This window comes from Orussus abietinus, unplaced genomic scaffold, assembly GCF_000612105.2.
Source record: "Orussus abietinus isolate OABI.00-Male unplaced genomic scaffold, Oabi_2.0 scaffold34, whole genome shotgun sequence".
NCBI lineage: Eukaryota > Metazoa > Arthropoda > Insecta > Hymenoptera > Orussidae > Orussus > Orussus abietinus.
This window is the reverse complement of record NW_019394290.1, coordinates 822,673-893,031: the sequence shown is the minus strand read 5'-3', so window position 1 is coordinate 893,031 and position 70,359 is coordinate 822,673. Positions and strand designations below refer to the sequence as shown.

At 52.5% G+C, this 70,359-nt stretch overlaps 2 protein-coding genes across 4 annotated transcripts; both read right to left on the bottom strand.

The window, feature by feature from the left end:
* Window positions 1-25,874: 25,874 nt before the first annotated feature.
* Window positions 25,875-60,848, bottom strand: LOC105696330 (diacylglycerol kinase 1). 2 transcript variants are annotated; one of them, XM_012418730.1, is made up of 18 exons: window positions 60,538-60,848; window positions 46,231-46,362; window positions 45,815-45,900; window positions 35,850-35,984; window positions 35,488-35,704; window positions 35,128-35,289; window positions 31,510-31,632; window positions 31,371-31,420; window positions 30,411-30,485; window positions 30,087-30,324; window positions 29,814-30,019; window positions 29,559-29,732; window positions 29,088-29,439; window positions 28,892-29,016; window positions 28,492-28,779; window positions 28,182-28,383; window positions 27,883-28,064; window positions 25,875-27,814 (listed from the first exon to the last, which is right to left on the bottom strand). In XM_012418730.1, exons 2-18 carry the CDS (start codon window positions 46,292-46,294, stop codon window positions 27,725-27,727), a joined length of 2,769 nt encoding a protein of 922 aa, XP_012274153.1. In that variant the 5' UTR covers window positions 46,295-46,362; window positions 60,538-60,848; the 3' UTR covers window positions 25,875-27,724. The 2 variants fall into 2 exon arrangements, with proteins under 2 accessions (XP_012274153.1, XP_012274154.1); XM_012418731.1 differs by lacking the exons at window positions 35,488-35,704; window positions 35,850-35,984; window positions 45,815-45,900; window positions 46,231-46,362; window positions 60,538-60,848 and adding an exon at window positions 35,376-35,451.
* A 953-nt stretch (window positions 60,849-61,801) lies between these two features.
* On the bottom strand, window positions 61,802-66,795 carry LOC105696347 (steroidogenic acute regulatory protein-like). Of its 2 annotated transcripts, none has more exons than XM_012418760.1 (11): window positions 66,672-66,795; window positions 65,732-66,096; window positions 65,550-65,630; window positions 65,367-65,444; window positions 65,220-65,273; window positions 65,011-65,137; window positions 64,679-64,893; window positions 63,933-64,094; window positions 63,693-63,797; window positions 63,376-63,551; window positions 61,802-63,204 (listed from the first exon to the last, which is right to left on the bottom strand). In XM_012418760.1, the coding sequence occupies exons 2-11, from the start codon at window positions 65,966-65,968 to the stop codon at window positions 63,000-63,002; spliced, it is 1,440 nt and encodes a 479-aa protein (XP_012274183.1). In that variant the 5' UTR covers window positions 65,969-66,096; window positions 66,672-66,795; the 3' UTR covers window positions 61,802-62,999. The 2 variants fall into 2 exon arrangements, with proteins under 2 accessions (XP_012274183.1, XP_012274184.1); XM_012418761.1 differs by having other exon boundaries at window positions 65,732-66,092.
* Between the last annotated feature and the right edge of the window lie 3,564 nt (window positions 66,796-70,359).

The window sequence follows — 70,359 nt, the reverse complement described above, 5'->3', positions numbered from 1 at the left end:
CAAATCCTCCTCGCGAGAGACACCGAAGTGGAAAGACTCACCTGAAAGCGTCGACAGGGTTGCTCCTCGCCCCCAGGCGACGTGCGGAGGCGTACAAGGAAACCGTCCGAAAGTGCGTCACAACCGAACGAGGCGCGAGTCCCTCTTCCCCGTCGCCGGGACGATGGAGCTCGGAGGGACCGGAACTCGTCGGAAACGCGGACACCCAGGAGAGTCCGGAACGGGCGCGCGTTGCCAGCCGAGAGCGTTCGTCGCGGCTGCGTGAACCGGTGTGTCCGTCCGGTGGATGGAAGTCGAAGGTTGCTTCCCCCACCTGGCGGCGACGCCGGGCAAAAGGAAGCCCCTCCTATCGGAGCCGACGACCTGGTTCCCCGCCAATCGCTGGAAACGCGAACGGCCTACCTCCTCCACCCCGCGTTCTCGGCTCCCCTCCTGCTTTCGACCGGAACGCGGAGAGGGGCTCTCAGGAGCGGATGCTGAGAAAGCCTCGGCGCATCGCAAAATGGCAACCGGCTGGTCGGATCTCGACGCGCGAGCGGTGCTTTTTGCTCGATTTCTTCTCGCCAAGTTCCAGAATTGGGGGGCACGGAGTCGGGAACGGACGACGTCGGTTTCGGCGGGGCAGACGTTGGGTTGACCCCCCTTATCGCGGGGGACCGAAGCAACGCTACTCCAGAAAGTATAGGCTTCCCGCGGTACCGGGGCGATCGTCGTTTATCTCGACTCGTTTGACTTATCGCCCCATCGTATTCCGCCCATTCCGAGGGTCTTGAAATTCCGGTCGTCCTCTGAATTATGCATCACACCTCGGAGAGGATGTTCCGTTTGATGCGCGGGTGCAAACGATTAGGCAAAGTGCGTGACCAATGGGTCGTTATCGAGCCGTTTTCCGCGGGTCTTGTAACGAGCCCATTGTTGGAACCGCATCCGACAGGGAAGTCGCCGCGGACGGATGCTCTCTGGCTCGTTTGCTGGCCTCCTGTCGAGCGGACTCGTCCCGGGAAATTTATTTCAAGGAAATTACGGCCCGGTCCGGTGCCCCGGGGACGGTCCGTCACGAAGGATTCGCAAAAATTCTCGTTCCGCCTTGCACCCCCACGAGGAAGAGGAAGCGACTCGCCGGGGAAGACGGTTTTACCGTAGAACTTTTGCGACCTCCGGAAAGAAGGAAAAATGCAACAAAGAGGCAAAGACAAACGCCTATTCTCCGTTCAAAGATGCGTTCCTCCTTTTGCGGGGCGAAGAGCCCATTTAATTCGACCCCAATACGGCTTCGGGCTCGAATAAAGAGCACCGGCGTTCTCCGGGAGCCCGCTCTCCCGAAGGACGATCCTTTCGGCGGAGAGGCTGAAAGGAAAGGATTGCGTCACGATGATGTCATTAGCGAGGACCACGCCTCCTGCGGAGCTACTCCATTACGCCGGATCGCTCTCCGATGACTCTTCAAGATCGAGTCGTCATCGGGCCCGATGCCCATCCCGGGACCCCCGATTCGCGTGACGCCGGTAGCAGGTGCAGGTGCAGGGTGCACCCCGCGCCGAGTCGACGAAACTCGTAACTCATATTTCGGGGAAACCTGCGAAATCGCCTCGCAACCGTCCCCGCCCTTCCCGGGACCCATAAACCGAAGAAGCACCTTCGTTAAGGGGAGATTACTGGTAAAAGGGCCGGAATTAAGCGAAAACGTTGCTCGTACTCTTTGCACCTATTTCTCGCATCGATTCCTCCAATTTGGAAAGCGACTCGAGCGAGGCCGTCCTTAGGAAGGGGCCTTCCGTAAATTTTAATAACGTTTGGAAACGCGGACTCGGAACCGACCATGAGGGTTTCACCGGATTGGCGCCGGGCACGATGTCGAACTCTTTATCGGGAGTCCTACGACGTGCCCGGCAAATCGTCGCGGCGATACGATCCGAGTGCCGACCGGTGCCGATTGACGAGCCCAGTGGTCGTTTGATGGGTCGATCCGCGAGAAGAGGAGCCGCTCCCCGACTCCATCGTCGGAGAAACGAGTTAACCGAACGCGTTCCTTTTATTCGAACAAGGCGCACTTCCGCCGACCTAAGTGCACATCCCGAGTTCCTCGAGAGGGCCGCGGGTCGAATTTACGAGAAGTACCGAGAACGGGTCGCTTTCGGGGTCCCTCTTCCGGTACGACTTAAAAAGGGTATAGATCGCTCGGAAACTCGACGACACCTGGGTCCGAGTCGAAAAGTCGATCCGCAGCTGCGGGAGAAGCTCTTCCTCCGAGGGTTCGACCCTCGCCGCGTTTCCGCTTCCGCGGCTCGCTTCCCGGTCGCTCGGGTTTCGCGGAAAGCTCGAAGCTTTCCTAGGAGCGACGGTCGCCTCGCGGGCCTCGGAAGCGGCCGTTAACGAGCGGTCCGCGAAATCGTCCCGCGGATCTGCAGGCGTGGGGGCCCACGGAAAGGCGGAACTATTCCTCGCGGAGGCTCCCCACGGCGCTTTGTTCCTTCGCCGGTGTTTAACGAGGGTGTAATTACCCCGGGAGTGGTGACGGCGACAACGACGGTTCGCGGTACCTACGGGCCGAAAGTCGCCGCCAGGAGGGGCGCTTTACGACGAGGAACGAGTCACCGTGGCGACCAATGGCGACTAATGGCGACCGACGGCGACCGGTGGCCATCCGCGGCACGCTCCAGCGGCTCGCCTAGGTGGGAACCCGGCTCGACCCCGACAACCTGGACGACCCGGGCAGGTGTCGGACCCCGATACCATCTCCCGCTCCTGCTCCATAAACCATTTCCAAATGGCCTTTGGATGAGGACGTTTTACGCGCCGACTCGAGCGAGCAATCGCTGCCAAAACTCGGAACGATCGTCGGAGTCGACTCCGAGTCCGGGAAGCGTATTCGCCGCGACCGGATCCGAGGAACGATTTCCGACCATTTTCGAAAGAGGGGACAAGGGGAATCACTCCCGCGTGCTGTCCCGAACGTTTTCTCCCTCTTTGGATTTTCAGCGGCGTCGCGAGATTTACGAGAGCCTTTTTCTTCGATTTGCGTACACGCCAAGATGGCGGCACACCCGGTCGAGGCCTCGAGGAAGAAACGGCGCTCGCGAGCAATCTTCTCACTTGCGGTTTCATGCCGGACCGGCCGTTCTTGTTGGTTTAGCGAGATTATCGATAATTTGACAATCGACCGCGGACCCGGCGCCATTACCGCCATTAACCGCGCGTTCGCCTTGGCTTTTCGCTCGCGAACGAGGTTCCTCGGCTTTTTGCCGCTGCCCTCTTTATGCGCCCGCCGTTTGCAACGAGGCGTCCTCGTTTGATGAATTTGATAAAATTGGATTCCGTCTACCGGCAACGAACAACGAATTAATTCTTCGACGAGCACCCTTCGAGTTTTCCTCAAAATTATTTAATTGACTCTACCGCTTTAACGACTACGTAATTATATTTTGACTTCGAAATTAAAAGTAGACGAGGTGAAGATTAAACGAAATTGTTGAATTTATGGCGAATCGGCGGATCCGAAGCAAGTCCCCGTTACCGCGAAGAGAGATCTCCCGGGGTGGTTTTTTCCGGAAAGCCGCAGGACAAACGGGGCGAGTCGATCGATCCGTCATCGATTTCTTTGGGAAAACCGCAAGACACTTCCTCCGAGGTGCCTAATGAGATCTCGGCGCTCGTTTGGCCGCGTTTCGTCGATTTGCGGGAGGAGAGAGGGAACAAAAAAAAATCAAGAATCGAGCAAAATGCGGCGCTCTTTGTCGATCCCCGACCGCGAATCGGGACTCCGAGCGATATTTTTCATTTTTTTTTTGACAAATATATTTTTACCGCAAAAAGGTACGCCCCGGTGTTTGCGACGTATCTCGCTTGGCGATCCGTTTCTTCGATTCGTTTCGCGTTTCCCTAGCTCTTCTTTCCCGCGGAGAAAGCCTCCGTTTTTCCGTCCCGGTGGCGTTAACGCGTTTGACTTTCTTGCGCAAAAAAGGGCCACTCACGCGCCTCGATTACCCTCGTAAACGACTCTCGTCGCAAACAGTGTCCGACTTTCGGCTCGCGACGACCCCGATCGTCCGAGAACAAATACGATCGCAATTTCCATGGTCCAGGGAACGGCTCGGACGTTCGAGGCACTTGGCAGCCGAAAGACCCCCTCGAAATCTGTCCAAGTCCCGCGACTCCGGAGTCGATGAGTCACTCGGCCTCGGGGCGATCGGAGACGTCCGGAAGCCAAAATGAAATTTAGCGTAAGACGCGCGCAGAGATACGGGGGGACTCCGAAGTAGTTGCTTTAACGGGTGTAGTTAGCCAGAAGTTGGCGAGGTACGGGGGGAAGTTCGAGGGGCTCTGATGATTCTCGTTAGGCCCGTGGATCGATCCGACGCTTTCTAATTACCGGCCGTAACCGTTCCGATGTGTACGCAACGTACGCGCAATGTATGCCATGTGTACGCGGTACGTGCTCGTTGCGCGGCCGCGACGGCCGCGACGGCCGCAATATGGCGGCCCTCTAACCCTCCGCCACATGCGCGCCCGACTACCACACGGATGTCCGGCTAACGAGCTAATGGACGCCCGGTAAATCGGGATGCCTTTTAGTGCCAGTTAACGCAACAATGGCTGCGGTTAGGCGACCGCCTTACGTATTTTTTTACGCCGAAGGTGAATTTCTCCACGGTTGCCCGGAATAATTTCAAAAGCGTGTTTCTTTATCGTTCGAGTTGGTGGTGCGGCGTAACAGGGAAGGAGGGTTTCTTTTTTAGTACAATTTTCCTTCCACCGGAGACTTAACTACGATACGAGAACGCGATACGTCCGGCTAACGAGCTAATGGACGGCCCGTAAACCCCGATGCCCTTTAGTGGCAGTTTGTTCCTTGTTAGCGCAACAATGGCCCCGGCCACCTGACCGCTACTTTTCGACGTTCCCGCGGGAACTCGCTCCTGTTTTTTATTTCGACTTATAAATCGAAAGGCGTCCGAGATGGAAGGTGGCCGCAAAGGGATGCCCGGGGGATCCGGAGAAGGATATTCCGCCGACGACGCCTCTCTCAAAGGCGGTTCTCCGGCCTAAGGAGAGGAGTGGCCGGCGTTACTCGTGCGACGACCCCGCGGCTCTCCTAATTTCATTGTAAATTCGTTCCCCTTTTAGCGTAAGGTCCCGCGACCGATCCGGGAGGAGCGTCTATTAGTTTATCCCGTGTCCGGAACGACGGGAAGGAGAGGATCGGTCTAACGTGGTTGATTAGAATTTTTTCCCGGCGGTAAGCGACCGCGCGCGATCGGGCGGAATGCGTGACAGCGCGCGCTGCTTTTTCGGAGCTCCTGCCGCGGAGGGCTCCTCTCGCGCCTGAAATGAACTTATTAAAAGACGGATAGGCGTGAATGCCGGCTCGCAATGAGGCACGGTGTGTAATGTGTATTATACAGGGTGGGTCCACATTGTTTCACCGTGGTGGCGGGTAACTCGCCGTGAAATTGGTAGGAGTTCGACTGACGCCATCGAAAGCCGCCGTCTCATCGTCGGGTTGCCTTACGAAACTTGGTCTCGACTAACCCAACCGATACCTATCCTACTTGTTTGTTTTACCGGGATATCCACGACGACTCCCCGAGAGGCCGAGGTCTTTCACGGATCCCTCGCCCTTCTTCCCCCTCGAGAATTCGATCGATCTCCGACTTTCGCCTCCGCAACGCGCCGGCCGAGCCGAGAGAATCGGCGCGTCGGTCCGATGATTCGGTGGAAGATTCAAAGATATCGTTTATTATTACCGATGCGCGTCGAAGGATCGATTTCCCCCGGAGCGACCGGAACGCTGCGTTGCGCGAACGAAAAGTCGGAATGGTCGATCGTTACCTTGAAGCGAGACCAGCGATTTGTCAAAGAAAAAGCGCGAGTCGTGGAATTCGAGGAACCTTTTCGAAATCGGTCTCGACGTTTTCAGCTGACCCGACTTTCCGCAACCGCGGTCATTTCGCTTAATCGAAATTCTCCTCGGAATTCCGGGTTGCGGTAATAAAATTAACGATACGAAAGCAAGTAGGCCAATAAAATTCGCTGAGAACTTTCCGTTGCCGCGGAACGAAACGGTTAATTTATCGGGTTACGTTTTACTTAAGTAAAAAGTGTCGAGCGTAAAATTCGGTGCCTCGGTTATGTAAACGGCAATCAAAAGCGTGTCGTCTATCCGTACGGTTCGCTCGAAATTACAGGCTCAACTTTTTTACTCCGACTCGAAGAAAAAACCCCGAGGATTTGTACGCAATCATCGCCGCGATGGACGTACGCGGCTAATTCGTCATTTTAATAGCAAATTAGAAAAGCAAGCGGATATAAGCCGAGTTTTTCTCCCGTCGATCAATTTTCTGGATTGCATTTCACTCGGGGGGAAAATGCGCGGAGCGTATAATTCGAGCGCAGAATTCGTTAAGTATTGCTAAAGGCACGTCTCGTCCTCGAACAGCTTCTTCTAGATTCCAGCTGAAATTTTGGCCCTCGTCAGGATTTTCCACCTGCCACTTAATTATCCTTTGCGGTCAAAATTTCGAGTTTCCCTTCGAGCGCCTGCCCCGATTCTTCATCACCGACAGATGCGTCCGTTAATGATTATTTCCAAGTTCCATCATCGGCCTCGTTAGAACTTCGTAATTAGAACGCACCTACACTTTCCCGAACCCGACACGCCTCTCTCAATTAATTCGGGTATACGACACCCGGATGACTTTCGGTTCCCTCGAAAGAATTCGAAAAGATCGTTAAGACGTTTTCCCAGAGAATTCAATGAACTCGCTTCACTCGGTCGCGGGAAAATAAACCCGACGAACTCGCAAATCCCGAGGAACTCATGGGGGAATTACGGGAGGTCGGTATTTGCTTTGTAGTTATCCTTAATAACGCCTCGGTGGTTACCTCGCGCCACCTGCGTAGAGTGGAAAGGAGACCGTACCTGCCGCCAATTACGGATCGGCTTCCCTTGGTCCAGGAGACTCGACCGAGTCTGGCCGGAAATTGAGGGGGGTAATTTGCGAAGAATGAAGTGTCCTCTCGAGGACAAATCGCAGGAAGCGCGCGAGGCACCGAATCTTAGGAGTCCTTCGGAAGAAAAAAAAGAATCCTGCTATTCAAAAAGCAGCAAAAATTTCTCTCGGTTCTATTCTTCGTACGGTTCTCAAATCGCGGCCGAAAAAGTCGCCAAAGATCAATCGCGGCCGGAAATTGAGGGGTACGATTCCGAAGAAATGAAATGTCTCCTGAGGAATAAATTGCAGGAGTCCTAGGGAACACCGAAAACCGCAAGGTAAACGAAGGTCCTGCGATCGACCGCAGCTGCAGCTTCTCAGCCGATTAAGGAGCCGATTTTCGAGTTTCGTAGGAACCGGAGGGATCGGTCTCCTTCGAGCTGCGGTCGTTAAAGGACGTTATCCTCTCTAGACCTCTTCCGGTGGGTGGTCGTCCCGGGACGCGAAAGATCATCGGGCGCAATAACGTCGACACTCGTTTCTTCATCCTTAAGTTGCAACATTTTACCCAACCTTTTCCTACCGATAATTACGCGAGATAAGTTACGCGATAAACGATTGCGTGATTCAACTCGCGATTTAATTTAATTTCTTCTCCACTTTTTGCCACCTGGACGGTAGCGAGTTAGCGAGGGGTAATCATTAGCAAGCGGCAATAAATTAACAAATAAATTATAACGAATTAATTTCAGGTTATGATTTGTAATTCAAATGTCCTTCTCGCAGTCGCGGAGATCCAAGGGCACTCCAGTGATTAAATTGTAGAACGAAGTGGTCGTCATCAGGTGGGGGGAAGAAATTCCGAGGATGCAAGTGCACCGATCGATTCGAGCCACGTGCGTCTCCGATCGAATACGTCTCTCCGGTTCCGTCCGATCGAGCGGAATAACGAGACTCGCCGGATCTCCTTCCCGGGCTAATCGATCTAATTTCACAATTCGTTCCTTTCTTACGAGGCGAGCCCCTTCCCCGAAGATCCAGGACTCGCGGATTCGCGTCGTCGTTTCGTTGCATCGACCGCGGCACGAATGGAAGCCGAGATAAACGTTTCCCAAGTTTCCAGAGCCAGCCGAGACAAAGCAAGATCGGGGATCGGCGATGTTTCTCATGACGAGTCCGACTCGAGAGCGCTCGAACGGTTCCACCAAGGAAAGCCCGTTCATTTTTTGACTGACCGGACGGATCGGCAGGAGATTATCCACCGATCGAGGAGCGGCACCTCGATCATCGCGACCATCGCTCGATCCGCGGAGCAAAGATCGAGGGCCGATCGATGCCTAATTCAGCAATTTGTACCGGGCGTGTGCGTCGGTCCCATGGACGGGGTAATCACGTAAATCGGGCTTGGCGGGGCCGGGTTCTCTTTCTCTTTCTCCGGCTGGCTCTGGAAACGATCATTTCGCGGGGGTATAACTCTGTAGACAAAAATAATCAAGTGTGATTGCTCGTAATGACGGGGCCAAGCTGTCCAGCTTAACAAATGATACCCCCTCGGCCAGGTGGGGCGCAGGGGAACGGTAATCGATCCGATCTGCTGGAAAATGGCGGACCGATATACGCGGCCGATTCTTATTAATAGGTAGGTGCTTCCCTTCCCCGACGCGATCCCTAAAAGCGAGCTTCGGTAACGATCCGAGCTTCGGCTCGGCTTTCCGCCACCCCGGCTCCGTCGAAATTACCGATCACGGTCGCCCGCCGGGGAATCCACCGATCGACCGCTTCCTTTTGCGAACGGGGAAATGACAAACGGCCGTTTAGCCGATTGCACCCTTCCAGGGAAAATTGGGGGAAATAAGTTTAAACGAATCCCACGCTCCCTTGAATTAGTCCGCATATTTTGATCCCGTTCCCCGATTCGTGCCTGCTTGCATGCTCGCGACCGGTGTTTAGTCTCTCGTTCCGATTTTCCTTTTTCGACCGAATGACAAACAGCTCTTTAGTGGATCGTACCTTTCTCGGGGAAATTATTCAAAGCGAATTTAAATGAATTCAGCGGAGTGAAAAAAAAAAGAAGAAATTAGACGTTTCCCCCCGGTCATCAATTTTTTGGTGGTTCCGTTCGCGTTCGCGTTGCGCGACCGAAACCATCGGCTACCAGAATTTAGCTGAATTATTTTAGCGGGGAGATCGATCGTAACGATAAAAACGATCGAGGAGTTTTTGGGTGGGAAGCGTCGCGACTCGGAAGGTCTCGCGACTCGGATCTCGAGGAGTTTAACCTCTTCTTCGGGCGAAGGAGGAAGGAAAATAGAGGAGGAACAAAGTACCCCGAGGAGTAACAGGCGGCTACCGTCTACGGGCGCCTTAATGAAGGAGAACAGAGGGCGTGCTCGGGCGCACCGGCCAGTAAGCAATGTATCGAAGCCTGTAATTATGTAACTGACTATACATCCCATCCATAACGGTTATTAAGAGGAACATGACGTCAGTCGCACCGGCGGACCAACTAGGGCTCGCATGCGAGCCCTCTGCGGATTTCCGCGAGCTCCCCCTCGCCATATTGTTGAGCGCGTGCGTTTCGAGGGCCCTCCGAGAGGTGAAATAAATAAATAAGGCGCACCGGTGCGTCCAATTTGCCCGGGCGCTTCGTTCGGGGCAGGAAATTATTCCCGCCTTTTCGCTTTTTTCGCCGCGTCTCGCCCGCTCGAGAGCGTCCTTCCTCTCCGGCCGTTCGAGTCTCCGGCGCCGCGGCCGATAACGTGGAAGCGAGGCGGGCGAATTTCGAATTAACGTCGGCAAAATGATAAATCGGTCAAAATATAGACAAGGGGAGTTAAATAAACGTCCAGCAGATGTTTCGGCATTCCCCGAGGAATACCGCAGACGTCGCTCCCGCCGCGCGTCGCGGTCGTCCGATGTTCCGCGCGATAAAGCATATCAGGGTTCGTTAAGAAGACGACGTTAGCTCGGCGAAGTTCGTTGCTCGTCATCGCGAGAACGATGGCCGTTTATTCCGGGCAATCAGGTAGGAGGAACGGAGGCCCGCGGTGTCCCCGCGAGCGCCGCCGGCCGCGATGCCCTCGGCCATCGAAACGGGCCGTAAAACACGTCGTTACCGACTTTCGATAAGTTTCCACGTGCAATTAGCGGACGTGCGGCAACGCGCCGTTTTTTCTCCTCCCCGCGCGGCCCCTCGTCCGGGAGCGACCGCAGCGTTTACGACTGGAGAATGTTGCCAATTAACGAGGCGCCTTCCCCGTCGCTTTGTAATCAATCCCCGTTGCCGGCCTCTTCTCGAATTAAGAACACCCCGAAGAAGGCCGGGACGACCCGTCACGAGGTCGAGCGTCGGCTGCCCTCCTCTTCCCGTCCCGTCCCCCCGCCGAGGAACATTCGTACCTCTCCCGTTCGATCGATCCGCGTCGCGATCGCGTCCTCTCCGAGGCGGTCCCGCCTCCGATTTTCGACATTGCGCGGGAATCATCGTACCTGATTGCGTACGCGCAACGAGCCGCGTTTTTTCCTCGTAAATTTCCCCGGGTTTACGGTTTACGAGCGGAGAACGTTCCCAATTAACGAGACGCCTTCCCCGTCGGTTCGTAATCAATTCCCATTACGGGCCACTTCTCGAATTAAGAACTCGAAGGAGAGGAGAGGGGGCGACCCGCGACGAGGTCGCGCAAATTGGGGACCCTCCGTCTCCGGGCCCGGCCCCTCGCCTCTCAGGTAACCCGGGTTAATGACGGGCAGGGACGCGAGGCGCAAGAACCCAGGACCGGAAACCGCGGCCAACTAATTTCATGATATAAAAAGAGAGCCGGGGACCGGAGACAAAGGCCGACCGCCGGTCGAGTCCCTTCCCTCCTTCCTTCTTTTTCCCTGGGCCGCCTCGAACTTGCCTCCAACTTGCTTGCAACATGCTTCAAACTTGCCTCGACTTGCCTCGACTTGCCTCGAATCGAATCGATTAGCGCGAGTTCGACTTGCCGGACTTAGGGTTTTCCCGTCGACCGTCCATCGGCGGTCGCGACTTCGCCAATCGATTCCGGAACGCGAACCAGCCGTTATCTTCCAACGATTTCCGCGATAATCGTTTAGACTTTCGCGCGGGTCTCGGACGGCGTCGTTTCTGGAAACTGAAAGTCGCCGACGGATCGGGCGGTTTAACCGGACTCGACCTAATTAACGCGGAAATCGAGCGACCGGTTCCCCGGGAGATAACCTCGCTCCTTCCCGAGGGTGTGGGCGAGGGATCGAGGAAAAGGAGACGGCAACCCTTTGACCATTTTTCTCCCGGTGCTCCTAGCTCCGAGGTGTCTCATTATGGGCGCGGTCCGCGAGGGGACAGGTTTTACCGCGGCCTCGTAGTCACTCCGCGGCTGCAAAAAACCTAAAGTAGTTACCTAATGAGCGGCAATTGAGTGCCGACCAATTACGGGAGGAGCTGGCAGGGGCAAGACGATGCGCGGCCAATGGGCGAGCGTTTTCCGCTCGCGCGACCGACGCGTTTCTCCTCGCTGCCTCGTAGGGGAGAACGACGTTTTTCGGATTTTTCCGGACGTAAGAGGTTAATCCGGCGGGAAGCGCGTCGAACGATCCGACGAGGAATCTAGTCTTGGGAGACAAAGGATTCGAGGCGTTGTCCCTTGATCTCGGAATTTGCGACGGTGGGTTCGGCAGCGGCGAAAAAAGGCGAAAAAAGACGCCAATAGGCGCGATAAAGAGACCGCGAACAGAAGCGGGATCAAAAGATCCATCGAATCCCAATTTGGCGACGGTTCCCGTAGAGTGGCTCTCCCGGTGAAGACGTCAAGAGGATCGGTCACGCCGAGTCCACGGCTCCATTGTACCGAATTTCGGTCCAGCTCCCGATTTAAACCTCGACAACACCTCGAGACCCCGCGAATCCTTCGGAAATCTCTTCCTTCGTCATCGGTTTCGTTGGCTCTCCTCGCTTTTCTAGGACGTCCTTGGCGATCGGTCGCGCGGCAAGCCAACCGCGCGAGGACAACGTCGAGCCGGGCTTTTCTCTAGTTTTTATTTTACTCCCCTGCGCGGTCAACCGGGGAGTAGAAAATTTTGCGAGATTCCAAATGATTTCCTCGTCCAAAGCTCGTCTACCGCTCGTAACGCCGATAACGTGTTTATTCGAAGTAGGAAAAAAAATGTAGGCCGACGATATCCGCGGGCCTGAAACGGATGGTCTCGACCGCCCGGGTCAGTTGTCGCGGTCTAGGATGTATGTCGCTACCGCAACATCGCGGGTTGTAGCAACCGCGTGCCATTAGCGGGTAATAATATTTAATTGCGTTTTACGACATCCCTATTTTACAGTTAATTGTAATTGCCGTCGGCACGGCGGCCAGCTTGCGATACGGTGTCGCCTCGTAAAGCGGAACATCGATCCGCCGGGCAACTTCGTCCTCGACGAGTTTCCGATCCGGCCATTTTCTCCGGAGCGGTCGTTTAATACTGCCGATCGATCTTATCGGCGAACGGTTTCCCGTATCTTCGTTTAATCCACGGGAATGAATTAATTCGCGCTTCCGTTGCGACGAAAGAAAAAGACGGCGTCGGAGTCGATATCACCTCGGCACTAAAAATGGAGGACGCGGATTCGGGATGGATTCGTAACACGTTATCGCGCTGCCCGTTGAGCGCGACGTTGAAAATAATTAACGCCGCTCTATTTAAATAATTAACGACGTACAATTATATCGAAGATTAAAGCGAGGAGAATTTTGTTTAATATCGCAAAGTACGCAGGATGGATGGAGATCGCAACATAGTAGGATAGTTTAACGATAAGTGCCGTTATCGTCGACATGGAGATTTCTCGCCGTTTAGCCCGAGTCTCGTTACGTGCATTTCTTTCGAACGGACGACTCGAAGGCACGAGAGCGCGACGACGCGCGACTCGTGGCGTAAACCACGAGGAATCCCGCGAATTTATTATTTTAACGGGGAGCCTTAACGATATTTCGTTAATAACCCAGCGGATGCGAGCAAACGTCCAGGCGAGGTCCAAAGGCGCGGGCACGCGAGGACTTCTCCCGCGGGAAGAAAGGGAAGAGAAGTGGAGCGACAGGAAACGTTTCTTAAGATACCCTCGAACGGGTCCCGAAGGATCCATTTTTTCGCAGTTCCGCGTAATTTCCGCGGGCGTTAATCGCGTCTCGCGCTATTTTCTGCGGCAGTTTCCCGAACGAGCCGATCGAAGCCAATTTCCTCGAGAACGATCGATCTCGGGGTATCGATTGCGATCGATCTTCGGCCACGTCGCGCTTTTTCCTTGGCGCACGGGCTCGCGTTTTGCGTAATTTCGCCCGCCTTGTTTGTTGTGCAATTCGATCGGCATTTTTTAGCGGGGGTTTCGCTCGGGCCGCAACGAGAGTCACGGGCTTTGACCGCAAACGGAACGGGCACGAAAGTTGCGTTTCTCGTAGTGCCGACCATTTCGCGACCCTTTCTTTATTTTCTTTCTCCGAGGTGAGAGCAAAAGAACGGGCATTTTCCCGGAGAGGGGAGCCCCTACGCCAGTGGAGGCTCGCGTGCGCCCGTGCCCCTGTGATATATGCTAATTGCAATTACACCGCGTGTACGCTATCTCCGGGGCACAAAGTTGCGCCGACTTCCTAAACTCGAGTTACACCGACGTCGGTTTCGCGGCGAATCGCCGGACGAGGCCGATGGCACGATCGCTCGACCGGGGTGTTTCCGGCGTCCGGTAAAAGTCGCGGGCCATCCGTCGAAATCCAAAGAGGCGCGATCCCTTTCCCAGCCTCCTCGAAGATGCCCCGAGCGGGTCGGAGGTCGAGCTCCGTTCAGCCCCACTGGACCCTGGCTAGACCCTGACTAGACCCACTATACTCGCTTTCGTTTAACGCCGCCTCTCGGACGGTCGAGCGGTGTCGCGACACTCGCTTAATTGCGGGATTAAAACGGCTTCCCGATCCATAAATTGTAGCAAAGTCGCGCGTTGGGCCTAACGTGTGGTTTGGCTCGATCGCTACCTCGTTAACGCGGGTCGTTTCGAGTAATCGCGTATATACCGACTGTATCGTCCCGTGCGCGTCTCCGGCCGCACGCACGCGCGTACGGGTCGGTCCGTAGGTGTACGCGGGCACGGGTGTTCGCGTTTATACAAGGAGCGACGAGCGGGGTAAATCCCGGCAAGGAGCGCATTAACGGCGTCCCGCTTTTACGATTGTGATCCGTTTTAATGGCGTCGTCGCGGCGCGATCGATGACTTACGTCGCTGCCAAGGGTCTAACGAGACCAGAGGTCGTACCCACGCGTTTCGTCCGCAATTACTCGCGAGCGGAGGGCCCCTCACGGCAAGAGTGCGTAAAAGACCCCGGGAGAGAGGCACCTCCCTTCGTGATTTACGATATTTTTCCTCGCGCCATCCTCGAGCGAGAGTTTACAGTTAAGCCCAAGCGCCAAGTGTCGTCCGCGCGCAAACTTGGCGTTACGACCCACCCGGGGAGAGAACCTCCGTCGATGCCTTATGGGTCCTTTGAGAGGGTCCAAGCTGAATTTTTTACCGACGCTTTCGGTCCTCTCGGGTACGCGAAAAGTTCGGGCGAGACGCGCGCGGCTCGATTCGGACGACGTCGGGGAATTACGAGCTACCCGGCCGTCCCGAGATCGTCGACACCTCTTTCCGATGCCTTATGGGCCCTCGAAGAGAGTTCAAAGGTGAGTTTTTTGCCCTCCCTTGCGCGTACCTCGATTCGGGCATTCGGGAGCGCAAGGGAGGACGAGGAATATTTTAGAAGAATCGCTCGCTCGACCCGCCCATGGGCAGTACCCGGGGGACCACCACGCCCATCCGGGACGTCGAAGGTAAACCGTGTCCACGGTTGAACCCCGACTCGCGTTATTTCCCTTGACACTTCGCCACGCCTGCTTCGATTGCCGATACTTAGTTCGGGGGGCCGAACCTTTCTCGTTATAACGTAAAATGATTTTTAACGACGGGCGAAACTCATTTTAAACACCCTAGGTAAACGTTGATTAGAGCTCTAATTATTCAACCACTCTCCTCCCGAAGCCATTAATCTTGACGCGCGCCTACCATTTTCCCCGGGAACGATTTTCTTGCTTCCCAAGAATGACGTCTATCCGTGGGAGGGGTTGCCAGCGGTTGATTCCGTCGAGTGCGCGCACTCGAATATTCCGTTACAAGGGAGAGGGTAAAAAGGCGCGGCCGTAATGATACCCTAGGGAGATCGGCGGATTAACCGACCTACCCCACGCTGGTGACACCGAAGGCGAGTGACCGGTCACCCGGTCTAATCTCGTTGCCGGGCTTTCTTCTTTTTTCAAAAACGGCCCGCGCTCGATCGTATTCCCCTCCCGAGCTTATCTACATCTCGACCTTACACGTTCCGTACGCTTTTTTTACCGCGGATACCTTCGTTTTCTTTGTGGCCGTTCAAAGCGAAAACTAAATCCCGTATTCCGTGGCGACCTGCTCGTAGGTCTGCGACCGGAAAGTCAACTTCGTCGTTGCCCCGATTGGTATTCGAGTCGGATCGATGGATCTCACGAGAGAAGGAATTCGCCGATCTTTGAGATCTCGCCGCGGAGTCACGTGAACGTTATTACCCGTAATTGACTGCTTTTAATTGACTTCTTCGGTCGGCGCGCGATACTTGACGGAATTTGAAGCACATCCCGAGGCGCACGGTCGGCGCTTTAATCCATCGGAGATCACCAGTTCCCTCGTAATGTCGGCACTTCGTCTTCCCGTTTTGCGCTTCCCGTCGATTCCTTCTTCGTCGATCGTCTCCAAATAAGCGCGGTTTGTTAATCGTAATTTATGACGCGACGAAAGTACGCGGCAAGAGATCCGACCGATCCGTGACGGTCGACGAAACGCGCGGTACTTGCACGTACGTAAGATAACGCGACGCGATACAACGTCGGTTGTAACGAAGGACGGTCTAGATTGACTTTTAATTGGTTGGCCCAAACCGTCGTGGTAATTACCCGTGTCCGATTTCTCTTTCGTTATTTTTCGGTAGCAGGGCACGGCGAGTTAAGGGCATCGCCCTGCCCTCTCGTACCCCGGGAGAAACGGATCCGAGACGTCGACCACCTAATTAACGATCGGCTTTCAAAATCATTTCGACCAAAATCGAGCGAATCGGGCGCACCCGTCGAGGCTTTCGATGCACGGACAGTAAATAGACTCATGAGTCGGAGTTGATATCGCCCGTGGCATCTGCAGTCGTCGGTTGCTTTGAGCGAGCCGTCCACGTAACTCAGCTCGCGTTCTCGTTGTTTAACGCTTCAGACCGAGGACTCCGATAGCGGTAATTAATGTTACCTCGGCGCTGATTACATCGCACGCGATGTATCGTGCAAATCCATCGCGTTAAAAACGGAAGGATTTGCCCGAGTTGCGATTCCAGGATCCTCTTACTGCTTTTGCCGGAATAAAGGAAACCGCTGACGGACGAATGGTTGAGCAACTAATTGCGCCGCTAAATAAAGGCGATAATTGGACGATCGTTTCTGACGCTCGGGGTAAATTGCTGGGTATTTTCTTCCTCTTTCTATCGGCGGTTCTTTTAAACGGCACGACCGAAACTGGAACACTAGGGCTTCGAATTATCTCCAGTGAGAGATCAGCGAGCTTTGTAATTACCAAATTCTCATAAAATGACAGCTCGAAAAAAAAAAAATTAAACCGATTACGTGGCGCGGGAGAAAAAGCGAGAAAATGGTTAACGGGTGAACGATGGCCAAAACAGGAGCGCTCCCGAAATATTCGAGTTTCCAGTCTCCCGCGGTGGACGTTTCGAGGAAAAAGAACGTTTAAAAGCAAAAGACGGGACTGGATAATCGAGGCGTCCTTTTTACCACTCGGGAGGAGAAGGCGGGACGTTTTAAGAGGAAGGTGTGGAGGCGACAGCGGCGGCTATCCAAAATATTAATAAGCTGCCCAGAGCCGGGCGAAATAATCCTGAGAGCTTACGATAACCCGAGCGAACCTCCGAGCGGTCCCCGTTCGCCGATAACGGGCCGTTTCTACGTTTCTCCGACGTTGATGTGAAATTAATCACGCGAAATAAGTTCGGGGAATCCATTAGACGGCGATAGCGAAACCGGCATGGTCGCGATATCGTCGTTAGGCGTCCCGATGCACGACGGGCTCGTGCCCGTGGATTTCCTCGAGGGAATATATTTTCCCGGCGGATGCTCGCGTCATCGGGGAAACGGTCGGACTTTCGTGGCTAATTAAGTTCCGCGCGACATCTTCCTCTGGAATCCACCGAGAAAGGCGAAATGGGAATGTCGCGTGAATTTTTTTGCGGAATAAATACAGCGACTCGTTCGAAATGTCGCCCAGAGTTAAGATTTTTTTAACGAATTTATGAACGGCATATTGAACGCCGTTATCGACCGTTTCCATTTTTTCGTACGTCATTTCGAAAATGGTTCTATTTTCGTTTGGAGGACTGTTCCGTGTATGCTGGGTGTATAATCGACGAATATTTTTACAGAGGCTTATCGCGTCCAAGTTTACGGAAACGACGCCCTCGAAAATCGAGGGTCGCGTTAATTTCTGGTTTCTAATGGACCCGAGGACGTAAGCGTCGTATACCCGGCCATCCTGCATTAGTTGGAAGATATACGCAGGGGAAAGAGATACAGGTAAAGTGCTCCCGGGGCACGACCATGCGTTTGGGCACTTGGGCTCGTGCCCGATAACGGCGATAACGGCTCGTCTACTCGTCTCCCGCGTTGAGTCATGTATCCTGGAGTTAACAGACTCCTAACGCGTAACCGGAAAAGACGCCGAGTTCCAGAGATTCCCGAAGACCTCCCAAGAAAGACCAGAAGGAGCATTGCCGCCTAATTGACGAAGACGACTCGAAATGGCCCCATTTTGGGGACCCTCGAATGTGCGTCCATGTCCGATTTTATTTTCTACCCTCTCGAGGAAACGATTTGAAAATTTAAGAACTCGAACGGAATCCCTTACGTAAATACCGTAAGAACTTAAGGAGTCTTAAGTTCGTGGCTAATGATTTTCCCGGTAGCGGTCATCGTTAACGATCGATAAAAATTCTTTGATTTCCGCGATAAGGGAAGAGATTTTTCTCGCACGCGTATTTTTGAACCGTCCAGAAGTGCTCTATTTCGAGTTTCCAGAGGACGGGTGAACGGTGGTACTCCTCGAAAGAAGAGATTCCGAAGTAGTCCCTGTAGATTAAGTCAAAGACACTTAAGGAAGGTCGTTAAGGGTTTTTGGCGCTATCGGTGACCAATTTACGAAGATGATCGGCCGATTTCCGTCCCCCAGGAATGTCGGGCTGCCGAGAAGAGCGGATCGGCATCCCGGGAATCCCTCGGGACCCGATGGGAGTCCTTTCCCCCGGTGGCCGGAGCGACGATCGCGTCGACTCGCCTTTTCTAATGGTGTTTCCCGGAATCGCCATGCATCTCTCGAGGGATTCCCGACCGATTTCCGAGCGTGAAACGACCATCGGCCTCGGCTACTAATCGCGGGCGGTTCTCGTCAATTTCGAGACAGTAATCTTTTTATTTCCCCGCTTTCTCCGACCGTTTTCCCGCGAAGAATCGGCTTCCGGACGTGGCAAATGAATTTCTACTTCGGGCTCCGACTTCCACTTCTAGGCGGCTCGCAATTCCCCGTTTCGCGTTTTATGACGCGAAATGACTCGCTGCGGTGGCGAGCTCGAAGTTTGTCCCTAAACGGTAACAATTTCCCGACCGACGCGGATTTGTGGAAACGAAGGTTGCGCCCAAAGGACGCGTTGACCGATTTGGGGAAGATGGCTCTCTTTTCGCGACGATCAACTTCATCGAATAATTGCTCTTCGGAAAATCGAACCGGTGCCGGAAAAATTGGCACGACAGTGGACGGAAACCGTCGACAGGTGGGTCTCAGGGAATGACCGAGGATGTGGCGATACCGTACCTTCTAGGAGGCAACGACTTCTCGGCCTGTGTTAATTCCACCGCGGCGATTACTCAGAGGCAACGAAAACCTCTTAAGGAATTACTGGGATTGACCGTAAAAACTGTTCCTTCGACGGTAAAGTACGGGTTCCTCGGGAGCGAGTACCTCATTCCGGCGGGCCGATTTCCCCTGGATATTGGAAGTACGCGTCGGGTGGGACTCCCTCCGTTGCGTAGAGGCGGCGTTGCTTCGCCAAAATAATGACATCATTTGCGTACGCGGCGGCAACTATTCGAGGCGATAAGAGGGATTAGGTTTTATTACGACTTCGAGCCAGGGCGGACCGGAAGTCGACGGTCTACGGCGGCATTCTCGCGTTCGGGCACCTCGGAGGCCACTCATTGGAAAACGTCATTACCGGCCACCCGTTGGTCCGCGTAATTTCATTCTCGGACGAATCCGGCGCGATTTCAGCTCCGAAGAGCCGACGGCGGTCCTCCTCGGCCGGGCGGAACTAATGACAAACGTGCAGCGGCAAAACGCGGCCCGGGGACCTTCGGCGAGGTGCCAGGGCACAAAGAACTCGTCCCGGGACGAGTAATTGAGATGAAAACTCGATAAAGCGGACCTCTGTCGCGGTAACTGGCCTCCGATGACCCGCAGCTGCACCTGTCCCCGTCATTTCGCTCTTCGGCCAGAATCCCGAGGATCGAAACGTCTAATTGCCCCCCTCGCAAATTACCCCGGGAACCGGTCGTTACGTCGACGCTCACGAGGCCCGGAATGAGCAGCAGTCGCGAAAATTCCCCGGTCGAGGATTTTCGTCAATGGTTTCGAATCGAAAAGGGATCCGTCCGTTCTGTCTTCGGGACGCTCGCGTACGGGAGGATTCGAGGAAAGTGCTCGATAACGACCGATTGGCGTCATCGCCGACGAGATCGTTAGCGCCGATCGGGTAATCGACGCGTCCTCGGGACAAATGGGTCTCCTCGCGTGCCGGGAGGCGGGTAATCCCGCTAACGAGGGTTTGTTGCGTAACAAAATGTTTTGTTGGGCTTTTTCGATTGTCGGCAGGTCGAAAATTGGCGCGCGCAATGGTACGCGGCGCAAATATGGCGAGCGGACTCGCGCACGCTCCGGTGCCCTCGACGTTGGTGGCATTCGTTCTGGGCTTCGGCTTCATCATCGGGCACCCGACGCGTTTTACCTCGTAAAAAGACGCCGATCGTTGCCCCGTGAAAGCAAACACCGTTGCTCCGTCGGCCCCGGCCAAGAAATTAAATCAGGCCCCGGAGAAAAGCCTCCTCCGTCCACGGTCTAATTTCCGCGACAAGAAGCCCGATGGAACTCGGAGCCCATCGGGACTCTCGGTCCAATCGACTTTTGCCTCGTTGCGAATCCAATTTACCGTAGAGCGAATGCTCTAATTGACACGCTACGAAAATTCCGGTTTTTCCGCGAAAAGGCTCCGGCCATCGGGGACAAAAAGGAATCCCGCCTCGCAATCGACTACGCGTTTCACGTCGGAGGTTGAAATTACCTGCGATTACTCGAAACTACTTTTTCCATGTTACAACGATATTCGTCGACCTCACTTCCTCTTGCAAAACAAAGTTTGACCAGCGTTATCCGAGATAACATCGGCGTCGCGGAGGTGTCACAACGCGTTTAAACGACAAACCGACGTTTCTTTCCCGCTGCCGATTCCGTGAGAAATAAAAAGCGAGTTAATCGCCCCGCCTTCCGAGTCGGTAGGTTTTTACAAAACAAAGTTCAATTAGCATTATCCGGGGGAAATCATCTAAATCGAGGCAGGATCGATCTCGCAACCACGGGTGTCGGACAAAGCCTCGAAAAAAACCAAGCGCTCTTTTTTTTCTCCGTGTTCCGCACACACGGGAAAAAAAGAAATAAGAAACGAGAAAGGGGTGACCGACCGCCGGCAACACTTCGCGTCGGTTTCTTCGGGCAAAGGAAACCCGATCGACGTTACCCGGAGCGAATAATTTCAATGAAAATAAATTCCATCGGGCGAGGAGAAACGAGAACATACATCTTTGCGCGGATTCGTTTACTGGAATGGAATTATCTCCCCGATTCCGATCGCGGCCATTGTCCCCGACCAGGATTCCGGTAAATTTGCGGAGTTAAGTTAAAAGGCGCGAGGCGAGGCGAGGCCGATAACAATTGGAGAGAACGGACCTCTCGATGGGCCGCGCGACTCCGTTCTTCGGGACAGGCGGGGCACGCTCGCGCCAATTTTTCCGGGACCGAGACGGATTTCTCGGGGGCCCGTTTACGTAAGGGACCCGCGAGCGTACGCACCGTTTCCCCGGGGCGCCGCGTCCTTTTTACCAGGGTTTCGCAATCGGCTCCGAAAGAACGCTAGTTTCTCGCCAGGCGTCCGCGGACCCTTTCTTGCCGACCGGAAGAAAACGGATCCGTGGTCGTGTCCTCGACGCCGAGGTGCCGTAAGGCCCGCGCTCGCTCGCGCATTTTTCTCCTCGAGTCCCGGAAAAGAGGGAAAATCCGAAAACGAGCCGACTCGGCGGAAGATGTAGAGGACTCGTCGGTCTTACGTCTCCATTCGCCGGGGCAGCGACAACGCACCCCAGCTTCCGGCTTCGGCAATTGCGCCCCGTCAATTAGGGCGCGACGCGAGATGTCGAAACTCGGCGTCACGCACGGGCCGGATAAGTCCCATTCGGCGAGGAGTCGTAACGAGACTCTTTAACCGGTAACGGACTGCGTTTTACGAGCCATCATTATTTATAGCCACGCAACTTTGCGACGCGGTCCGTCCGGTCGGTCCGATTGCGGCGGCATTCCGCGACGCGGGCAGATGGCGCGCGCGCTCCCCCGGGAGTGCCGAGATGCCGTGGGCGTATCCGCTGGACGCTCGACGGAAAGATCGCGATCCGACGGAAGGGTCCGTTTCTGCGCGCCCGATTAATTGCGGGAATCCGTCCACCCCCGCGCCGTGGGGGTCGATTTCTGCCCCCGATCCCAGCAAACGGAGGACAAGTCCCGCGGACGCGGTAAACCGGGCAATCGGGATACGGCGGTTGGTCGTTTCCGCGCGGAGGATTTTCTCGGGGATTTCGGGCCGCTTTCGGCGCCGCGTTAGCAGGGACCGGTCCGGTCGGGAATAATTGAAACGTCTCGGGGCGAGAGGACGCGATCCTCCCCTCTCCTCGCGCGTCCGCACCTACGGCGAGCATTCCGATAAATAACGAAACAAAGGAGAGGCCCTCCCCCGTCGTATTTACATTCGATAACGAGCCGCCAGAAGATATTTACATTTTTAACAGCATAAACCCACAGAGAGGGGGAGGGAGAGCAGGCGTCTCGGCCGCTCTCGGACCGCGGCCGAGGCCGCCGAGCCGGCACCTCCCCGCCGGCTTGGCCGGCCTCGCCGGCCTCGCCGACTTCCCATTTATTAGCCCTAATTGATCGAAAGGGGTCTCGGGGCCCGTTTACATTTTTGCCGGGACGAAATTTCATTAGGGTAAAAAACAGAGGTTATTTATCGCGCCGCGGCATATGGCGCCGTGGCCGCCGACCCCCACCCCGACGCGCGAGTTCCGATCTCAGCCACGAGATGGCGACGCGCGATGCGGTCATGGCGGCGGAAGCGGATGCGAATTACGAGCTCGTCTTTCGACCGGGAGGACGAGAACGCGCTCGATGTCTCCCTATTCGGCGTGCGTTAATTTTAGGCGCCCTCTGCGCCACCTCCGCGGCGGAGCCGCGCATCGGAAGCGTGGAACCCTTCCGAGGCGTACGAGCTCGCAATTAGCGATTGGCAATTACTCGAGGCGGATCGATGGGGCGATCGGTATCGGCGGTGGCGTCCTCCGTCCGCGAGCGTCGGGCCTCGGGTCCGTATAATTCCGCGCTCGTCGTTAACGCGGCCTAACGAGTGGATCGGAACTACGCGTACCTCGGGTACACTGTAAACTTTCTTAATAACCGTGTCGTTTGTAGTTAGCGCAAGGGAGGAGAGGTTAGTTAGCCGGGATCGCGAGAGCGGCCGGTCGGAGGTTGGCGGACCCGGGTGGAGGGGGCGCCAATAAAACACAATTAGCGGCCCCGCCGCTCGACCAATCAGGCCCGCGGGACCGCGCACGCGTAAAACCCGCGAGACGTTATTTACGAGTGCCCAGCGCGCGCGTATCGGGGCCGAGGTGGGGCGGGGAGGACTTCCTTTTTGCAACCTTTTTTGCAATTAAGCCGGCTTTTACGAGCTTTTTCGCGGAAGAGCTCGACGCGGGGGCCGCGGGGGCGAGACGTAATCGCGACGCGCGCGGGAGGGGCGGCTCTCCTTCTGTCTCGAGAGCGATGTTTTGTAACTCCCTTAATTGTTTAACGACGCCAAATTAGAACGCGGCCTCCGCGAGGAGACTCGGCTAATGGCGGCGAAACGCAGCCGGGACCTACCCGAAGGTGCTCGAACCGAAAATTCCGCACCGGAGAGAAAACCTCGATCGGACCAAAATCGCGATCGTGGAACGCAACGACGCCTTTTAAGCGCGATCGCTTCTCCGCACGTATCCCGCCGCCATTAGCGCGCTGCCTCCTGGAAAAAGTTATCCCGAAGAGGACTTCGGGTCCAGGACGGAGGGGTCGCCGCGTCTCGGGAATCTCCGCATTGCGGCCGGGATAATCGTTCAACGATAGCGAACTGGAACGCGGCCGATGACTAACGACCGATCGCGACCATAACGAGAAAACCCTCGTAATTGCAACAAATGCCAACAAATTGAAACAAATTACCTCCGAGCTGCGTTTGGAAACGCAATAAGGTTAAGATTCCTCCGTCGGATCGATTCGGTTTCTAACGAAACGGATAATTTCCTCCAAACCGAGAAACAAATAATAGGCGAGAGAGATACGCGTCGGAGAACGAGAAAGAAACGTCCGCCCGGTGGGCGGAAGTCTCCCTTCGTTGGGCACATTTCGCGGGGATCGAGCCCCTAAAGTCCACCCTCGAGAAGCAACCCCATTGGCGGACCCTAACTCGAGTCAACCCTTGTTTCCACGTTATTTATTGCGTCTAATTATCCGACTCGACGAGATGGCGGAACGGGGTTCGGTTACTTCAGGAAAATGGACTCCATTTGTCCCGCGTGCGCGCCCGAACGGTCCGACATTTCCGGCACGAAACGTCGCTTTTTTCGCTCGCCGTTGCGAATTAACGCGAACGTTAATCTTTTGTTGCTTCGTTTCCCCCTTCGTGGCAAGGGCTCTCGTTTCGATTATTCGGATTTAAAATAAATTGAAAGAAAATATAACGGGAGTGGCTTATTTACCGAAACGATGGAGGTGGGAAGGGAAAGATTTGCCAAGAAGCAAAGGGATAATAATTTTAGTTGGATAAAAAGTAACTTCGATGCGGAGCGAAGGGACCAGAGGGGTTACGCGGATTAAGAGATCTCATTGGCATTGGAGATATCCGATAAGGCCTCGACACCTTGGCTTCGAGACTTTGGTAATCCGAGAGTATCATCGAACGTATCGATATTCGTAACGATCACTAATTCCTATCGACATACCTTGAAGCTGGCTCTCCTTGGGCGTCATTTCGGCGTCCTCCACGTCGACCAAGCTGCGGATGCTGAAGACGCTCTTCGCGACGCGAGTCTTCTGCAGGTCGCCGACGCCTTCCGGCGGACGTCTCGGTGTTGTACTTAAATCCATCACTTGCGATTTCCGTCTTCCGCAAACTTTGTCAACCCCTTTTCAACGTCTCGCGAGTTCGAACGACATGGGTAAAAAGTTCCATTTCGTCGACATCGACCTGGACACGTTGCGTTCGAGCGAGGTCCCTCCGTTCGAATTCCTCGGCACTCACTCGCGGGAACGTTCACATCCCGAACACACGTCGACCGCTCCTGTACGGTCCCGAGTCGATCGGACCAAACTAGAGCTCCGGACGCGGCCGCGAAATCTTCCTCGGTTGTCAGGTGGAAACGAGAGCCGCCAATGTAGATGCCCATTGGCCGCTCCGTTAACGACTCGCCCGATCGTTTTGCGAATCGACCCGACCCACCACGGAGATCGTCGTTACTTCACCTTGACGTTCGCAGCTGCCAAGCTTCGAAAACATCGCCCGATCCGGATCTCCGTCCCGTTCAACGAACTCGCCGACATCTCTTCCGGTCCTTGACCCTCGCGACCACCGCTGACCGCGCAATTTGGCAGATTCCGCGATCCCTGCGATGCCGATCCGGGCTATGGAAATTTTCCTAATTTCTTCTTTTCTTCCTTGTCCTCGTGGCGGAGAGGTTCTCAACGTTCCATTTTGACAGGTTTCTTCAAGTTTCCAGCTTCCAAGCCGCAGGTGTTTCCGGGTTTAGGTGAGGGAACTTCCGCAACCGAGCGGATTTCTCCAAAATGTCGCGCCGTCCTTCGGGAAATATTTCCCTGTCATCTCGACGGGTCGAAGTTCCTCGACGTTCCTCGAAATTCCACTGACCGGAGGATTTTCGGAACGATCGGGGGAAAATTGTGCGGATTTGGTTCTCGAGAGTCGAGGAGGGTGCGCGAGTGGGCGGAATTTCGGCTTTCGGGTGGAAACGAGAGCCGCCCAAGGCGCGCGCGTTTCGCGGACTTCCACTCGGCAATGTGCTCCTTCGTGTTCCCTCCACCTTGCGGACTTGGCCGAGGTTCGAACCCCGAGAAGAGGGAAGAGGTAGAAGGGAAAGAACCTCTCACCGTGCAGACGCCGCCCCCCGAGAACAAAATGGACGCCGCGAGGAACGCCCTCCTTCCACCCACGTGGGGCACGATGGCATCTCCTGCCAATTCCCTGTCCCCGTTCCCGTCAACTCGGAACGTCGTCGAATCGCCGAGCCGGTACGGAATTAAAGAGGGCCCGAACGCTTCCAAGAAATGGCGCTGGATCGAAGACCGTCGAGTCTGGATACTTCGTTGACCGAACGATAGCGGACGAGAACGTCGGTTCGATGGGGTACCCCCTCGATGAAAAACGTCTTGTGATAAATTTACATTTTATTGTTTCATCCTTTACACTATGGACAGGTCTCGTGTATCCGCGTCGTATATGCCTAAACTCCTGGAAAATGGCAGTAGTGCTCAAACGTACGTAGACCCAAAAAGGTGGCAGTAAGTTCCGCTAGTCGGGCAATTTCACCGCTAAAAGGCTCCGCCCGGAATCCCTCGAGACAATCCTCGACGACTGAGCCGAGGGCCGGGACCATTCCGCGAGGGGCGAGAAATTTCATTTTCCCTCGAGTCCGTCGGAGCGGAGTCTACCCGGCGAAATGCAGGCATTCTTTTCGGGTGCAACGAATCGACGACGCGTTCCGAGAAGCTCGCCGAGGCTGACGTTACGTATTATAAATGGTCTTTCATCCGGGTCGAAAATTCCGTCGAATGCTCTTGGTCTTCGCACTTTCCACGTAGGAGTGGCTAATCCGCTTGATTATTTCCGTTACGATAGCGCTGAAACGAGAAGCACATCGAGACACTGCGCCAGTCCGCTTATTTCTTACAAATTTCCTCGGGGTTCGACGCGCGATCGCAAAAGTGCGCGATTTCCTCCAGGGAGTCTCGGACAGTCCCTCGGCTCGACCTAAAATGACAGGTAATCTCTTCCGTTAAGCGTAATATTCCTTGACTCGCCTAATTTATGAGCTACGTCACTCTTACGTCTAAGCGATCCGACTAACGGAGAAGAAGCGAGGGGGACGGTGTCGCCTTCCTACCGAATTCGGGGGAAATTGCAAAATCGACCGGTCTTCCCGCAATTTGCGACGGGAAGACTTCGCAAGAGAGTCGTTATAAAAAGCTAAACTCCTCGTTGGCAATCGACGAAAAGGAGCCGTTCGGATCCTGGATCGCGAACGCGCGATGCTCCCCGTGGGAGGGCAAGGGGATCGCGCGTCCGGGTCGACCCAGGATCCGTCCGCATGGCCTGCCTATTTACCGCGCGCTTCTCCATACGCTTCGATTCGAGATCCGGAAGAACGTTTTCCTTTCCTACCGACGACTTCGCCGAATGAACTGCGCTCCCGCGAGCGGACGGACCGTAACGAATATTTCGATATTTCGGATACCGGGTTTCAGGGGGGAGGAGAGGGCGACGCCCTCCGAGGATCTCTTCGAGTTCTCGAGACCCGGAAGACGCGCGCAACCGGCGATCGGCGAATCGCCTCTCCCGTTGATATGCTTACGGTGTATTGCTCCGATCTCGATGGAGGGTCACCTAATCTAAATAAGTTAAAATAAATAAATAACTGGTCGGTCGATCGGTGAGTCAACGGGTTTGCCGGTTAATCGATCGCCATTCCTCCGTGGCTAAGCGCGTCCGTACAAAATGGCCTTTGGTCTTCTCGACCTCGGCGGTGATACGCGATCGCGACTTTGGTCACTTCGCGTTATAGCTGCGCTACCGCGAAACGTGCAACCCTGCCGAAGGAGCACCCCGCCTCACCGACCGAGCGATGCGTTCGATTTCGCGGACCTACCGATAATATCACGTCGACGTTAAAGCTACGGCTGAGTTAACCCTTTGAAGAAGTGGCCACGACTTTGCAGGTGCGGCCGGTCCGCTCGAGTCCGGGGTTCTCCAAAGTTGGGGCCTCTCCTCGAAATACTGTACACGAAGATATACCGAAGCAACGCAAGGCGGGCACTCGCCGAAACGGAGACGAGCCGAGTGCGCGCGAGATGGACGCGCGTACACGGGGCCCACGTTGCGCTTCTAAGTTCCACCGGTGAAGCTTAAACGAATAAAGAAATACGAGAGAGACCAACGGGACGATGGCTAGGACTAGACGGAGAGACGGGAGGAGGGCCGTTCCTTCCGGCGTCTCGTTGGGAAGATTCACCTCCTCAGAAATCGGAAGAAGCCCCTGCTCTTGTCGGGTGGAGGTGCCATCAGCATCGGCACTTGATTCTTGTGCGTTATATGGATCTGCAAACGACGAGTTATGAATTTTCGGCGCAACGGGGAGGCGAGCGTCGCGGAACGAACGCGCTTACGGTACAGGGTCCCTGCATCCAGGGCTCCCCGTCGATTTGCATGGGAAATCTCTTGGTGGTGGTGATGGTGACGCTGCTGCACTGCGCCAGTCGTCTGCCCGAATCTCGCAGGCCGGTCTTCACTTGGCCCATGTGAAGGCAGTTCTCGAGGCCTATCACCTCGATGAGATTGTCTCCTATGTCTGGAATTTTCGTTCGAGTCGTTTGGTACTTATTTTTTTACGCACACCCTGGGTTGGAATAGGGATCCTACTTCCTGGATCGTCTATTTTCGAACGTATCTTCGCGAGGATACCGACCCTGAATGGCGTCCGTCAGGTCCATAGAGTTGAAGCTGCTGGTGCTGAGTTCCTTGTCCGGTCGCTTCTTCCACTTGCCCAGTCGGTGCTTCGTGTGATGTTCTCCCCACAGGTTGGATCCTCCGTGGGTGAAAGGAATGTTTAACAACGCGACTCCTTGAAGCGAGGGACCGTGCGCCAGATCCAGAGGAGTGCCATCGCACTGTAACGATCACGGAATCCATTACACCAAACGAAACTAATTTGCAATGGACTTAACTTGTCTTTTTTCCTTGTCGCTTTTTCGGCGACTACCAGGGAGGGCACTTACGACAATTTCGAGATCTTCGTGAAGGTTCTTGCAGCTCGCCGCGAACTGCTCGGTTGTCGCATACTCGAAGTACCAGAGTTTGTTTTTCATCCTGCTGTTGAATTTTTCTGGGTTCTTTTCCCTCTCCATGTGGAACTTGACGCAGATGGCCGCGTCGACCCCGACCGAGAAATAATTGTTAATGATATTGTAAGGGATGGTGTCCTGGTTGGGCTTCTTCTCGTCCTGATGGTCGATCACGTCGATCTGCCATCGGTCCATCATGACCGGCGCGGCTTTCTCTATTTTCTAAATTACGGAAAAAATTAATTATCGATCCATCGAACCGTTCGGAAGCGTCATCGATGATGCATCGGAAAACCAAAACGTATATTCGAGGGCCAATGGAATTTTTCGTCACCTTGAGGACTTTATGAACGGCCTCTCCCTCGTACCCTCCACCCCAGCGAAGACACCTGGCCAGGTCGTTCCCCGTTCCAAGAGGAATCACTCCAACGGCAGGTTGATGCTCGAACTGGACCCGATCTGTCGAAAAATCGACGAATATTATCGCGTTTCGATAATACTTTTGATCGACAGTCCGGTGAAAAATTTACCCATCGTCTCTAGGACCCAGCCCACGGTGCCGTCGCCTCCGCAACAGATCACCTTGAAGTTCTCCACGTCTTTGAACATCTGAAGACCCTGCATGGGGCCGCCGATCGCCAGATTGTGGACCTGCCGCGGATTCAGGATGTACTGAAATTTTCTGAGCATCCTCTCTCCCTGCCTCCCACCGGATTTCGGATTGATGAAGACCAGGAGCGGCGTGGTCCCCGACGGGGGCGTGATTTGGAAGGACATGGCGGGCTGCTGGTTCGACGAAGAACTTGCCGAGAAATGAGTACTCTGTCGCGGCGATAAGGCGTCCGCCTGACCAGGCTGATCGGGACAGGCAAGGCGGTCGATCTGAAATTCGAATCAGTCAGTTCACTCCGATCGTTCGCGATTCCGGTAGGATTTTTTTTCCAGGCGTTGGACAGGACCCTTTGACTCTTCGAACTTCCCCAGAGGTTCTCGATACTTACGGAGCCAATCGACGAGCTATCGGGGCCGTGTTTGCTGCCCCTCTTGCTGTCTCTCGACAGGGACCTCTGTCTGTCCAGCACGACGGGACAAATCGCCGTCGGAGGCAGGATGTGCACCGCGTGTTCCCCGAGGCTGCACTCCGCCCTTACCTGGGAGACGCACCTGTTGTGCAGCTGGAGATTCGAATAGAAATTAAAGGATCGGGAAACGTGCTCCAATCGTCCGATGCAATTTTAATTAGCTACTTCGCTTACCGTCAACTGGCACCACCGACAGTGCAACCCCGTGATACCGTTGTAACTCTTGATTGTCTTTCTGCATTTGGAGCATTTCCCGTGACAATTCCCCTCCACCCAATGGTGCGCCATCGTTTGCGAGGTTTTTTTGCTCTTCACGTATGTCGCTATGCACGAAGCTGGGGCACGTTGAACGCACCTCTCGTGGACGGTATACTTGCAAACTGAAAAAATTACACGGTTTTTTTCTTCTGAAATTACAATTAATTCGCAGGACCACGTTTCACTTACAGACACAACAGAGACCCTTCTTTCCCAAGCCCACGAGCATGTTGAGACAGAGGTTGCAGTAGGCAGGCTTGCTGAAGTGCTTCAACCTCCAGAGATGATTTCCGTCCTCCTTGACGTGCGAGTCCAGTCCAAGGAGCACCAGCAAGGGGATCGTGGTCAAGCCTCCTCTTTTCCATTCTTCCAAGGACACCGTGCCATCGGCGTCGTAGTCGATCTCTATCATCATGTCCTGGAGGATCTGAAAAAGGCGCGACATCGAGATTAATTTCCGCCGAGGCCTCAAAATCGTCGGAGTCAAAAGTGGGAATTTCAAGAGCCACTCACCGGTTTCAGTTCGGTGACGTCCCAGCCGAGGTACTCCGCCACGTTCATCATCTGGTTAACGATGCAGTCCATCTCCTGGAAAGAAAGCGACGCGAGATTTGCCATTAAAGTCCCGTATCGGGTGCAGAAATGTCCGCTACACTCGTCGAAGGCGTAAAGGCGCTTTTATTTCCGGCCATTGGATCTCGGAGCAAAGTAGTCCATCGGCGCGTTTACGAGATCCAGCTTGGTGTATTTAAAGGGACGTTGTCGCCTTCGCTTTAAATCGCGTTAAATCGCCTTTTCCTTAGGGACGCGAACGAGACGTACGTCGATACCCAGGGCGAGTCAATCCGGAGTCCGTACGAGAAATATATTTCGAACCGTCGATCTCGCGTCAGTCCGTCTTCCTTAAAAAATTGAAGAGATCGTTTTTGGGTTCTTTCTCTCGCTCGTCTCCATTCCCCGCGTCATCGATACTCGAGGAAATATTATAGGTACTTCTCGAACAAACTGCACATGACTCACCCTGTAGGAGCTGGCGGAAACACCTTCGCCGGTCTTCACGTAAACTCGAGTACATACGAAAGGGGGATCCGCGACAATGTTATCTTAAGGACGTAACACCGTGCTTCCGTCTAGCGCCATTTACCACGGCACGAGGTGCGGATGCACTTTGCGAATGCGTGTGCGGAAGTCCCTCCAATATTTACATGGCGACTCGCGAGTGTGCCCGCGCCCGTACGAGTTTACGGCCCCCTTATCGCGGCTCGTCCTGCAATTATTCATCGTAAAATCCCGCGGGAAGATACGCCGTCTCGTCATCTTTACGGCGACGTCGTCGCCCCGGAAGGTCGCCGTCGAGTTCAGTTCCGGCGTCGTCGACGAAACGCAAAGCGCCCCATTGACATTTTTTCTATCAGTGGTTTCCGGAAGGTCCGTGGAACGCCGGAAAGGGTCGCCAGTTTCGACGATACTCACATTCGTGTCCAGGACTCCGTTGCCATCCGTGTCGTACAGCCGGAACATGACTGAAAAATTATGGGGATCGATGCTTCATCGATTGGATGCAACGAGTCGCGACCCGAATTTTCGACGTTTATTCCGGACGAGTACTCACACTCCAACTTGTCCTCGGGTCTTCCGGCCTCCAGGAGGGACAAGTAGCAGACGATGTCCTTCAGGCTAACTTTGACGGAATGGACGTCTATCGTGCTCTGCTTCCGGACCAGGTGTCGCATCTCTGGAAAACCCAGGTGAAAATCCAGGTGAAAATTCACGCGCACCCGAGGGATGTAGGACCAACTCCGGCGAATCCGCTCTCGATTGGCACCGGTTTCCCCGAGGTAAACTTAACTCGCGATTCACCTGTTGCATCGGGCTGCAGGTCGGCTTCGCGGACGTCGAATGCATCGACCGGTCTAAACGGAGTGACTAAAGATACATCCGACTCGTTTCGGGCTGGTCAACGGCGTTATTTCACCCGTCAATTCGACGGTAACGTTTCCATTAATTGACAAACGAAACGACGCGACTTAATCGACTTTCCGTCGCCTCGTGGAAAGATTCTTCCTATATTTTTTTTTTTAGTCGATTGATATTACCTTGTCGTCGGCAACGGCCAATCGCGAACCCGTCGTTGCGTCTCTCGATCAAATTGCCTTTCCTTTTAGCGAAGTAAATTCCCGCGCGATCTCGCGACGGGGACTCTCGAGTATCGGCAGCGATTGCCGTTGAACGAGTGGATCGTGGATTTCATCGAGATCGTCCTCGAGTACTCGTCGAAGTGTACGTGCGACGCCGAGTGTAGAAGATTTTCCCCGCCAACATTGTCGGTGCGACAACGATCGTCGCGAAAGAGCCGTTTAACGGCGACACGCGGAGGGAAGTATTCCGCCCTCGTTGCTCGGCGGAAAACGCAACGGCGACTGCTGCCAGACCGTCGGCAGACTCCTAACTGGCCGTGGACGTGGAAACGTCATCGAGGGACTCGGGTGGCGGGTCTATTTCCGTGTTGGCGACAGACGCGGATCCGTGAATCCGAATATTGCCGGAAAATAATATATGAAAAAAGAGGAGACGAAAAAGTCGCTCTCGAGCGGGGATTCCGGGGGAGTAGGCGGTGTCCGGTTTATTTACTAATCGAACCGCGGAAGAAGAGGTCTTGGGTCGTGATTTAGTGGCCCGGATATATATTCTTTCCCCGAGGGAGGAGGGATGATTTAATTTCGAGACGCTAGCGCCGGAGGAAAGGTCTCCGCTTGCGTATACATATACCTCCACTCGTATACATCCCGATGTTTTCGGGTTTCCGCGCGTAAACCCGCGGCCAGGAATAAACCGGACGACGCGGCTTGAACTTTGCGCGTAAGCTCCATGAGCGATGTGTACTCTGGGCGCCGATCCCGATCCGGGCTTTGAGCTTTCCCGATCGCCGCTTCCGGGATCGCGATGACGCAGATTCGTCTCCTCCCAGTCGAGACGAGGTGAGCTCGCGTCGGTGGAACTACTTTTCGGGGTGTATATATAGTCCGGGCTTCTTGAGTCGCCAGAAGCGAGGAAGGCGATACCCCTTCGATCGATCGATGTTACGACTCGAGCAAGATTTTTCCGTTGTTTCCAACGATTTCCGGGTAACCGCGAATCAACTCCCGAGTAATCGCGGGGATTCGGGCTCCGCAAATCGGACGTTGCATTGCCTTAAGGTATTAAAAGCTCGCGCGATATCGAGATTTTGCAGTCCCGCGGGTAGAGTAAACCCGCGGCCCCGGAATAAACCTTACGACGTGGCTCGAGCTCGAAACGCGAGCTTTACGCGCGGAACGTATACTCTTTGCGCCGATTCCTCGATTTTCGGGGGCTTTGTGCCTTTCCGCGACCGCGATGACGCAGATTCGTCTCCTCGAAGGCTTTCGTTGACGTTCCGCGTTTATGCCCTCGTTAATCAAGCCCTCCGAAGCGAATGGAACCGCGACGGAAATTGCCGCGGTCTTTCCGGAAAATCCGGATCCGCATCGATGACGCACCCCGCGGAACCTTGCTCGAGCTTTCGAGCTTACGGAGAAAAAAAGTGCTAATCCAGTGCTGACGCCCAAGAGAAATCTGCTCAAAAAGCGAAATCTCCCTTAACTCGGAAAGCTGCACCATTTGCAAAATCTCTAATATCGATTTAATCTTTTTCACCAAAAAGGAGGAGAACCGCGATTCGGTCGCACCGAATATCGCCCTCGAATGTGGGGTACTCTTCGTATTTCTAAATATTGGCTTTCAGGAGAGATGCGAGGGCGATAATTAATTATTCGATGTCCATTAGCCGGGGCAATTAACGAATCGGGTTTTCTTCGCATCCGGTGGGTTCTATTCTTAGGCAACTTTAGGGAATTCTGGGGGGAGGCTCCATTTACGCACGGTATTTCTACATACGTAGCTATATACTCCGTATGTGTTCCCTATATGTGCTCTCTATGTAGTCGGCCCTATTCAGCGGTTTGATTTAATGTCCGAAGTTCCGAGCTTAGGACATTAAGCTGCGACGATGACAAACGCTTTTGATTTCCCGGCCGGTCGGGCCGATCGATCTTCCGAAAATTCGGACCCTTCGGAATTGCACGAAATGCGCTCTTTCTGCTCTTCCGCATTTTTGCCCCAGCGATCCGTCAATCGGCCGACCTTCGTGCACCTCTATGAAAATAAATCCCTCCGAATAATCGGGCTTCTCAAAACCCATCACTGCCATGAATCTTTGATTTAACCACTCTCGCTTGAAATCGTCTCAAAAGGCCCCCCATTGCCGTTCAACGAGAACTCCAAATAATTTTGCAATAATTTAATCGTCTCCCCGCGAGGTCGCGAGAAATTGGCGATTTCGTTTAAACGAGACGTAATTGAATTAAATTTACAAAGCCCGGGGTGGAGTCTAATTAATATTATCGCGAGCCGGGAAGAGTTTTGTCGAGGATTATATAATTATGCTTCAATGCTTCAATTGGCTCCGCTCGGTACAGAATTCAACGAGAAGAGAAGACTATTATCCGAACAAACGAAAAATCGCGTTTCTCGGACCTTCGCGCGAACTCGATACATAATCAATTTCCGCGAGCCCTCCGGCTTTGTTAAAATATCGCGTAAAATTACCATGAGCACTTTGTAATTCTTTCCGAGCGTTTCCCTCCGTAATCGTATCATCGAGGAATCCGGAACACCGGAGGTGCGCGTATCAGCTGTTTTGCGATTGCTGCTTACGACGTCGTTTCCGGAATGACGTCGAGGGGTTGTCGCGATCGAAGGGCACTTCCGGTGAGCCCGTCGTATACCGACATTCCGGTTTACAGGACGGAATCGTTTACCATGTCTATACATCCGGGGCAATAAGATCAATTCTCATCGGGTGGCTGCTCCTCTCGCCTTCTTTTTCGATCGACGGAGCGTTTCCGCCCGCGGGTCCGGAGAAAGAAAGGGACGAACGATGGTAAAGGCTTTTTATGGATCCGAGGAGAAACGAGACTTCCCCGGGAAGCCATTTCGTAGGGGCAAGGAGCGTTCCCGCGAGCGAACGAATTCGCGATTAATCCGTTCGAGAACGATGACGGGGCCGCGTTAGGCCCACCCGAGAAGAGGTCGGGTAGTCGAAGCCCTCAAAAGCGGTCAGCTCGAAACCCCCAGGGAACCATGGCCCACGAAATCTTGCAAGTGGCGAGTACCGTGGCCCAATTGCGAACTAATTACGGCCACAGCCCACCTTCCAATTTCCCGTTGTTGATGAGCAGGGAATTGTTGGACTTCCTGGAGGAGTTCCGCGACATTTGGCTGTGGCTGGGACTGCTGTCGGTGCTCTTCTTCTCCAGGACGTCGTGGCAACTGTACGACGTATGGGTCACCGTCAGCATGGGATGCACGCTCCCTGAAAATGGTACCCAGATTTATTTCCACGCTATTTTCATCCAGGAGAAAAGTTAGTCCCCCCGTTCTCATAAATGGTTATTATACCTAAGCGTCTCGATTCATGAAAACGTGTCCAAGTATTATTATCCGAATATTATTCATCTTTTAGGTTTAACAGAAAACTGGTCTAGGCGATCTGACGTGGTATGAGGGGCACCTGTTCTGGCGCGCCCCGAAGCCTCGCTGTCGGTTCGGTGATGGCCCAGAGCTTGCAGCTTTTCCGTCAGGCCGTGGATCTTGTCGGCCAGGGAGCTTCCTCCGTGACTTTCGGAAGTACCACCCCCGAGAAGCCCCGTGCTGTTGACGTTGCTGCTGGAAGTCGTGTGCGAGGTGATGGCGGCGCAGGCCGTCGTCGACGACAGCACGGCCATCTCCTGCGGGACAAGGATAAGGGTTTACGAGGTTCCACTTGGAGAATGTTGCCTCGAAAGGGTGATATGAACGCGGCAGAAAATTTGGAGCCAAGGCAAGTAATCGGTTACGAGATGGTTAGGTCCGGCTCCTCGTCGGTGGTCTCACCTTGAACGCCTTCCCGTCGACGCCGCGGGGTCCCTTCCTCACGAAGGAGAGGAAGAGGTGCCTCGAGAGCTCGTCCGGAGTTCCCACCTCGAGGTAAGTGTCCAAGAATTTCCGGAAGCCGTCGTAGTCGATATCCTGGGGATCGAAAAGACGTTTTCACTGGTTATGATCGGCCGGAAACCGTTCCCCCTAGCGCAGCGAGAGCTCTCGCTCGATCGATAAACGTCTATCTCCGATAGGACCGGAGAGGATAACCGAAACCTCTATGTATTTCTTCTCTCGAGGGAGGAAAATTTAATCGAATATCGGTCGATGATCTCTCCGTCGTCCGATTAAAATGCGAAATTTGAAATTCGTGTCGGGAGCGAGCTCATAAAAAATGAGAAAACGTTGAACCGCAGCGATTGCTCGTCAAAGGGAAATTTGTTCTCTGTGTCGCCAAGTTGTTATATCGCCTCGGCAAAGTACGTCGTCTTGCCGTATTACGGAATAACGACAAAGCTCGCCCGAGGAGTCTTTGTCGAGGTTAATATTTTAGCGAAAATAAGGGGCTGTGCGCTTTGGAGTATAAATATTGGTTTCCATATAGAGCGGGGCCAAGGCAGTGCCTTGGTGGTTTCATCGATCGGGCGAGGTGGAGGGTGAAATTTTTAAAAAGGCGCCATCCCACGGAAAGGGCCGCCCGAGTGCTCTCGTCCAAGGGGCTAAACGAGCCGATCGCTTCTGCATTTAATAACGTATCGGCCGACCGATAACTTCGTCTTAACTTCCAGGTAAAGCGAAAAATTTAACGAAGGGAAACGATTTCTTCCAGAGATCGTTTGGGGCGAGAGAATAGCCGACATCAAGAGGATAAGGGAGATAGGAAAAATCGGCGATAACGTTCAAGAATCGACCTCCGTCCTCGAGAGGTGGGAAAGCCACTGGCGTCGCGGGAGAATTTTCCTCGATCCAGGTAATCCCGGGGGGTGGGCTCTCTCGGACACGTGGGATCAACGTCTCGTGACGTCTCCCGAGATGCGGCGGTGGATGCTGCGAGCCGAGGCGTCGTTATTTCTCGGGGGCGGACAGCCCGAAGGAGGGCCCGGCGGAATCCCGCGAGTGGGACGGAGACGGCGTTACGCGCGGCCCGAGGGTGCGGCGAGGACGGAGGTACACGGGGAGAAAAGGCGGCCACGCCGCGCGGCATTATCCGACACTTTACTGCGTCCGGAAATTACGGGCGGTAAAGTCTGCGGCGGAAATGGAGCGCCCCACTCGTCTGTTAATCCTAATTTCCCGCTTTAGATTTTTCTGCCCCCTTTCCTTGCCCCGCAACTCCGGACGCGGCGAGGTCCTTTGCTTCGCGGCCGAGATAGACGGGATTCGTTTTCCCCAATTTTACTTAAATTTACCCAAAATCTCCGGCTCGACGCGGACCGCGTCGTACTCGACTTCGTCTTCAAATTTCTTTCTTTTCCGGAGGGAAAGTCCCTTTCCTTAATTAAAATTTAATTTCATTAGCACTCTGTTCGAGTTCTCGCGCCGAGCCCGGGTTGGTCCCTCAACCGACTGCAGGAAAGTCATTTCCTGGGAGCCCACCGAGCTGTTTTGAACTCGCCAAATTTTATCCGGACTCTTTCCGCTTTTTTTCCCCAGAAAATCCGGTCGGAGGAAATGCGAAATATGCGGAAAATGCAACACCACGAATTTTCGAGTTAACGCGCTGCCCTCTCCGACGACGCGCTCGTGAATATTCATCCGGCGTTAATTTTGAAAAATACTCCCGCGGGATGGGGAAACTCCCTGACCTTTGACAATCTCTCCTTCGAGCGGGATTCTCGACGACCTTGGGCGGTGCCAACTTCGCGAGGGAAGAAAGTTTGCCAATCTCGAAGAGCGTCCTCGTTGCGACTCGTTTGCATGCATATTGACTCGGCTACCATATCCGGGGACCATCGACTGCTCGGTGGACAACGATAAATTCCCCGACCTAATTTTTCCGCCCATTACCCAACGCCCGCCATTATCAAACGCCCGGCTTCGATAAGAGGGCAATTATTTACGGACCCTTCGGTTTTATTAAAGCTCCCTTGAATACCGATGCGAATTACGCGAAGGAACGCTGGGAGGACGTCGAGCGAAAAATTCCAGCGGTTTCTTTCTAATTTACCTCGCCGCAAGCGAGTCGGGATTAAGGTTAACAAAGGCGACAAGTAGATAACGAATCAATCGGCCCAGCCGATGGATTAATTTATCATACGGACACGCGCGTGTAAACGGTATAATTAAACGCTATTACCGCTATTTGTTCAATCCCCGAAGGTAGGAAACATCCGCGAACGAACACCTAGGCTCGGTCACCTCGATTATTACGAAATCCGGCGGATTCATTTACTTCTCTGGATGTTTCACGGAAGTTGCCCCGCCCGAATTGCAATTGGCTCCGGGCTATGCTAATCTCGCATCAATTTGCATATCGAGAGTCGAATCTATAGGGGACGCGATTCGCGGTCCGCGTAAACGCCGAATAAGCTGAAAAAAGGAGGAAACTCATCGAGCGAAACGGTGGAATTTCGTCGGGGGCCGATTTAACGCGCGACGTCTCGCCGTTCGCTCGCAGACGCGGGGCGTCCAATTAAATCGAAACCTCGAAACTTTGCGATCGATGCGCCGTCTGTAGCCGACTTAACGAGGCTTGGGAATCCTCGTTTCGCGATATCCGGTATTAAATCGTAACCCGGTTTCCCTAACTTCGGTCTCCCCGGATGTTCGAGTCCCTCGACAATGCTCGCGACAGTCGTCTCGAGACGGGACGTCCTCGTTCCTCGACGAAAATTCGCCCCGCTCCTCGAAGGGTCTCGACGACCAGATCCGATTATTCCGCGTCCCCCTTCGCTCGGGTGGCGATCCAAAAATACCGTTCCCTCCTCGTCGGGCTTGGATTTAACTTTATAACGTCGCACGAGCGACGCTTTAACGACCTTAATTCCCATAAACTCGAGGACGGACGAGTGGAACAAAGGGCCGTTGATCGGTCGCGAGGTGGACGAACGGAATCGAGAAGAGAGGGATGGGGGACGGGGGATGGCGCGGAGGCGCCAGAGGCTCCTAAAGGAAGACACATCGAAGAATGAACGAGACGTAACGTGGCCATTAAGCTGCCGAGTGGCACGAAGCAGCCGCTCAATGGCCACAGGGTGGAAACCGATGACGTCGGTGGGGTCGCCGGTGACGTCACGGGATAGGCGTCACGGGGTGACTACAGGCCACTGGAAAAGTGGGTTAGTTCCCTCCGCTAGTCGATAACCCGCGCCCGGTTTTCCCCTTTCCCCCAATTTCCGCCCCGTTTTCCCTCTCGACCGGGCACTCCCGCCTTCGATCTCGAGGGACGGAACTCTTCCTCGATGACTTCGTTAGCTCCTTTCCGGATCGACTGCTCCCCAGAAGTTGCCCCGACGAGACCCATTCAGAGGGTGGCGACGATTCCGGTGATACGACGTTCGCGGGACATTTTCCGCCGGGAGGGAAAAATTTCGAAGAGCTGCGAAAATATCGAATTCGACCCAGATGCGACGTCTGGTTCAGACGTTTGCAAGAATTTACAGCCCGAAGCAAAGTGGTTTTCATTTCCTCGCGCGAGGCTTTTGGTATGAAATTCTACGTCCTTTCCAAATTTTCCGTTTCGCCAAAACTTCGTTTCCACATTTTTTTTTTTCGCGCGACATAAATTCAGGGAATGCGTAAAAAATTGCGGTAAATCTACCTTTTTACCTAACGTTCGATTCGATTTCCGGTAAAGAAATATCGCGGTCGTTTCGTGACGGATAACGCGTTTCCGATAAAAACTGGGAAGTTGCATCCCGACTTGACCGATGATCGTCGGGGCAGATCGGCAGAAGCGGCCTCTCTCCCGTTCACTCCGAGTTCGCTCTGGCATTCGATAACACGGTTTCCCCTCTTTTCCCGATTCCTGTTCCCGGACCCTTCCATCTTCGATTCCGAGGAATCGAACTCTTCCCGATAACTCCGTTGTCCTCTTTTTGGACGAGCCGCGTCTAAAATGTCGCGCTCCGCGAGACCTTTCCCAAGAGTCGATCTAACTTTAGCTTCGGAATGAAACTTATCGGAAACTGCAGGTACAATTTTCATTTCCAAACGGAAAAGATTTTATAAGATTCGACCATCCACGGTAGATGGATCGTTTTAATTGTAACTATTTTTTTTTTTTTATAACGATCGAGCCCCCGGTCGACGATTTCGTTATCCGACATCGGGAACGAATTCGTTTCCGAAACGTCGCATTCCGATCGTAAATCGTTCTCGTAAAGAGTCTCCTGACGAATCCTGGAACCAGAAAAGGGCGGACGCGTAGCTCACTCTTGTCAAATTTTATCACCGAACCGTGATAAAATGGAAAGCGACCCGATTAATTGACGAATCGTCCGATCGTCCTCTGCGAGCGTACATCCTCCGGTCCGAAAATTTTCCAAGTTTTATCGGAAGAAAATTTACATTTTCAAATATCCGCGACGCCGAAAAATATCGGCGGAGGAAAAAAAGGGGGCATCATTCGTAACGTCAAAGTGTTCCGAAAGATTTATCCGGTGAAATCCCTCGAAACTCCTGCTCGAGCGGATACCCGGTCGAAACATCGACCATCGTAAATCCCCACGCGGAGAGCCTCGTAATGGACGTTATAAGGGCTGCAGTAACCGGCAAGGGATGCGAAGGGGGTCGGACTCTCGCGAAAATCATGACAAAGTTCCGGCCGACCTATTTCGATGACGACGCTGTCGATCACTTCCTGACGGCCGGTGATCCTTCCCGGATATCCGCGATATCGGCGACGCGGTTGCCCGAAAAAATTGGGTCGATGGAGGGATACGTTAATTCCCCCGAAAGTCGGAAAACCGCGCCGAACGCTTTTTCTCCTATATTTTTTCAGCGAATTTATTTGAAAGGTTTCCCTATACCGTGTCGTAATATTTTTATTTTCAGGTATTTCGCCTACGTTTGTCCACTTTTCGTGGCGTCCGCTCGTTAACTTATTTTCGGCAATACTTAATGTATCTTGCACGAAAATTTGTACCACTCGACGTCGTGGCTTCGAGTGGACCAAGTGGAACGAAAACTGGAAGAAACCTTTTCGCAAAATGTACGATATCGCCGTCCGACCTTTCCGAGCATTTTACAGGGTTTTACAGGCGTTTAGACCGAGCGGGTGGAGCGTAGTGTCAACAATTTAGGCACCAAGAATAGCCGAGAGCGCTCGATCGTCATTACGGGGCCGTTTTCTGCGAGGCCTCGGAGGTGTGGAGGTGGCTTCAATTAAAGCTCTTATAAAGAGATCCCACGCCCTGTTCAAACATAATAAGCTTTTCAGCCCGATGTGTAGTCCCTCCTCGGCTCGGCTCCATTATATTATACAAGTTTTCTCTCTCCCGCGTTATCTAGCCCCGTGTACATAAGACCTCTGTGTCGGAGTCGGGGAGGGTTTGCACTCTGCAACCCCGCGCTAATAGATGCATCTCTCGCTATCCCGCCACCGAATTCGCCTTTCGCATTTTGCATTTTCTGCACTCTGCCCACTCGGCCGGAAAAGTCAGAAATAAAGTCAAGCCTCCCTCGAAAATTACCTCCGACCGGAAAAGACTCCTTTCACCTGAGTTTTCCCCCTCCACCGAATACGGTCGACAGTCGGTCAGATTTTTATTACGTTTTTCGGGCCACGGGCTCGGGTGATAAGAGTTCCCCCTAAAATCCTTTTCAAACGCGTGAAATTCGGAGGCTTCGATGCGAGTCCGCACGGTAATGCAAATTTATCCCCGGCACCGGGCGAAAGGAAAAAATCGGCGAAAAGTGAGAAAAAGTGAAAATTGCGTCGACGGATAAATTCCCACGATTTTTGCGTCTAATGCGATTCACCCGGCGCCATTGAATTCGCGCCGCCTTTTCGCTCCGAATTGGCTGCAATCGCGAAAAACGTGGAATTGGCTGGGGACGCGACCGAGGATTACGAGGGAAAATCCCCAGCCGAGGATATTCATCCGCGAGGTCGAAAAAATGTCGCGAGCGATAAGGTTAGGGGCACCGAGGTACACCGAGAATAATTGTACCGAGCCACCCCTCGATGCATCTCGTTCGCAGCGGCGAATAAATAGCGTCTTTACGTGCTCGGAGATTGAGAGAGGTTTCAAAAAGGAAAATCGCAAGTACCGTACTATTTTCCTCTGTCCCTCCGTTGCGATTTCGCTCGACAATTGCCCTCGTGTAATGGAAAAAAGGAGGGAGAGAAAGAGAGAGAGAGAGAGGGGGACTTGACTTGCATCGGCGTTGGTAGGAAAATATTTGCAATATTTTTCAACGATCGCAGATAACCGAGAAACGAATAGAAAATGCGTAAACGCGCGACCCGCGTCAGCGTAGCTACGCATCGATTAGATTACAATTCATTGCCTCTCCCGGGAGGATTTATAGCCTTTTTAATCGAAATCCCGGCCATTTGTCGCAGGCCGGAATTGCAGTTTCCATCGGTATCGAAAAGTGCCACGCGGTCATAATTCGTGGATGCTCCGCTGGCTGGGCCGATGAGCACGTACGTTGCTCCTCAATATTCACGAATTTGATAAACTATCCGTCTCCGTCGCGCCGTAAATCACGTCCTTCGCTGTAGCGATGCACTTCGAAGCCCGGCCGACCGCGATTTATCGGAGTCCACGAAAGATGCGTCCAAAATGACGACCATCCCTTTCTCGCGATCCCAAACTCCCAGACATTCTCAACGCGCATTAAATCGCGTTTAATATTCTCATTCAACCCTCCATAAGCCTCGGCTAATCCCCGCAATGAATAGTTATCATTTTTATATATTCAGTAATTATTCCTTCGTGATAAAAAAAATCGCGTCGGGGTGAAATAAGAGAAAGAAATAAAAGTGAAAACATAAATAAAGAGGTAGTCCATTTGGAGCTCAAGGAGCAGCTAATTAATTTCCGTCTCTCTCAAGAAGGGAGACAATCGGCACCCCCCTCGCGCCGATGTAAACTACATTCCGGGACGGCTCAAGAAACGGGCTTTATCACCCTTTGTCTCCCGGTCTTCGTCTTTGTCCTCCGCATCCTCGACCTGCCGGAGACCGGCTGGAGGGCGAGAGAGAGGGGGGGCCGCTCAAAGGATGGCCGCCCGTCTCCCTTCCACCCCCGCCCCCGGTGGCGTCCTCGATCCGTGACGTCATTCTGCGGATGCAGCCGGTGCAGCAGGGTGCACCGACCCCTCGCGCGCTGCAGCTATGACGTCGCGGGCGCGAGACCCTCCCCCGGTTTCTATGGAGACGATGACGTCGTCGTTTCACGGAGAGTCGGCGAATAAACGAGCGGGAAGTATCGAGGGGTGCGAGGGGAGTCCCGAATTTCTGCCCGGGCAAGGCGACGAGGGTCCCTGGCCTAAATATTACGTATTCGGGGCCGAGACGCCGAGGGCGAAGGGTCGCCCCGAGTCGCCCTTCCCTTTCCGTGCGGGGAGAAACGGGTCACCGGACGGTAACTCGGAAATTACGATACATTCGTATCCCTCTTTTTGGCTCATTTCTTCCCTCGATATTTTTCGAAATCAACCGGGGAAGAGATTTCGTTTAAATTCAAGCCGGCAGGCGAAATGAATTTTTCTCTTTTAGGGATCGCACGTAATTTTGAAATCTTCATTGGCCGATCGGAGAGGGGCGATAACGTCCTCGACCCGCGAGGGTGGAAACTCCGTTTCGAATAGACGTATCGAGTAAAAGAGCGTCCCCGTTTGTGCGAATACCGAAGTATCCGATACCCACCCGCCGTTGTCGCCGTTCGCGAGGGGGATGGCGGACCAATAAGCGAGATTGCTCCTGCAGGAAGGCGACTCGGATAAGTGGATCACCCAAGGAGGCGTCAGCCCGCCCGAACTTCTCGGCTGACTTCTCGCCGATCTCTCGGTAGAGAAATTTCATCCCCGGTATTTAGCGGTCCGGTCGTAACGTTTCTCGTATACACGTGCCGCTTCCCGGCGAGCCATTCATTTTCTCACCCCTTCACTTTTCCCTCGGTGGCCGTAAAGATAATTCAAAGATTGAGCAATAATTCAACCGCGAGGAGGGCAACCTGAAATTGCCAATTGCAAGCCCGCCGATTAGCCCCGCTTTATGTCGCGATTCCGCGAGCGGTTTTTCGCGCGGCCGCGACACGTCGGGGCTAGATGACGTTTTCATTGGTCGAGTGGGCGAGCGCGGGTGTATATGCATAATGCATCCGTGCACGTGCACGTGCACAGCCGCGGGCACCCCTCGTGACCCTGTTTTACGGAGAGCGGGGCAATTTCGGAGTGGCGCCCCTCCGTGTAACGCGGCCTCGTATAACGCCGACGTCGAAGTCGCGTCGTCGACGTCCCGTCACGTTCCCGGTGGAAAACGATCGCCGAACTTTCGCGTCCCTTCGGCGCCCTGAAACTTGGCCGAGGTCAGTTCCGACGAAGCGAGACGCTCGTAAAGATCGATCGACCCATCGATCGAGTTTTCCCACGTTTTTTTCCCTTGCGCGAGCCCTTGTCATGGTACGGTACCTCTGTAACCCCCGATCATCCCTAAGGATAAAGGTGACGTTCACCTCTGCTATTTTATACTAGAAAAATAATTTTCTATAACATCTCGCGAGGAACATTTAGGCGGGAGGGGAGATGGAGCCAATTTTGCGTGGTAAAAATTATGAAATTCGCTAGGAGAGAAAAAATCGAAAAGTAAGGTGTCCTCGAAGACGAGAGGAGACCGAGGGACGAAAGGCGGCCGGAGCTCGATTTTTCTATCCAGGACGAGGCTGTTTTGACCCCTTGCCCTTTTTTCGTGGTCCTCGGGATATCCCTGGACGCAAGCTCTCGTTCCGCCCGTCCGCGGTGCATTTCCCTTCGCGACCTCGCTCTCCATTCGTTTCTCCGTCACGGCCCGGCAACGTAGGAGATACGAGTGCGTCAGAGGTGACGTCACGTAACCAGGCAACGGCACCCTTCGTCGGCGGCACCCCTCGTGGCATTTTTTTCCCCTTTGGGCTGGATCCCGCCGATTTCGGGGTCGCCCTCTCGGAGCCCGACCTCGAGAACCGGGTCGGAGAGCCCGCAAACCGGAAGTCCGGATCGAGATTCGAGTTTCGAGACTTCGATCGGTATCCCGGTCGGTCCCTCGATCGGTTTGCGAGCCGCTTCCCCCGCCGGTCCTATTTTGGGGCGCGGAAAGAGAGGTCGAGGGTAGACCGCACCCCCCAGAGATGCGGAGATGCGATCTCTCGCGGTCGGGTGGCTCTTCCGCGACTTTAGAGTCTTCCTCCGTCCCGAATCGAAACGAAGAGGGAACGAGAGGAAGCGATGGATAGATTCGCTGGATAAGAGGAAGCTGTTTAATGGAAGGAGCGAGTCCGCTTTTCCGTTCCTCCTCTGCGTCCGGAATCACGTTACAGGGATGTTTTCGGGGGCTTTCCGAAGTCCTGGTTGTCGGCAAGAGTGGTGGCTCGGAAATAGGGCGAAGCTAGTAATTTTCGACGAAAACGCGTTGCTCGAAAAAAAAAAAAAAATAGAAAATGTGCGGTGGTACTCTCGATTCTTGCAATGTCTTAATTACGTTCTCGCGGCGACAGGGCGTGAACGATTAGATCGGAGTCGTCTCTCGTGTGTCCTGTATCTCCCCTAAAAAAAATCGCAACCCCAACGACATCGTACCATCTACTGAAATAGTCGTAAGGTGAGTCGTTAAATTTTGTGTCGATTCCGAAATTCGGTAATTAAGGGCGCTACGTGCGCGTTTATTTCGGGGTAACGATCCAACGGCAACGCGCAACGAGTAAAAGGCAACGGGAAACGGGAAACCTTGCACGAACTAAAATTAAGTTCCTAAATACGCCGACACCTGCGATTACGATCCTCCTCCGCACGGCCGCGATAATCGGCAGATGCGAAAATCCGAAAGCACTTACCCCGTCCGGCTGATACTTGGGCACCCCTCCCGGCGTGGTGGCGGCGCAGAATTCGGCCAAGACGTCCTGCAGCTTCCTGGTCGAGTCTGGAACGGAGAGGAGAGCCAAGGGGGCCATAAGGGGTGGATATATTTCTCGGCCGGGGCGGGAGAGGGCCGAATTCGGCGGGTTGTTTGGAGAGGAAATATTGGACGATAAATCGAGCTAATAATAGGGGACCATTGGCCCGACTCGTCGGTTTTGACGTCATAATGCACTCGCCGGATCGGGCAATCCCGTAGGTGGTCCTATTTTCGCGGCGCGTCAATCGAAAGAGACGGGACGTCGGCCTGGATCCCGGGACGAGTCAACGGGGACGAGTCCGAGGGCTCGACAATTATTTCCCGAAATTGCAAGTGGAATTAAAGCGCACTTACATGCCGCCAGGTCCTGGAGCTGCTGGAACTCCGCCGGGGAGAGCTTATCCCAATGCAGACTCATCGTGGTTAGAGATCCGAGGTGCTATTAGCGAGACCGGGAGCTGCCGCGTGCAGCCTCGCCTTCGTCACCTGAAATTACGAGAAGAGATCCGAAATATTAAAAATCAGGATTATATGTGAAATGTTAAACGAAGACTCGAGAGGGAAGATGGGAGAAATTAAAGGATATCCCGGGTAGGACTAGGATCGGGGCGTTTCGTCGGGTCTTCGACATCGTCCCAAGGTGCCCGACCGACCCAATTAGTCGACATTAGTTGATCGAATCTCCTCTACGACGTTAGTAGATACCGAATCGACAAAAATCGTAGCGTTCGATTAGCAGTAAAAAGCTATCGCTTCATCTCGCAACGCTCGCGCGAGCTCGAATGGCCGCTCGATGGCGTTAAAGCACGATCGATTTAACGACAAAAACGATGAAAAAAAAAGGGAGGAAAAAAGGTACGTCACGTTAGTCGGATAAAAGTTGACGAAGCGATCCCGACCGCAGCTCGAACATCGACGAAAAATGACGGATTACAGTTATTCGTGTATCAAGAATTCAAAGTGACGGAGGTTGCTCCGTGAATCGTTTTATTTAATCGGTGAATGTTCTATTCGGCGCAAAAAAGTTTCTATCGAGAAGCACAGTGGAGTTATCGAGTTTTCTCTCGGAACAAGAGTTCAGGTTTTCGGAGAGTACCTCTTCGCGTGCGAGCGTTTACACCGATTTCGTTCATTATCGTCTCGGTACCGTATCGCGAGCGCCGGTATATGCAATTAACGAGAAATACGCAATTGACATAACGACTAAAATGTCGAAAAAGGTGGAAAAAGGGCACATCGCGCTCCCCCGGATAAAAGCCGATGCACCACAACTGCAACTCGAGCTTTACGGAAAGCTGACAGACTCGTATAATTTGCGCCCAGAGAGAATTTGGAATGACTGGGATTAACGAACGGTTTATTTAACCGACAGCTTTATACGCAGATTGTACAAAAAAAGTGTGAGAATTTAAGCGAAATGAAAAATCCGGAAACGCGGTCGCGTCGTTGAGACTTTTCCCGTCCGCGTGGATTCCCGTTCGCGAATGTACGTTTGCACTAATATCGCGTACCGTCGCTGAGCTGTCCTGATAAATTAACTCGTTAGAAGAAAAAAGAAGAAAAAAAGTAAAAAGCATCCTAACGAGCAGCCTCGAAGTCCCGTGCGAGCTGACAGAGTCGTGTCACCGATCAACAGGAAACGCCGCACGTGGATAAATTCCCTCCGGGGATTGCGGGGATAATTAAATTTCAACAATGGGAATTTTCGCTGCCCAATATATATGTGCACATATTCCTACATATGTATTCGGAGCATTGCTGTCTGAAATTTGCGTCCCGTTCGACCGTTTCGCTACCCGTGGGTATAGAGAGAGAGAGAGAGAAAAAGTACGTTCCGCCGTTTGTTAGGCGCAAGCCCATTCACCGTGTATGCCTCCTGAAACTCGAAAACTCATTTCGAGAACAACGACGCACCCGTGCTGTCAAAAATTGACATTTATCAAAAAACCGCCCCGGGAGGGGAGCGATTTCCGTGATGCGATACGATCGCTCTTTCCTGCGTTCAGCGTTTTCGAGTCGGGAAAAAATTCCGCAAACCCGGGAAAATAGAGGAGACGTAAGGCAAAGTTATTTCCGGCACCCGCTTTTCGCGATTCACCGGATCGGGGTCGTTCCTTCCGCTTACGAAGCTTCCTCTCGTCTTGCCGGTCCTAGACGTTCGGGTATAGAGGGGACGGAGTCGGGACGTCATGCTCCGGGTGAAGGTTATACCCGAAGACGCGGTCCATGCCGCCATCTCGTTCTCGGCCTGACCCGATTACCCCAGCACTTTCGGCTTAGCGTTTACGAGGTTATTTTCAGCTACCGCTTTTCACCATACGCTATATCAGGAGCACCCTTTTCATTCCCTGAGCTTCTCCCTTCTGGTCGCTCCCCTACTTTGGGATGTTCCATGCGCGTTCCGGTACCCACATTTTTTTTAGCGGAGGTAATATTGCCGCTAAAAAATTTTAATTGATTCCAGGGTCGAAAATACCCTTTCGACGGATCAGTAGAACCGCCGATAAAGCCGAATCGAGGGGTTACGTCGAAGAAGTCGTCCACCGTCTCGTTCGCAGCCCGGTCCGATCGGGCCGGCACTTTCGGGGTTCGTGTTTATCTTTGAGATATTCTCAGCTCGGTGCGCTGGCAAAACGAGGGCCCGTAAAACCCGCGAGGCGCGAATCCGACGTCCCCGATTCCGCGAGACCGAGAAATAAGCTCGGCGAAATAAGACCCGTCGCGCTAGAAGGCGCCTCCGATCTCTGAATTCGAAACCAAATTCTCCAACGCCAACGATTCTCGGCTTTCGAAAATTCTTTATTGAAAGTTCCCAACCAAATATGAATTCCTACGTCCCAATTTGGGGAGTATCGATTCAACGTTTGGTCAATTGATTAATTAATTAATTTACTCGACGACTGTATTCTAGCATGCGAGTAATAAATGTTCATTTAACGTGCGGCGAATAAATTGCGGCTTCCATTTGCATCCTGTAAAAGTAAGCCCGATGAGGTCAATTTATCCCGGTGGAATAAATACCGAATGCGCTCGACGTTCCTGGGAGAATTATCGTAACCGAGAGTCGCAATTTTGAAAATGAAGGTAACCTCGTTCGTAAATTGAAAAATCCCATCCGAACCGAGGCTTTAAATCCTCCTTGGGAGGCGATGACAGACCCCTCGACTCGTTTCAGCGAAACGGAGGAAAGCTCCTTTCAATTAACGCGCGTTCTTATCACAGGGAAGCGCGACGAAATTATCATCGGGAAAGTTTTCCGCGACTCGCGAGACGTCGCAGAGCTGCTCGCGTGCAATTTCCTCCTCTCCCGGGTCGGGTTTTCCGTTCCGGATTCGAGTTATTTCATTTGGGAGTCACCGGGAAGCGAGGAGACGGCGCTTCGGAGAACGCGCTCGTCCACCGACCGATTATCGCGGCCAAGGTCCTGCCGCCAAATGGATTTTCATCGGTTCACCCCCCGGAGACCGAGACGACGGACATCTCGCCTCTCTCGAATGGCGACGTCGAGGGATTTTCTCGTAGAAGAGAAGGGACGGCCGACGGGTACCTACCGGAGAGTCGGTGGAAAACTAGCGCGCACTTAGGCGTATTAAGCATTCCACCGGTGGTACGAGGCGGCGCCCTCGCCAAATGAAAATTACACGCGGGAGCAGCCACCCGGGGAAAGGCGGGAGAATCGGAGCAAGGGAGGCCGCGATAAGTGCCGGGCCCGGAACTCTCGGGCACGGCGGACGAGCGAACGCGAAACGCGAATTCGCGCACTTCGCGTCGCACTACTTTCGCGACGATCCCCCGTCGCCGGCGAGGAGGCACCGTTAATTAACCGCAATTAGCCGGATTAACCGGGCACGAGAGCCGGCGGCGTTGTCGGCGAAACAACCGCGACTCGCTCGAGCTACCTGGCAATAACCGTAATGGCCGCCGAAATAGTGGCGAGCCTCCAAATTTACGACTCGCGGTTTCGGCCTCGGCTTTTCTCGCCTAGAAACTTCGGCCCCGCCGGCTCTCGTGGGAGTCGGCCGGCGATTGCGGCGATTCCGTCGATCGAGCCGCTTTCGCCGGACGAGGGCTCTCTCCAAAGTACGGGAAAAAAATTCAAGCCATTTCGGGGCGAGAGGAGATAAACGAACCGCTCCCGCGAAATCCATTTAAATGCAAACGCGAGGCGGCGTCCGAAGGCAGGGGCTTAAGGAGATATGCAATTCGGAATTAAAGTTTCCCCGATTCGATTGACTCCATCGGGAAGTTCCTCTTCGCGAGGAGGCCTCCTCTCGATTCGGTCCGCAGCCTCCTTTCCGTGGACCGCCCGGCATTGTGCAACTTCTGGGCGAACCCTTAAGCAACTCCGGGCCGAGGGGGATAAGAAAAGGAAAACGGGGCGACGAGGACATACTTTCCGGAACTACCCAAGTTTTTCCTCTAAAGGAGGAAAAAAGGAACTTCGAAAATTACCTCCAACCGCCCGCGAGAGAGAGAAAAAAATTATTATCAGACAACTCGAACATAACTGGAGCATAAATCGAGTGCCGCAATTTTTCTCCGCCACTTAATTAGCCGAGAACACGTAGAGGGAAGTCGGGTACTTTAGATTTAACTCTTAATTGGGATTTGAGGGAGGCTTTCTCTCGTTCGAGTAATCTTTTCGAATATCGACGCCCTTGAATCCGTCAGATTTGCGAGTCGGGAGTCAATTCCGTCATTCTCGAAACTCCCGGGAACTTGGTCATTTCGAGGGGGAGGTCCTCGAGAGACCCTTCGAAAGAGTCTCGAGGAATTGGCCCGTTGAAGAGACCTCGATTGGTTCGCACCGGCGGGACGTGCCTCCGCGTCGAAGGCGCGACGAGCTTGTCGAGCTTGCGATGCAGAGACGAGGAACTTCAATTAAAGAGGAGTCTCCGCGGACCCGGAGGAAGGGGGAATTCGCGGGACCCAAGGAAGGAGGAGGGGGACGATCGTTTGGAACCGTGGTCGGAAAGAGCGCCGGGACGGCGACCGCTCGTCCATCGATCGACCAATCTCGCGACGCCTCCAACTTTCTTAGCGAGTTTTCTTTGCTATCGCATCGATAATACTTGACAATTTGAGAAGAAAGATTCGGTTGAAAAATTATTTCTTATCGATCGCTCCGGAGGCACGCCCTCCGTCCCGCCCCGATTTTTGCCTTTCGACCTTTAAAACGAAGAAAGATGCGAATAAAAAAAAAATTGTCGCCAATCGAAGTCATTAAAACGGCCCCCCCTTGGTTCGTCGGCGCGCTTCTTTCTCTCCTAATTCTCTCCCTACCATCCATCGGGGGAACGAGGTCGACTCGTTCGGACGCGGAACGATTCCGAGAGGACGCGCCGTTCCGCCGCCCCCTCGCGCGTCCCGGGAGCCTCCTTAAATCCCGCGACATCCAGATCTATATACATTCCGGGATTTTCCAGGAAATCCTCTCCGGTTGATCCGGGGCTCCCGCGGGAGAGCGACGACGCCCGGGCGAGGTCCTCGGATCCGTTTAGCCGGAGGAGGGCTCCTCTCTCTCGATTCTCGTTACTTTCCGGGGCGGCGCGATCAAAGACGCGTCACGTCGCGTTTCCGCGTCCGCGGGGGTCCCGGGGTAAAAAAGATCCGTCGACGGGATGGCGCGGAAGACCAGGGGGCGGGATGCTGCCGGAGGGAATCGATACGTACTAACCGACCGGGACAGGTCCGCCGACGACCCCTTCGGGAAATAAACGACACTTCACCTGCGACAGGTGGGTCGGAGTCCGCCGCGGGGACGAGTTATACGAGGGCACACTCGCGTTCAAGGAAACGCCCCGCGGAAAGCTGATATTCGGTCGAGGCCGAGCCTGCGTTCGACCCTTTCCGGGAGCTCTCGAGTTCCGCGAGCGTTTAATTTGTCCGGGCCATTGTCAAGGGAAAGTAAATGGATTCTTTGGCGAGGCCGGAATTAGTCGGCGAGAGTTAACCCGGCCGTAAGATCCCGAGGGCCTTTGTGCCCGCGGCCCACAATGGTGCGCCCGTGACTACCGGGCCGCTTTTTCATAAATAACGAACGACTCCTTTGGCGGGTCCATTAGTCCTGGCCGATACGAGGGTTTGCCCGAGCGAGTCTCAAGAGTCCGCGGAAGGAAACGCTTCCTCCTGCCCGACCGAAATTTCGGCACCCTGAGGATTACCAATTTACGGGCTTAATTAAGTATTATGCAAAGAGGGGAACCGCGCTCTCGGGTTTTCGAGGGGGTCGCCCGTCTTCCGCCTCGAACTCGGTAGACGGGCCGAGACGTCTACAAACTCGCAAAAAGTTCCCCGAGAGGGGGAGCAGTTAAACGAGCAAACTCGTTAATGAAAAATTACCGATTAACATACTTTACGGCGTCGTAAATGTTAATTCCACGTAATTTGTCCCGCGAGGCGTTCCGACGGAGAAGTCGATGGGAATCGTCGAGACTCGTCGTCTCGTGGAGGTCCTCGGGGATCAACCCCCGGGCGATTAAGGTGTCAAAAATTCCGGCCATCCGCCCAACGGGCCGTTAAAGATCGCGTAACGCTCGCAGGGGTCGAAACGCGATGCAAGAAGAGGGCGGAATTAATAAATAAATTCTCCCCCGCGGACTGGACGGCCCATTTCTTTCCCCGGCCAATTCGGGAGGGTTGCGCGCTCCGGTATAATAATAAGGACGATAAATTACGCCGATAAAGAGGAACATGGCCGGAAGTAGCAGCCGAGGCCTCGCCGCGAGCCACGGAGTCTCGGGGTGGGTTCCCCGTCCTCGGAGGTCCCGGTCGACCTTCCCCCTTTCCCGACAGGACCTTCCGTCGCGTTCCGTCCTACGAATAATCGCGGTCGATACCTTCGCTCCTTCGAAATTTCCTCGGACTCGTGAAATCGGTAAAAACGATAAACTACCCCTCCGGTATCCCGGCGCTCGCGTCCCTCCTCCGGAGCGCCAGGGCGAGGAACGAGGTCCTGGAGTGGATTTTCGCGTCCTTTGAAGTCGCGGGGCGTCCGTCCCCTTTTCCCCGCGCTCTCGTTTCTCCTTCCGCGGTGAGGCAGAGTCGGTACATTTTCTTACAAGGTGGCCACGACGCGCATTGTTCGCCGTGATAAAAGGTACGCCGGGCCGGGTCTCTCGCCCCGCGGAAAGGGAGCAGGGCGAGGGGAAAAAATGAGGGATGCCGAGAGACCGCTCGTTACGATTGTACGACTCCGAAGTTGCTCCCAAGTGGCGGACACCCCTTTTCTCCTGCCCGTCTCCGCGGCCCACGTTGCGAGTCGAGGTGAAACGGCCAATGAGACGCTCTTATACGGCTAGTTTGCGACGTTTTAGCGGGAGGAAAAGATCGGCGAATTTTCGACGTCGGGGACCGTAGGCCTCGCCGGTGAAACCTCTCTACGTTATCGAATGTTGGAAAATAAATCCCTGGAGCGTGCGTCGGTCGATTTTCGATTTAAAGGGTTCGGGCGACACGGCGTCGCGTGGACGAGGAAATCGAGTCCGAGATCTCGATTCGAGGAGAGGATCGAGCGAGCCAAATCGAGGGGTCGATGAATCGGCCCTTCGTTCGACGGTTTCACCCAGGTCCCACAAACCGCTCGACGTTTACGTCCGCTTAACTCGGTCACGAGGAAGGTACTCGAGGGCCGACATCGGTCGCGGATTAAATTACGACCGGCATCGATCTTCCGGAGAGAGCCCGTAACGTCCACGGGCATCGATCAAAGGGGGCGTCCTCGAGGACTCGCCGTGATCCCCGTCGAAGGAAGATATCCCGGCGAGGTCCTTTCCGGCCGTCGCGACGGTCGCCGCGATGGCCTCCCCCCTTTCGGCCATGCCCCCCGATGCACTCGCGGACCCAGGGATAAAAACCTAATTGAACCGAGATGGCATCGGTCGTCCCGGACGGCCGGTGATTACGCCCGAGTCTCGTAAATTGACGAGGTCCGCTCTTAAGCGCGAGGCTCTCGATTTTATGGAAGACTTACACCGCGGAGAGATGTTTTCAGAGCTTACACGAAACGGGACGACCCAACGACGGATCGCCGGGAAATAAATCGTCGCGAAGTTGGCAACGAGTCAGCCGACTCGGTCGTTCGGGGAGAGCACGTGGCCAGGAGCGGCGTTCGCGGCGCGAAGGCAGCGATCGGGTCCCGCTTTTTCTACTTTTTTCCCCCCCTTTCCCCGTCATCGCTCGCCCCTCCAATTTCTCCGCATAAAAACGGAATCCCTTTCCGGCAAGTGCATCCGACGTCCTCGCGTACCCCGGGAGAAAAAGGTAAATTGAACGAGATAGCATCGGTCGCTCCGCCCGGCCGGCGATTACACTTAAGCCTCGTAAATTGACGAGCTCGAGGCCCGGTTTTATAAAGGACCCTCGTTAGAACGCGAGATTTTCGATTTTACCCAACGAGTTCGGGGCTCGGGGCACGTGCGACGATTCACGTGCCTCGATACGATGCTCGTCGCGACGCGGACGATAATTCGTAGTTCGAGCGTCGACGGTCTCGAGTCGATCTCCGAACAATGAGGCGGCTCCGTCGATCTCCCGCGCCGGAGTGGGTGAGGTCCTTGTCGTCATGACATGCCCGATCCATTTAATCGGGCCAGCAGAGGAGCCGCAGAGGAGCCGCATAGGCGCGATCACCTTGCCGAAATCCGTTCCGGTACAAGCCCGGATATCGACGCGTCGGGCACCCCGCGCGAGAATTGTCCCCGCCTCAAAGGGAATCCTGCATATTCGAGGCGACTTCTGTCTCGGTGAATACTAAACGCGGTGCGGCTCTCCCGGTCGAATGAATTCTTAAACCAGGTTCCCGGTGCCAGCTTTAAAGATTCGTAACGTATCCGCCAGCTTGGATCTGCCGGAATAGCGATCGAATCGCGGCCAGCACCCTCGTCCGATATTTCTTGGCATCTTACCCCCGTCAGGCGGTAGACCACGAGTCGCGAATGCGATCCAACGGAATTAAGGCACTCGAGGAGCTACGAGAGTCCGATCGTCTCCGTGGAATGGAGCCGTGACGCGAGTAGATGCAGATCTCGCGGCCACGAGGAGGTAAGGAGTCCTCGATGAAAGTACCCTCGCACCATCGGCCGAGAGTCGGCGACTTCTTGCCCGATCGCCGAATTTTTTTTTTTTCTATACCCCGGTGATTTAGGTACTCGAATCGGAGAATATATTCGGGAGAGACAACGGATCGACTTCGTCCCTTATGGAGCGATTCTTTCCGGTAACGTTTTCCCCTCTTGCTCGACAACCGCTCCAAGGCGCGACTTTGATCAAAAACGAGAATATCGACAAAAAGGACGCACGGAAGCAAATCGAACGACAAAGGAGCCTCGGAGAACACCTCGAAGTAACCTACCCCGGGATCGGCGCATCCCTTTGCGATCGAATGCTCGACCGATCACGAGGTAAGGGTCGCGTCAAGCGGACCGTGGTCGAGGGTCGGGCAGGGTGGAAAAAAAAAAAATACCGAAGGAAGACACCCGTCCGGTCGCGCGCTGTCCAAGGTCGGGACCCACCTCGAGGCAGGACTCTCGATCGCCGGGCGGTGTTTGACTTTCCTCGGAAATATTCGACGAAAAGGGCGAAACCTTCGAAAAGAAAATCCAAAAGATGAAATCCCGATTTTTTCTCTACCCCCGAGGACGGGACCGAGTGCCCTCGAACGCCGCCGACCACTCGAAACTGGGAAAGCTCGGAAAGCCCGGAAAACGCGCAAAGCTCGAAAGCGCCCGGAACAAGGAGCGTCGAGAATGCTCGCCGCAATGCACCGCGAATGACGGTAATAACGCGGAATGCCGGCGTTGACAGGAGTTTGGCAGCGCCGTCGTTAACGCAGGTGGCTCCCCGATATTTATTATTGGCACTCGACTCTTTGCTTGCACCTTACGCGGAAGGTAACTGGATCGCGCGCATACCGACTTCGTCGGAAAAACGTACAGCGGGGAGAGAAAATGTGAAGAGTCAAGGCTTGAGCCTGCTTCCCCTCTTCCGCGCGAACCGCGTCCCGACAAATCGGCAATTTAAATCGTCCGGAAAATAATCCCGCCCCAATTTCGCGAGGTGCATCCGCGGCAGCAAACGCCGCCTCGACATCGGTTCTTCGAAGTTGAGGAACGGACTTCCAAAAGGCTGGCAACTTCGCGCAGAGGGGAAGGCAAAGTGCCACGAAGAAACGCGGAAGAAACTTCGCGAGAGGTAAAAAACGGAGGGCAAGAACTTCGCGGTGCACTTCGTTTGCCGCGAGCACGCACTTCGGGGGATAATTTCTTTTTCTTTCGTTCTCGTCGTAGACAAATTTTTGTCCTCAAAGTCGAAGTCACCGACGAGAAGAGAGGTAGGAAGTGGAGACGTCTCGACTCCCTCTTCGGGCTTCCACGACTCGCCGGGATGAAAAATTAACTATAAAATTGGACCCGCTCCAACTTCCCGATAAATCCCGGGGACGCGAGACGTCCGAGGGAACTTATTTCCCGGGTCGCGGACGGGTGCCGCCGATAATGACCAATTTAGAAAATAATCTTTCCGCAGCTTCCGGTTTCCCCAGTTGGTGCACCCTGTCGTCGGATCGGAATTAAGGCCTACGATTTCAAAATCGCCCCCCGAGTCCGCAATTTCAAAGAGTCAAAAGGTCCCGGACGGTGGATTCGAGAAAAAAAAAAGAAAACAGGGCGAAGCCATCGAGGAGCACTCGGATGCAAGTGCAATTGCGGCAACGAGTTCGATCCTCCGCGACCGCGGAGTGCACTCGAAGTGCAGGCGGAATTCGAGAATAGCTCCGGAGGGCTCCGATTAAATTATGCAATCGTTCCTGGCACCCGGAGAGCAGCTCCGCATGCGGTATCTCGGAATCCGAAATTCCGATGAATTCCCCTGCATCCCCCTCGCCCCCTCGTCCTTAAAAAAGAGCTGCAGCCTCTTTAAGAAAACAAATTCCGTCCGATAATTTCCGACCACTTCGCGCTTGGGAAAATTGGCGGGTCAGCTTTTTTTTTTCTCGCGATTTTCTTGCGATTATCGGCGAATACTCGCCCGATAAAGGCTCGCGGCGTGGTCCGCTATTCCGGGCTCGTTCGTCCCCATGGCAACGTATCCTTCGTCGACTGACCTTGAAAACGGGGCGAGGGGGCCGACGGGGTGGTAACGCGTGTCACGCCCCGCGGAACTACCCCTTAGTTACCTCCCGCACCGACCCGGAATATCCCTTTGCCGCCCCTCGGCCAATTAGTCGGCGGGAAATCATTCAAATTATCCTCGGGACGTCGGCCGGGGAAGAATTCGACGTTTCGGGACCATTTTCCGTATTCTGGGCAGGACGCGGGGCTCAGGGATGGGGAAGGCTCCAGGGGTTGGATCGGAATCGGGGAAACCGACGGGGAAGGGGTGCGAATCGCCGACTGCCCCTTCGGGCCGAGTCGAGGGTCCTGATTTTTTATTCAAATTTTACTCTGCCACTGAAGGGGTGCGTCGAAAATTATTCAAGCACTCTTTCGGGGTTTATAAACATTTTCCCCCAATTTCGGGTTTCCGACCCTTTTTTTTTTCTGCTCTCGAGCGGTGGCAGAGAGGCGCGTGTTCGTTCAGAGGGCGGGTCGACGATGGCACTGGCCACGGGACTCGATTTAGGCAAATTTATGGAGATCCGTAATTTGGTAGCCACCGAAATTATGGAGACATTACGGAGCCGGGTTTCGCGCATGCCGGTAGGCTGATACCGCGAGCCTGATAACGGGTCCACGGCAAAATCTAATTCTCCCACCCTGTCCAGGTTCGAGAGGGCGAATTTGGGAGTTTTGGAAAATTTTTGGGAGCCACCTGGAATCGCGCGATATGACTTCTGGATATGGAGTCCTTTAAAGGGACCGACGTACGAATCAACAACCTGTTGAAACGCGCGGCAAACCGACCGTTCGAGCATGTAATTTTCTATTCCTAATTCAATTCGGGTCAGAGTTTTCGAAACGTATACGAGGCGTTTCCTTTTCCTTCATTTCCATTTCCGCGGGATTCGAGGTGCTGCCGAAATTGGAGCAATTTACTCTAGACGGTTCGCGCGTAATTAATCCTAGAGAGCGGAGCCAAATGCGACACGCGTTACATTTCTAATCAGCTTCATTTGAATTTCCAGATCACACCCTAACGTTGCATATTCCTTCTGGAGGGAGTCCATTGAAACGTCTGCACAGGCTCCGACCCCTCGCGGGCGAGATTGCACGTTAACCGACAACTTCGCGGATTCATGAACCGCGCTTGCATATACGAACGGGTTCGCGTCCACCTCCGAGCTGATTTTCTATGAACGCGCGAGAGAGAAAAAAGCATCCGGACGCGAGCGTATCAAAGGACGCGCTGAATATTAAAATACCTGACGAGGTACTGGAAAAACTCTCACTCGGTGTATGGTTTCTATTAAATGACCCTTTTCACGACCTAATGACTGCGGCGATCGAGGAAATTCACGAAAAAAAAAATTTGGACCAAACGTGAAATGCAATAAATCCCCGTTAAAGTAGCTCGGACGATTCGAGACCCACGACGAGGACGAGGTCAAGATTTTCTATTTTTTATTATTTTCTCGAATATCGGGGCCAATTTCGACGTTTCCTTCAAAGGCGGCTAAAGACCGCGTCGGTCGGCGGAATCGCGGCTGGACGGCGTTCTGGAGATTTTCCGGCGCGGAAACCTGCTTTCCGCAGGAAATCTCGGGGAAATTCTCTCGAGCCGAGGAAGCTTTCGACGCCACGCGGTGACTCCGTCGAGTTTACGAGTTTCCTCGATCGAATCGACGTTAACTTCGTCATAGCCCATACCGGCTCTCCTCTCTTTCTCTCCTCGGGAAATTTCCACCGGATCCTTTTCCCAAAATATATAGGGTGGAACCCGCGTCGATCCCTGGCAAGCTTTCGACGTTTGGTTTACGATTTCCCCCAATTGAATCGCCGTTACCTCCGTTATAGCCGTCTCGAAATATTTTGCCGAAAAATGTTCATCCTCTTTCCTCGTCCCTTGGATCGCCTCGAAAAATACGGGAAAATTGTCCGAAAGTGGTGAAGGAGTTTCCAAAGATTTTACATTACCTCGTTCTCGAAGGGAACGATTCAAGATCCAAGACGTTCCATTATTTAGCGAAGGAACGCCTAAATTGACTCAATTTATTGCCGTCAGGCGATTTTGTTTCTTATGGCTGTCGTTACGTCGGCTCGACCATTAAGCGTAAAACCCGAGTCCGACAAAATGCAGTCGCTTCTCACTTTTACAAGTCCAAGCCGTCAAATTAAACACCGAGCTTCCCTGGGAATAGCCGCCACGATTAACGATGGCCCGGTGATAAATGGGACCTCGGCATCCCTCCCTAACGATGCGCCTCCTGGATCGATTCCCGGTTCCCCGAGTTCCTCGAAATCTTCCCGTCGGTGCTCTCCGTCCCGAGATTTCGACAAAACACGCCGAAGGGAGTCTTTTCTATTACGCCGTCCGGGGGTGAGGATTTATCGCTAATACGCGGATAAAAGAAAAGTTACCGTCGGGTTTGCCCACGACCGTGAAGCTCGCTGCAACCGAGGCAAGTGCACCGAAAAGGGATCCGAAATTCCAACGCGAGCGTCGCTTCTATATATTATATATTCGGTATATTACCGAACTCGAGTTTTCACTCGTAAACGGAAACGAGCTGGGATGCTTTTTTTCGCCCAACGACTGATGTTCGGCCAATCCCGTTTGGAAAAAAAGACCCCGTCGATTGACTTGCCTTCCAGACGAAATTTCCTCGACGAATCGCTCGCCGTGGACGCGTTTAAACAAATTTTGGAAAACGGTTCATCGCGTACACGGAAATTCCCCGTAAACATTCTCGGGGTCAAATTTCGGCGAAAACTACCTCGCCAAATGGGCGATATACCCCGCGTAAACAAAAGAGTGTCGCATTTCATTCTGCGATACGCGGATCCGTGATACTACATCCGACTCGATCACTTTTGGAAACCGGAGACTGTCGTAGAATAAATTTCCTCCCTGCAGAAAATTCCCTCGTCGAATTCCTTTACGTCGACGAACCCTATAAACTTTCCTCACGAGTGGGCAATTTTTTTTTTGGGCCCGAAATTTCTCATGAATTTCTCGGTGTAAAATTTTACTGCTAAACGCCACGTCAGGAAGACAACTTTATGCATCGCGTAAACGGAGTCGCGCTTTAACTTTTTTCGCGGATTATGCGTACCGACTCGACGGCGTAATTTCGATGCAAATTTTATCAACAAGTAGGTAACTTTCTCGCACGTTATTTGCCGAGTCTCGAAGTCGCGATCTTTTGAGAAAATTTCCTAAGTAAACAATGTCCATCGTCGAGATTCCGCGGAGAGGGAAGAAGAGCGTTAAAGGGCATTCGATATCAATTCGTCTACGAAATCTGCATTCCAACGGCACCAACGGAATTAGGGGTCGATTGGAACTCTACGCGATTCGATGCGATCCCTATCGATGGCACCGATCAAACAAACGGAACAAACCATGCAAATGATATATTTAAACGAGTTAACGGCCCTCGTTCCCTGGATTACCTCCTCGGAGTTCTCGTCCGCCACGAGATTCGAACGAATTGGGAGTACAAGGAATGATTAATTACATAAAGATAATAAGTAAGGGGATAAGCTCAATTGTAATTCGACTGACCAGCGCGTCCACGCCATGGGGGGAGAAGTCATCACCGGAGGTCGATCTGCTGCACCTGACAGCTTTGACAGCGCCGGCGAGGCAAAGGACGACGTCGTCCAGGCGAAGTCCCGCGGAGGGGTCTTCGAGGCGGGTGAACTTGCGACCGAGGCGCGACCGAGGCGCGACCGAGGCGCGACCGAGACGCGACCGAGACGCGGCCCAGGCAAAGCGTCGAGCCGTGGAGGCCGCGAGAGCGGAGCAGCTTCGGACGCGCTCGAACTCACGAATGGGCAGAAACCGTCGAAGCGACTCACGAGAGGATGCGCACACGCGTGAGGCGCGGAGCCGACTGTCGCTGGCCACGCTCGACCCTGCCCACGCAGCGCCACCTGTGCGCCGGAATATTCCGCCACCGACGGGGGGAAACCGCGGGGCCCAGTGCGCGCGCATTCCCGCGGACCCGACACCTGGCCCGGCGAGCCGACGGTCGCACTGTCAATGAACGAACGGTAAATTTTTTATTTTATCCCCCGGCTACACGCGGAAGCATCCCCGTTAACGTAGGAATAATTCCGTACCTCGTAGAAGTTACGGCACGACCCGCGGAATTTTCGATTCACCTTTTCTTCAATTCTTTTTTTTTTATTTCCCATCTTTCGTACGACGAGATAAAATATACATTTCTTTGTAAATTCTGTTTCACATGCCCATAGTTTTGTGCTCGTGTTCGCAAAGAATAAATTCGACGGCACCACGGACCCCGTCCTCTCGATCGTCACGGCACTTACCTACCGTTTACTCCCTGTCGAGAGTTCTCGCAAAAGGTACGTACGGAAAAGCTCGTCGTGAATTTACGTGAACCAATTCTGACGCATATACGTGCGTCAGTGCGTTGCGTTTGATTGCCTGCACTTTATTATACACGTGCGAGAGAGGGAGAAAGAGAAGAGAGAGCTCGAGTTAGGATTGCGACGGAGCGTTGACAATTCATTCTATTGATCCACGTGAATGCATTTATTTCCGAACCATGGGGTACGGGACGAATCGAAAGAGAGAATGAAAGAAAGGGAGGAGAGGGGGCGAGAGAGCGTCGAAATGAACGCAACGAGATATACAAAAATAGGAATGACTCAAACTCGCTTGTGTAAGGGCATGTCGAGCATCCTGGATGCACGATCCAGGATGACCAGGGTCATGAAATACGAATTACACGAATAAAGTAGGGTAAGGATAAATTTCGTAGTTCGACCCTGAAGATTGTACAAAAATCAGTCAATGGAAATTACAGTAAAATTTAAATCTCAAACGTCTGGAACGTTTATAAGATATAAATTTTAATAAACTTCTTAGATTTGTTGTCAAGAATGCAACGATGGCTTGAGAATACAAATATTACGTAAACCATGTATCGATATAATGCAAGGAATAATTCGTTCCGTAACGGTACTACACCTGATGTCAACGGTAACAATGATAAATCTATTGAGTCTGTAAATTGATGTAACCGTTAATAATCGGCCTCATTTTTAGCCGATAATTGACATTATTTACATAAACGAGATGTCGAGTCAAGCCCCGTGTTCGATTTGACCCGGTACGACGGTCTCTTATAACAGTAGAAAATAAAGGAGTAATAATGGTGATTTCTGTACTATACTTTTTGGGACACAAAAAGCCCATCATATTATAAAGAATATACCGCTATGAAACGCGTGTTCATACGCACCGGAACGCGTTTGAAATTAGATAACAGCTCTTTTTACGGAAAATCACAGAATCGCGATACAACCATTGAACGGCGTTTCGCTGTATAACATGTATAAACATGATATCAGTTTTTATCGCTTTTATCCAAATGCACTGTACAGCGGCCGTACGGAATTCGTTAAATCTGTTTCTGTAAACTCTAATATAAAACGAGTTATTATATCACAGTATTACCTTAGTATAAGATAAATAGGTTTTGAGTTTCGATCGTTAGAGCACAACATTTTACACGACCAACATAAAATATCGTATCAAACTTACCGCTAATTATAATTATCTCGATTGGTTTGACTAAAATCACGACGATTGCATTTTTTTAGGGCCTTGGACAATCCCCCAATTGATTATCGATAAAGGAGAAATAAAACATGTAACATAAGGAAAAGCACCCTGATTTCTACAGGAAACCAATTTAGCGAATTTCACACGGCACCTCCACGAATATCTCTTCATAAAGATATTTCAAGTAGAGAAGAGACTGCGAACGAGGATCTATGGAACGCACTAAGAACCCTTTCGTGACGATAACCCGACAATATTTTGCAGTTCTTCTGAGGAAGAAGTAATAGAATTTCGATGTAAACGTGGAGCTAGGTCTCACTGCACCGAACCTGCATATGCAATGCTATATTTGACCCAGTCTGACTCGCCTTTCTGCAAAAACACTTTCAGTGTCAGAAAGGTAGCAGAAGGAATCTCCTCGATCGTTATCTCTATTCTTCTCCGTTTTTCATAGTCCGCAAATGCAAGCGCAAAAAAGAAATAGTCTCCATCATTATAGTCGTCATGGATGTATCCGTTAATTTTCGTGGGATCCATCCATTCAATTTAGTATTGACTATAGCAGTGAATCGACATTGTGGACCGTCAACACCGTCAATGTCTTCCATTGCCCAACAAGTCACACCGTTTTCTCCCCTAAAAGTAATAATTGTGCTCAGCTTTTTATTAATATCAATTTCAGGCCCATGACCCGAGTAAAAGGGTGTGGCTTCTGTTTGATTCGTAATTATTTTGAATAAATCAATGAAATTGTTAATATGCATTCATTAAAAAAAAAAATATATATATGATATTTAAAATATTCACCTGACAAAATTCGGTCGGCTTGGAATGGAGGGATGCGTTATGGAGATTCCAGCGGTTATCTGAAAATGTCCACGTTCTGCACGCCTTCGTAACATAACAAAATCTCTTGCGGAAATGACACCACCAGCATAAGGCACGGAACACTGATAGACAATGTCGGTATCTTCGTCGATAACCTGAACACAACAATTTCAATATATGTATAATGAAAACATTCATAATTTTAAGTCACGATGCTGCATTAGTTTGTCGAAATGGATATTTGTCAAAATACAGATAAAAAAAATATATATCTAGTGGAACAACTGCTGACTTACCTGTATCCTCTTACATATTTCGACATGCTTATACCACTTCCACATTGAATCGATTTCATCGAAGATCCTGTGCATAAGACTTTTGTCTGTTGCATCGACAACCCCCTAAGAAAAAGCAAAGACAATAATTTTTATGATTCGATAAACCTGATAGTCCAATAAAATGTGCCTAATCAATTTCAATGACAGGTATCTTACAACATGGCGTTAAACTTAAATGAAAAATATCAGTAAACTTACCGTTATCCTCCGGATCTTTTCTTTTGATTTTATAGAGCTTGAACTTAAAGTGGAAATAATATCACCTTCTTCGGTCACTTTATCTACAACCCAATCAGAAGATGTTAAAAGTTCATAAGCTCGTTCCAATGCTGCCGTTGCCTTAAGCATGTATTCGTCAGCCTGTAAATACATAAGAATTTTAGTAATCAACACATCACAAAGATGATGATTTATTTTTTTTCTTTTCCGAGAGTACTAGGCAGTACTTACAATTACATCCGAATTATCATAAAAACTATCTGTCACAAATTGCTTTTGATTGGTGCCATATATGTAACGACTACCAAAAAGAAGACTTTTAAGGGCGCTGATATCAAACGCCCGAATAACTTCAAAAAGCGCCATTGAACACAAATTTTGTTGATTTCACTAAGAAAATCGATATTCGACTGAGTACTAAAACATTTCGTGCCCACCTTTAAATTCTTTTATAATGATCATTAGTCCTGATTCACACACACGGGAAAGGTGATTCCTTTGCGGAGGGAGAAACACGTCTTAACCTTGATTTTTCACATTTAAGGTTGCCGCTCACTATAACGCATCGATATCGTACTGTGCACTGGTGGACATGAATGCCTTCCCGTTGTGCATTGGCAATGGCTGCAGGGAAGGTATTCATGTCCGCCTTTGTACATGACGCGGCATTTCATGTTCTTTATGTACGAGTACATATTGAATTGTGAATCAAAAAGCAAACCTGCCTTTTGTGGCGTGAGTTTTGGCATGATCGGCACCACTATGTGGTCCCCTGGCCTGGCAGTTCTTTGGGTTACAAATGGCTTGCTGTCGTTGTCCTCATGGTCGGAATGAACGGGCGAGTCTTCGGGAGTATAAAAAACACCAGTACTTTCGGGATAATTGGAAACTCCATCGAGATATGGACCAAGCAAGGGAGCTCTTTCAGAGTTGATGGACGCTGTGAATTAAAATTTAATATCTGATGAAGGGATATCCTATTCCGATTAAGATCAATGAATGTTGCTAAGAGATTATATCAAATATATTTCATTAAATTCTTTGTTTTTCTTTTTACCTTGAAACCAATCTTTTGCTTGGCATTCCTGAGACATGACTTTATCGAGATACCAGACCTCGATCCAAACTACCAGGAAGGAACTCAGGATCAGAACAATTGACATTGGCTGGGCAGTATGCGACCACTGGAAATAAAAACTAATATTATTCCATCTGGTTGGTTAATACTAACTAATTATAACTTGACACAAAATTTAACCAACTTACGTCATAAACACACGTTTTGGCAATGAGGAATGCAATTGTTGTAGCAGAAGTCAACTGAAATGTGATTCATGTACACTATAAACATATTTTTGCGATGTATATCTTTGTTTAGTTTTTTTTTTATTTTAAAAGTTTGATTATACTTACAGCTATGACATATGTATTGTCCAAGTACAGCAATCCGTAGAAGAGGAGCAATATCGTGAATCTACAAATCGCAAGCATCTGAAACAATAGTAAAATTTGATGTTTGGAAATAAAAAATTCATATAATACAAACTACTCTGCTAGAAATATTAATAAAAAATAAAATTAAAAATGTCTACTCACAAAGTAATCGAATTTTGACGCATAGATACTGTAATGCCAAACTTCTTCCATGACCGCCTTCTTGATGTTCTCTCCTGTGATCTGAAAGCATGAATGAAGTTCAATATTAAATCAAGTTAACTCCTTTTTCTTGTAGTGTCTTATTTTTATTAGGTTTAATTACTGATCACAAGTGCTGTTACCATTATAGATATGAGCCATACAAGGCCGATAAGAAGGACGTCAACGGTGACGAAAAGACAGAAGCATCTCCTGACACTAGACATTTTGCCCCTGAGTCTAGCTCCAGCGATCACGTCTTCGGTGACCACAGACATCCTATTGATACTTTGTGGAGTTACCGAACTTCGTTGCGAGTAGATGGATGCATTTAGAACAGACTCGGCTGTATCTCTGCGTGGCCGGTTATCCTCTGTCATCCTTAATTTTGAGAAGTCCTCTGTTGACGATGGTCAAACGATCAGGGGATTGGGATAACGAGTCACGTCATTACCAGGACAATGCCCGAAGCAAGATGGAGTGACTTCACAACACCGTATGTATCTGCCTAGTAAATTAAGAATTTTATATTAATTCATTTTTAAAGCAATTCTCTTGAAATTAACATATTTTTCCGTCCCTTAATAAGCTGTAAATTTATACATAATGAAACTCAGAGCGAGTCAATGTGGAAGGGAAAACATCCACTGTCAGCTGTAATAACGTTAAACATCAGATGTGTTCCATGCCAATATGAACAGATCTCCAGTTTGCATGTTGAGTTTTTATCGACTACCCTCAACAGAGATTTTAAAAGTCAGGAAATTTTAAGTTCGGCTATATTCATTGTCGGAAACGAAAAAAAAATTATTTCGCGGTTCCAGTTCTTACTGGATTGCTGTGGGAACTTCCTAACCTCAAACTCATACCGAAGCGTTAATATCTTAGCGCTTTTATATGCTAATATCAACCTCGATACTTTTTACCGCTAAGTCAACATTAATTTACAAGCACAAAGGTCAGTGAACGTGATTAAGTGATCGTGTACGAGCGTTCATTGTTAAATATTTGCTGTCGATTGTCACTTCAAAAATGTTATTTCGATGTGTACATTACCGTAGGTTTTAATTTGCTGATTCTTACCGCCATTGTCTCCAAAAATTCCTCGAGTTTTTCGCGCGTCGGTGACACATGATATAGAAATGTTCACAAAAATTTGTACGGCTTTATAAGCCTTTATCACGGTACTTTTGATAGTAAATACACAGATAAGTTGGAAGATCGCTCACGGGCAGGGTCGCGAGATCGCGTCCTGTGCTGCCCTCCGGTGGAGGATGCGGACGGCTAATGCACTTGCCACTTGTTACCCCTCTGTAGCGGCGCTACACATTTTCGGTGGGGGGGCTCGCGCAATCGCGATGGCCGATACAGGGTTTGAATCTTTTTTGAGGGGTCCTCGACTTTTTCAGCCGGTTTTCGGGCTGCTCAGCTCCCGGTGAATTTTATTCGCATCTGCGATCACGGTAACTGGTCGCCAACTTCTACCCGATTACGACTTTATCTTCGGAATGTCAATATTTCCGTTTCGGAGTGATATAAAAAAATCTAGAGATTCTATAATGTCACTATCGTAAACATATTTACGAAACGAAAACTTTGATACCCGATTCGTTGTATTTTAAAATCGAATGCGCTACACTTTTGCACGATCCAGCAAGTAGATCGGCATGGCTCGCATCCGCAATTCTAATGATCCAAAAGCGACAAATTCTAGTCCAAAAAATAAACGAGAATTCGAAACGGTTTCTGTATCGATCCTCGTAGCAGAGACTCTAACGATCTGCCGTCATCTTTATTTTCAGCACCTTAAATTTGTACAGCCACCTCTACAAGCCACGTCACGTACACGATCCGATCGTACGCGAATGTATATGTATATATATATATGTTCATATATATATAACTTTGAAAAAAGGAATTTTCAATAATTCTCATATTAAAGTACAATAGTGCGATACCATAAATATACCTAAGCCTAGGGGGTATCAATGAGTCGTCGATCACAGCGATTCGAGAACATCTCAACCTCTATTTTCGCATTCGTTAAAATTAGGAGAGGGATGGATGCGGGTGACGAGTCAACGCTGAAAGGTCATCGGGGGGTGTCGTCGTAGAGAATAGGCATAATATAATGTAATCAATAATATTATGCGGTAGCAAGTAATGCTCGGGTGTATACAATTAATTGATAATTAGCGTTTAAGAACTAATTGTTAGTTTTTAAATCGTTAGATTCTCCCGTCCACTCGGTGCCTCCCTCGGCGCGCGACATCGGGGCGCGCGCCGGTTCCTCGGGACTTTCGGGACCTCGAGCGATGCTCCACCGCTAAGAAAGAAAACTCCCTAAACGTACGTTCCCCTTTGCTGCTACGTCAACGAAGAACACTACCCTCTGCGGAACAGGCGGAACGTACCTAGTCGTTACGATTGCGCGAAAAGCTCCGCCCTGGTCTGCCTGGCGGCGACATCGGCGGCGGTCGCGCCAAGTAAACCGATACGTTACAGCGTATATTTATACTATGTATATGCCTATGTATATATTTATATATGTATATATAAAAAAAATAAATAACCAATATATTACAGCGCATCCAGTCCTGCGTGTCGCGCGTTCCTCCAACTGGTCGTTCGGCCTATTTCTCTCTCTCTCCCTCGGCGCCTCCCGGTCTCGATTATCAACACCCCCCAGCCGGCCTCGATTCGCCGATCTCGCTTATCGACCGTCTTGGCGAACTGCCGCGATTAACGTCGACGCCCTTAAGATTAACGCTACTCTAGTATTTGCATCCGCCGTCGCGAAACCAAACTTATCGTCGCGCCGGGCTCTATGTCGGAGCGAGCAACTTCTTTTCGGCGCTTTTTCGCGGACCTCTTCGCCCTCTTTCGCCCCTCCGGCGGATCGACCCGCTTCTCTCCGGAGGTCTCCAAGTAGAGAAGCAACGAAAGGGGAAGGAGGAGTCGCCGGACGATCCCGACTCGCGACAAAGAGTTTCTGCCGATGACGCGAAAAAACGCAGTGTCCGTCGTTGTCGCGTCGACGCGGTTTTTGGCAGAGTCGGGGCTCGGGAAATCGAGGCGCGTGTCGGGCTCCGAGGAAAGCGCGAAAAAGAAATTGCCCGAAGCCTGAGTCGGAGACACCGTCCGGAGGGGTTCGGTCTAATCGTAAAAGTGTCATCAGCGGGGGTCCCCCGATCGCGATTTCGTTTCTCGCTCGGGACCGAGTCTCTCGGGTGTTAACGATCGGGCCTCTCGATTCGGTGTACTCGACGCGTAAAGGTGCAATCGCGGTAAAAAGTCGCTTACAATAAAAAGATGCAAAAGACTCGTTTTAACGGGCTTCGCGCCGACCTCGCGAAGGCGCACTTCGAACGCTAAGCGTATACTTATTTTTCGTCGCTTTTTCTTCTTCCTTTATCTCTCGACAATTTACAAAACTATTGCTTCTCGAATACTTCGGGGTCGGAAAGCAACCTCGCTTTTTCCGGGAACGTCGCTGGGTTTGCCCGCCGATTCTTAACTTTCGACTCAATCCGTTTTACGTCCGCGCGGCTGCTCCGTCCAGCGCTTTCCTCCACGTCAAAGAGTCCGCGCGAGAACATATTTTTACTCTCCGAAAATGATTTTGCGCCCGTACCGTCGACGAGTGGACGTTACTTCGAAAAGCGTCCAAGTTACCTTAATTTTAGACCCGACGTAGAAATTGGAAAAGTAAAGGTGCAGGAGGCAAACTTCGGGATCGTCCGGTCGAGATTCGCCCGCAGTCGTTTCGCGATCGAAGGCTCTCGTTTTCTTTAATAGCTAAAATTTCGCGGAGGTTCCGGACGACGACCCAGAGGGCATAGAAAAGGGATCGGAACTTTCGACGACGATCGACGTAAAACGGATCAACGGGTCAAGGAGCATCCCGCGTTTCCTGAAAGTGGTCGCGAAACGTAAAGGTGCACTCGCAACGGTTCAAGCCGAGGTACGAAGCATAGAGCCCGGAGCTCGTTTCGTGCCTTGAGAAAAGAGGGCCGCCGGTCGGTCGACGCGTCGCGATCGGTCGGCCGATTTTTCCTTTCCCTATAATATCACAAAGAGTCTCGGCCGAAAAAGCCGCGGTCACCCTGGACCCCGGATCGGCGTCGAGAACTCCTCCCGGCGAGCGATCGGCCCCCGACCGCCCGTCGCCGATCGCCTCGCTCGGACCCTCCCGTCGTTCCCATTAAATTCATTTTACGTCATTTTTTCAATATAAGGCTCCCACAGCAGTCTCACGAAGTAGCATCAGTTCTTGTATCAACGATAAGTGGACGTTGGCCGAGCGAGTCGGCCGGCCCTTTTCCGGCCAGGGCGAGGGTCGCCCGAAGGAGAAACGCGGGCCGAGAAAAGAGCCGGACGATCGGCCGCGTCCGAGTTTTTCTAAGCATTAAAAGCCGACTCCCTAAAGACACCCCGGCCAAGCGAAACGAGTAGTTCGCTCCTAGACGCGAACGCGAATCGGACCGGAAAGGGACTCCCCCGAGGCTCGACCGAGCGATCGTTCGTTCTTCCTCCCCCGTGACCGACTTGTGCTACCGAATATGTATATATGTATATGCATCCCAGGCGCGGAGGGTGAGTGCGAAGGGACGAGTCCGAGTACAAAAGTATAACAGAGTGGGAACGGGGCCGATAGCGGCGAGATGCAAGCCGCCAAGGTAACGACGAAAGATCCGGTCGACGTCGACCGCGCGAGATCTCGAGAGCTCGTCTCCTGTCGGAAGGAGAAGCGAATTCTGGGGGTCGAGGC

Excerpts from the sequence above, each read along its gene's own strand:
- LOC105696330 (XM_012418730.1), bottom strand. The coding sequence starts at position 46,294 with ATGAGTCTGCATTGGGATAAGCTCTCCCCGGCGGAGTTCCAGCAGCTC. Across the intron at positions 31,633-35,127 it reads CAACAACGGGAAATTGGAAG|AGATGCGACACCTGGTCCGG; the intron begins GTGGGCTGTGGC and ends TGGGTTTTCCAG. Across the intron at positions 29,733-29,813 it reads GTCGGTGGTGCCAGTTGACG|CTGCACAACAGGTGCGTCTC; the intron begins GTAAGCGAAGTA and ends TCGAATCTCCAG.
- LOC105696347 (XM_012418760.1), bottom strand. The coding sequence starts at position 65,968 with ATGACAGAGGATAACCGGCCACGCAGAGATACAGCCGAGTCTGTTCTA. Across the intron at positions 64,095-64,678 it reads CAAAACTCACGCCACAAAAG|GCTGACGAATACATGCTTAA; the intron begins GCAGGTTTGCTT and ends ATGTATTTACAG. Across the intron at positions 63,205-63,375 it reads AGCCGACCGAATTTTGTCAG|GGGAGAAAACGGTGTGACTT; the intron begins GTGAATATTTTA and ends TATTACTTTTAG.